The sequence below is a fragment of the Indicator indicator genome, chromosome 13, assembly GCF_027791375.1.
Source record: "Indicator indicator isolate 239-I01 chromosome 13, UM_Iind_1.1, whole genome shotgun sequence".
In the NCBI taxonomy this organism is placed as follows: Eukaryota; Metazoa; Chordata; class Aves; order Piciformes; family Indicatoridae; genus Indicator; species Indicator indicator.
The window spans coordinates 21,718,087-21,790,006 of record NC_072022.1 but is presented as its reverse complement, the minus strand read 5'-3'; the positions used below and the strand labels follow the sequence as shown (position 1 = coordinate 21,790,006).

The window sequence follows — 71,920 nt, the reverse complement described above, 5'->3', positions numbered from 1 at the left end:
GTGATCTGTTGGATAAGATCATTGATAATTTTGGTTCAGGCCCAGCTAATGGATCTATATAATGTGAGGTGGATCAGATTAAATGTTTATGGCAGAATGAATAAAGAGGCCAAAACAATTTTTGCAGTAAATCAACACAGTATTTTGAGAGCTACTGAAAATCTTCTTTCCAAATTTCAGCGTTAGCACAGTTTTGGACTTGGAGGGGCATTCACTAGAAATATCTGCCTTGGCACAACTACAGAAAACAGTGATAGCAAAAGGTTAAAAAGAACAATCAATTGCTTTTCATAAACATAGGACAACGGTAAAATGTTTTGAAAACTGCTCCATGAGAGGGGATGCAATAGTGTGTGTAGCTAAGTTGCTATCATTGTATTAGACTTCATCTTAACATTTAGCTGTGTCTTATTTCAAACCCAAAGACAGATATATACACTGAAAGGCTTGTCCTTTCCCCTTGATAGCACTGGGTCTAATAAAACTGTACTACCTTTCTCCCCTTTGTGGCACTTGCTTATACAATATAAACATGTACCACTCAGGAAAAATTGTTAAGGTATAAGAGCAAACACACATACATGAACAAACAGCTTGAGGACGAAGCTATCATCACATGGGAGCAGTACTTTCTGAGGCTCTAAATATACTTTCAAAGCAGGATTTTGTACCTGATTGGTTCCTGGATGTAAATTTCAAAATAAATACTGGTATTCAGTGAAAGATAATGACTACAGGCATTATGAGCCTGACCACTTACTGTCAAAAACAAAAGCTATGCGCCTTTAATAATGTAAACGGAATGGGAACTGTTATGTCTGAACCGTTTTGAATCACATTACAAGAAGATGAAAATAGCAGTTGAAACAATACAACAGGAATCACAGCTGAATTTGAATTGAAGAGCTGGCTGCAGAATCGAACTATCAGCTATGTCTATTGAGTAGACCTTGTCTGTTCATCAGGATTCAAATGCTTTCCTTAAATCTCTTAAGTACTTTGTTAAGTTCTTTGTGTGCTTTTAGCAAAAGGTAACACATTGATATAAATTCCATTGTGCTGAACTGTTAACACCAAAAGAAAGCTAAATGGTTAAAATGACTGAATTAAATTAAAATTACTGAATAAATTCAGACATCTACTAAGGTAATAACAAGCTCGTTGAAAAAACAGGAAGAGGATTCAAAGCGAGTGACAGATGAGTGTATTTTGAAATGCAGAAGTATTGATATTTTGCTTAAAAAACCCAAAACCAAAAACAAAAAAACGTTATTTTTAGTGGAACCAACTTAGCAAAGGAGGTTCATTTTGCAGATACCTATTTCCAAATTTTCTGTTCAGTCTTTACCCAGTCTGGCAATTGAAAGACACCAAAATGCCATGACTTGAATCTTTAGGGTTCTAAAAGAAGAGTAAGTAATTACCTCTGGATTGCTTATCTGCTTTCATATTTTGAGAGACAGATTGTACTACACATAACATGGATCAAAAGTCAGAAAAGGATCGACAGTACACCAAAGTACACCAAAAGGAAGGGACAGCTGCACACAAGGTGATCCTTTATAAAGGTCCATTACATGCTGAGGTACCTGGGAAATGACTTAGTTGAATGTTCCACTCAGGTTCGAGTTTGACTGAATTATGGCTGATGCTACAAGAACTGGCATGGGAAAAAAACCTTATGGAAGTTCCAGAAACAAATTATTGCTTATTTTAAAAGTCTAATAAGACACAAAAACACCTCAAGAAGCTTATATAGGATGATTCTACTAGATGACCTCCCAGAGGTGCAACCTTCTGATCAATTTTCATTTTAAATATTGAGTTAGAATAGAATATGCTGAGAAACAAAGGTTTATCATAATTTGGCCAAGATTCTATGGAAGGTAATTACTTACAAGTTGCAACTACCTCATTTTTGTAATTCTCTGCTAAATCAGTGGAAGTATAATACACACAGTCACAAGTACTAGAAGAAAAATCAGCATAAATACCAGAGAAATTGATTTATTTTTTTTTACAGTACCAACTACTTTTTCTTAAACTGAGAGTATCATTTATTAGAATTACCAGATCTGAGACCGAAGGAAAAGAAAAAATTTGCTAATATCTAACAAAAACAAGAGGTCCCAAAATGATTGTTACTGTAGACCAAATGAAACATGGTAACGAATGACCCCTATTGCAAATTGGAAAAAAAAAACCACATTTCAGACAGTGGTTGCTCATCCAGGAAGGTAACAGTCCTCTCACATAAAAGTCAGGTATTATCATTCACCCCTGGGTCAGTTTTACAGCTTCTGAGACAAAACTCATCATAGTCTACAAGGATATAGACAGTATGAGTGAGAGGTTATGATAGCTACTGGAAGTAGTGATTATGTAGTTTACACATCTCTTGTTTTTTATCGTTATTCAGATACATAGCTGAGGTTAGGAGGTAACAGCAACCTATTGCCGTTGCCTTTGTTGCACCCTTAACAAAAAAGCTATTTCTAAGCTTGCATGGGATTCTTTTTCTTGAATAATTTCATATGTTAGTCACTGTTCAGGGGGAGGAATACTTCAGGAGACTGCTTTTTAGGCCTTTCCTCACATTAAGCAATTCTCATATTTGTCTCTCTAGCTTGTAAAGTTCCTATCCACCACTTTCCCATTCTGTGACATTTTCAGGAACACCCTGAGCACCCCTGTCTTTCACTATGTTAGATACTGTGGGTGCCCTCAATGCCCAGACATTGCCAGTTGTGAGTCCTTCCTTCCAGCCTCACAGGGGCTCTTTCCATCCCCACACCTTTTGCTCTTCATCCTTTATATATATTGGACTCTTGTGGCTCTTTCCTCCAGACCTATCTTCCGCACCATTACCAATTCTTTTATTTCTACAATGAGAAGACAAGCAGAGATGAGAGATTTTGTTGTTACACTGCATGCTGTTAATAGCTTTTATCTGTAGACAATTACAGATCATATTGTAGCTTCTGGTTCTGCCAGCTCTATATCTGAGATTCACATGTTCCCTGTTTAGCTCTCCTTCTCATTTAATTCTGCTTAAATCTGTAAATATCTATGCATTTATGCCTAGGACGTTCTTTGAGAAACTGGAACTGATTGGATGTATTATTCAAAAGTGTCCATGTTACTACCAAAAAGACAAATTACACCAACGTGAGAATAAAACCTTCCTTCATTTTGGCTACCTGTGTTATCTGCAGCAGTTTTCCTGGGGTGAGCTATTTGGAGGATATACAGAAGCCTGTGTGACTTTAATGTTGCTATTAAGGTGAAGCCATTGTGACAAGAGCTGTGACTAGTTTTCATAAAGATAGTTTGAAAAGACAAAACCAGGACATTTGCTTTACTTCAAGGTAGGTGAAAGAAGGGAAGGGGCACAGTTACAGGAACTAGGAACCAAGAACAGCCAGCTAGAGAAAGTTCTGTGATCAAAGTCCAAGAAAAGGGTTTTTTTTTTTCATGAAATTTGCCATTAGAGATATTGAAGAGGCCTATGTATTAAATTCCTGAGTTTTGAGGCACTGTAATAGAGCTGTCAAACAAAGATATAGAAAGTGCTACTGTTTCCACTAGACATGACAAGCTAAGGATTCCCAACAAAGTAAGCTGTCCAGGCCACCTGAAGAGGGATAATGAAAGTGATTACATCAGCAAAGAGCAAGGAACAATCCAGGTAAAGAGTTGGTGGATGTTTGATCTTGGAGGGTTGCTGTTACCTCCAGTGCAGTCATCCAAAGCTGTCTAAAAATTAAATAGGCTAAAAGAACAAGAATGCCTAGGATTTCTTCCAGGAATTTCTGTAGTTACCTACTAGGCATCAGAAGATACTTCTTTTGAACCTTCAAATATACAAGGAGGTCACATGCACTAGTGACTGCAGATTTGGTAACCTATTATTCATTAGTTTCTTTTATTGATTGTTTTACAGTCCCCAAGGCAAGTGTGTTGCTTTCTGTGCCATCAAAAAAAAAAAAAAAAAAAAGGGTCTGTAAAATCTTGGGGTTTTTTTACAGGATAATAGCAGCTGTCTCTCATTGTTAATGACAATGGCAACCTATTTTTCCCCTATTAATTCTAATTAGGGGGCAGTCTATTTTTCCCTATTAATTCCGAGTAGGGGTCTCATATGAATATTAAATCCAATTTTTATGATGAATGATGTCCTGCAACCAGAAAAAAAAAGTCAAGTTGATCTAAGAAATTTTCTTAAAGATAACCTTCAAAAACCTAAAATGGCAGCAAATTAATTATTTGGCTTAACCACTTTGTTAATTTTTTTTAAAAGAGAACATTAGGTGCAATACTTGAGTTATACAGACATTGAGGACAAAGAGAAAAACCAAAGCAATGAAAGTATTGTGGGAAAGTAAGGGATCACCCACAAATATAAATAGCCACTGATTACACAGCTGTAGTTAGAAAAATAATATACTTGTTTCTTAAGGTGGCAGCAGTGGAACAAAATAGATGAAAATGTATGATTATGATCATACTTGCTCGCTGTTAATACCAAATGGATTAATGAAATAATGCTGGCGTGTTTCTTGACACAATACTGCTTTTATGCTCTAGATGGCAGCAGCATCACAAAATACAGAGAAATAAGATTTCATTGTGTTCCTGCTGCGTCCAAACATACAGCCCCTTCAAGTTTTTGGAGGTTAGAGTTGTAGAGGTCAAAATGCAGATTTCCTGTAGGCACATTCCCTTTTAAATATCATGCAAAATTGCAGGAAAATAACTTCTGAAGTCAGGCTACCTTTTACCTATCTAAGAATGCTTTGGGGTTTACTAATGGAGAACTGATACATGGAAAACATAAATGACAGCACTTCTCCAGCTTCATGTAGTGTACTGATCATTAAAAGCCTGGACCTTTGCATGACTGTCCTGGGTCTTGGGTTTGTGTGTTAGCAGAATCACAGCTTTTGCAAGCTAAGGCAGTAAGAGTAACCACAGAATGTATTCAGTCCCTAAAGTACAAGTTTTGCATGTGTCATTTAACAAGAACTTCATATCCATGAGTCTAGGTCAAAGGACTTCGAAGAGAAAAGAAGGCATTTGCTTTAGATTATGCCAAGTTTTGGTAAAACTAACTGAATATTGTTTGAACAGAAAACATCATAGGTGCCAGCTCAGCAGAAGGCTGACCTGAAGGTAGAAGTTGGACGGATTAGAAGTGGAACCATGTAACCTCAGCTCCCTGCATTTTCCTTTCCTGATGGAGACAAGGTCCCAACTTAAAGTGAAAGTTAAGGCCCAAACTCAGAGGAGACAAGGGGAGGTCTGCTGGTAAGAGGAGCTCCTGGTAGGAGCTCAAGGCTGGTGGTGGCATCTGCCAATGTCTGGGACCAAGTGTGGCACCTTCAGCTGCTAGGAGAGACGTTAGGAGGAAATTCTTCCCCAGGACGCTGAGGAGACACTGGAACAGGTTGCACAGGGAGGTTGTGGAGGCTCCAGTGATGGAAGTGTTGAAAGCCAGGTTGAACAGGGCCTTGAGCCACCTGGTCTAGTGGGAGGTGTCCCTGCCTGTGGTGGAGGGATTGGAACTGGATGATCTTGAAGGTCCCTTCCAACCCAAACCATTCTGTGAATCTGTGATAATATCAGATTGGAATTAAATAATCAGATTATCAGTTCCAAAGACTGACTGTAGAGTCTAAATAATTCATTATGAGCTCTTTGATTATAAACCCTAAAGAATTTAATCTGCTGAATCTGTAACTCAGAAGTAGTTAATAGGTGGAGAGGGAACTGAAAAAACCCAAACCTTTAGCACCTGAACAAAAGGTTCAGGTTACTCTATGGTGGCTAATACCTTCCTTTTCTCAAAAGTACACTGGTCCAACTATTGTTTTAAACTACTTAAAAAATTAGAAATTTTTCTGACAGTTTTCTCAGATAAAATCTAGTTGCTTATAACTGCATTATCAAATCTAAAGATTAAACTGAAAATATTTTGGATGCCTTTTACCAAGGAAAAACAAGTATAAAAGCAGATAAAGGAAAAAGCAAATACTGAAAATTGAAAAAAAACCCCTACAACTCTTTATTTTTATAGAGACTTGGTTATTATAGTGACTTGGAAGAAGAGGTGAAGTAATCTCAGAACCAAGTGGTGGCACTGGTACTGTGCTTCTCACTACAGGCTTTCCTCACAGCCCCAAAAGAAGCTCATGCATGGGGCTGCACAGGCTGCTCTGAAGCTCTGCAATTAGAAGTGCTGAGGTTTCTATTTTCTGGTGACTACCAGGTGCCACTTGGACTGTGAAGCACACTACAAGCTTTATGTCTTTGATGGTCCTACATAGCTTCATGGTTGCAAGCCAGTGATGTGTAGGAGATCAGAGTTTTCTGAGGATTAGGCATAGTTTAGCCACCTGTCCTGCAGGTACACGTACCTGCTGTTGGGGGGTGTGTGTGTGTATGTGTTTCCAGGGAGATAGTGGTTCCATGACAATAGTATTTTTTCCTATTAAAATGAGATTCCTGTTGAACTTGACACTGGCATTAATTTTGCAAGATGCGTATGTGCACATTCTCTCTTTTACTCCCTCCATGCTGTAGCCAGATTCACAGACAAAGCTGTTCTACTGGTGGGATGAAAAAGCACAGTGAAAGTAAGGGCGTTGTATCCTTCACCTGGGTAACATCTCTCTGTTCCTTCTCTGCTTTGAATAGATTCTTTTAAGGTTTGGACAACTCTTAATAGTAGAGATCCCATTAGATGGTGCCAGATAATGTTGTTGATGGGATGAGGGCAAGGACTGCTGCTGCCTTCTCCATAGTAATATTTATATATATATATTAATAGTAGTAGTGTAGTGTTCTTTTCTGCCTGGCATTTAATTTGACAGCTGAACAGCAACTTTATTGTGCAAGAGACTAATCAGCAGGGTTCATTGTTTTGTTTATTTGCTCTTTATTGGAATGAGTGAATATTTCTTTAGAGTGGAGTTCCTGTGCCAGAGACTCTAATACACTTACTGTCTGACCTACTGTTTAGTTGTGTGGAAAAAGGGCTGAAGATGTGTTCTAGAAAGACTATTTTGAAGTGGAGTAATGCAAGAGGAGGAAATGATACAAGAAGGCTATAAGAATGTATGTTTTCTTTGGAGATGAAAAAATGCATTAAGACACAAACATTTTCTGCATGTGCATGAGTGCCTGGCCCACCAATACAATGCCACTTCATTGAAGTGGTCCTCTCAGCCTGTGAGATACCTTCGTTAGACAGAAATGACTCCTTGCTTTGTGAACCACTATAACAATCAACCATAGAGGTGTCTTAATTAACTGAAATGAGACAATGTCTGAAGATGCTGAAAAGCACTGGCTGAGATTATCACAGAATCCTTGCAGCAGAAACCGGCTTCTTTGAAGTGTTCTCCAGTATTTTTTTTATATTTGTTTTTCTTACGCTTTGTAGATCATTCCTATGATTTCTAACACACAGGCCCTTCCATTCATAGTCTCACACTGTAGGCTACACTGAGAAACCAAGTAATTCACTAGCACCTTGATCTAACATTGTCTAACATTAGTGCTTTGGAAATAGTACTAAGAGTCGAGAAATTCTCCAACTAGTATTTGATTTAAAAAGAGATCTTTGCTTAATAGCATGTGAAAGTGTGATGGTTTGAAACTGTCTTTTTAATTTTTCCTTGCAAAGTTCAGAACAGAGAAAGTGAAAGAATGTAAATAAGTCACTATTGGGTGTAAGAAAGCAAAATAACGATTGTTCTAAACACTTCCATTGGATATCTAGAAATGTTTTCAGAACGTATGACCCAAAACACAGTAGGGCAGTCTGCACATTCCTGCGTTTCTGCATGGGGGCAGTTTCTGGCTTTCTTGCTGCTGTTTCTTCTTCTCTTCTGCTGAATAACACACTGACCTTGGCCACCTAAGAGTTAACAATTTTTCTGCTTAACTAACTCTGCTTCTCTGTCCCAGGGTTCTGGGGGGTGGAAGCTCCTGGGAGAGGGAGGCCCCTTTGGGAGGGTCACCTTGGGGGGAAGCAAAGGGAGATCGATTGTGCTTTTTCTGTTGATTGTATATATTTGTGAATGTTGTGAATTTTGTATATTTGTACATATACATTGCATTTCACTGTAGATTTTAGACTCTGCTTGTAAATACAGCTTTTCATTTGCTTCCAGACTGGACAGCCTGGGTTATTGTTGGGGGGGGGGGAATATCAGCTCACAACCGACACACTTTTATTTTGGCGCCCAACGTGGGGCTCGATTGCTTGTGAGTTATTTCTGCTCAGATTAGGAAGCAAATGAAGCTGTTTTGGGATTTTGAGTAATTTTGATTTCCATCTATTACGGTGTGATTGTTACAGATGGGCCATTTCTGCATGATAGACAAGATTGTGAGATATGTGGCATATAAGTCGTTTCTTTGGGTTAAGAACAAGTTACTGAATGTTGGTGACCAGACAAGTTACTGAATGTTGGTGACCAGACGACAGAAAGTCATGTAGTGAGGACGACCTCTCTGCAGGTAATCTAAACTGTTCCCTAGTATAGATGATTATGACAGGAGATGAAATAAAAGTTACTCAAAATGCTAAATAATTGTATCAGGAAGAGAAAATGCCATCTGAGTGGAAGCACTGTGCTGAAACAAATAATCTGTCATATTGATCAGCATAGTTTCTGATACAGCTCTTCTGCTTATTTAAAGTCTTCTTCACCTGCTTTATGCTATTGTAATACAAAGCACCCTTGGTAGCTGTGAGTTGGATATCTCAGCTTTACAAAACCCTGTAATGTGCACCCCTCTTCCCACCTACAGCTGCAGCCAATGTCCCCTCTTCTAGCAAGCAGCTGCTACCCTCTTTCACACAGCAGTCAAACTTACCTTCTCTGCTTCACCCAGCAGCAACTCGTCTGCCCTAACCTGCCCAAGCAACCTTCAACGTCTGTGCACTGGCACACGCAGGAGCACCTTGGTCATCTCCTAAATGTGGCAGGGGAAAAAAATTCCCCCTAATATGTAAGTAGTATTATTTTTCTCCTCTTCACTGATTTGAAAGTCCCGACCACTAGACCTAGTTTTCTGTATCCGTAGAAGGTGGCTGCAGAGGAGAAAGGACGAAGTAGGCAAAAGGTTTGGGCAGGGAAGGGGATAGGCTACAGCTACAACAGCAATCCCTTCTGGACCAATTCCAGCGTAAGAGCTGTCTGCTAGACCACAAAGGACTTTAGTGTTTTCACATACGGTGAATGAAGTTGGCCTTCTCCAGCTACAGGTCAAATGTACCCTGACAGAGATGACGACCTTCTTCAGTCCATGTTCTGCTGAACTTCACAGCTTGAGTTCAGCATTAATGAACATTATGGTTTCCATTTAGTGGATTTTAAATTCTTTTAAAAGAAACCCTCTCCTCTTGATGCACGCAGGCAGCACTAAGCCACCTCAAATCCCAGAAAATTCAGTAGCTCTTTCACTGGTGTAAACACAAAAAAAATCATTGCTTATTTAGTAACCACATTTGAGTATGTTTTGAACTGAAGAGCTCAAACCTAGGAGAAAAAAAAATCTCAGCATTTCATACTGAAAGCAACTGTTATCTTCGAAGCATGAACAAGCTGCACTACTAATGTCCTCAGCTGAGCATGCATATTCTTAGTTTGATTTTGCTGATAGCTGAAAATTAACAATTCAGCGTAAGCCTTAATATAGACATCTCTCTGTCTGGCACCTGCAAGACTTTCCTTCAGTACTCTCTCTTGATGCTGTAAGCATCAGTGCTAGCAATGACCAATTCAGCAACATAGGCCACAAACTTTGGCATAGTGACTTGGCACCTGAGCCCAATGCAGCTTCAAAAGTACTGTACTCTCTTACAGCTTACCAAGTCTTCTCCTAAAATGTTAACATGTCAAAATGTCACCAGACTCTGTTACCAGACTACTCAGCAAATGCAGAGTATCAAAGTAAGACTGGGTATTTGGTTTAGGATATTATTTCTATTCTGATAGGGGGACAGGCAGAGGTTTGTTTTATGAACAAGTTAACCCTTGCTTTATGTTCAGTCTTATCTCCTGTCTTCAAACTGTATTATATTCCAGCTTAATTTTTCCAGACCCAACCAGGTGAGAGAGTGAGGCAGCATTTTTTTCACTCTTTCGTCCTGTCAACAGAATTATTTACTAAGTTTCATGTAATTACATGTGTACAATTGTATTGAATGAAGCTGGATTGATTATACAAGTTGCAATTTGAAAGGGAGAGGTCTTAACTGACTGAAAGTAAAAGCCTAAAATACTATGTGTGCACAACATGACAAAAAAGTGGAAACTCAAGCACTAACTAGAGTTTCAAGTCCAAGTTCATGGTGTCAGGTCTTGGGTTGCAGATTTTTCAAACCCAGTGGTACACTAAATATCCTTTGCTTTTAAACCATTTTAATTTTGTGCAGAATCATTAACAGGCAGTGGCAATACATCTGCTCTGCAGAGAAGAATGCATAGAAAATCAAGTATGATGTGTAATCTATCTATTCTCTATCAAAGAGAATACAAAGCTTTGATGTCAAAAGGACTCCTTCTGTAGAATTTGATACAGAATTAATTTCTGTCTTAATATTTTTATTGCACCATGAAATAGTGTTTTCCTAAGAGAAAGCAAACAGTTTGGGGGTTTTAATTTATTGCTTTTTTATTTATTTTTGTTTGGTTTTAGTGGGCGTATTGGTTGTTAGTTGAATTGCTGAGAAAAAAGTTAAATGCCTCTGCCCAAAAGGACAGTAGAGGATGTATGTGTCTTGTAAGACAGATGTAGGTTTGCCTTATGATGGATGCACAGGAATGAAATGTGATAATTCATTCCAAATCCCCAGCTGTAATATTTTGATGTATTATGACAATATAATCTTGTATGTTAATAACAGATTCTAACACGTATATTTATGGGGCAGTATTTAGCCAGATGAGATTTACTAATGTAAATTTTACTACCCATTCAAAACTGACAGTGGCTGTTACCTCACAGCACTCAAAAAATGGGACGCTGTGGCTTCAGACTTAGGAGGAGGGGGAATTGTCGGTTTGGAGAACGCCCTTCATGTTTCCTCCTCCTGTTTCCTCTCTCTTGAGGATTTCTGGAAAAATACCTCTTATCCAAGAATTCTAGTGTTCTTCTAATTTGGTTATACTAATTTCATTTAGTTGCACACCCTTTTCACAGACTCAGTGTGCCATTTTCCTCTGCCACACAGAACAGGGATGAGTGAAGAACCAAAACTTTTCTGAAAGGAGAAAGGCTTTATTATACGAAGCTTAAAAAGAAAAGCAAGAGTGACAGGATTTCCATACAACTGCAAGATTATCTTCTTTAAATGTGTAACTCATGTTTGCTCTTGATGGGTACATTGTTAGCCTGTATGTTCGGCTCTCTCAAGAGGCATTTAGGACAGTAATAAATTAATTTGCAAGACAGAGACAATAATGAAAGATTCATTTTCAAACCACAATGGGAAACTTTTGTGGAATTTACAAACATTAAAAAGCATAAACGACAGCCTTATTTACTTGTGTAAATGAACCCACCAATGAAGTAATAAAAGACTGACAGCATTAGGAAGAGTAGCTCCTTTTTTTAATCTACAAAGAGATGTGATTTACAGCAGTGTTACTGCTAGCTTTCTTCCACCTCAGTTGGGCACCCCACTCCCCTAAGAGGCCAATCACAACAAAGTGAGGGCAGATTAGAGATCTGGTGTATGCAGTCCTTGCTTTTTTTTAAGATAACTAACACTACTCTTAGCAACAAGGAGGTGATGAACTGACACCCATCATCTAAGAAAGGAAACCATTACATTGGCCAGTACAAAGCTACCAGATGGGAACAGTTTTCTATCTCTATCTATCAAGGCTAGAGCACAGCAACCCAGCCTTCTGTGACATCAATTTTATGCTGAGAGCACAGCATAAAAAAAAAAACACTGGAGAGCCATTTACTTGTAAAGTATAAGAAACATCTGTTAGGGGCTAAAAGTGTTAAAGAAATGCTTAACCATACATTGAGTTGGCAGATTCTTGGGCTCAGATTACATGAAAAACACTAGCAGTAGAAGTCCACAAGCGTTATCCTAATTTATCAGATTACTTCCTCAGAAACTCTCCTTTTGAACTGCTCTTCAACAGAAGAACAAATGTGTAGACTTCAATGCTTAATAAAGCTAAAAGCTTCTCCCTGGGGTAATTGAAATTTTTCTATCAAAGGGTGGATAGACCTGGTTGCAGCTGCAACAAAGAAGAAACATATAAAGCCAAGTGGAAAGCAGTTAGACAGCATTGGTGGTGTAGGACCATTGAACATGGTCTTGCTAATTGGAATCTATAGCACAGGACATTCAACTACATGCTGGGCAAATGACCCTGAAAGTTTCAAGTCTATCTAGTATAAAAAAAAAGTTCAGATGTAAAAATAATCATACGAATGATGGATTCTGTATCCTTGAATGGGCATAACCAACCAGAGATCAGGGTAACTGGCAAATTTCTTTTTTAAATAAGGCCCTTTGAGTCCCATATATGCATCTACTTTCACAAGCATTTCAAAACCTGTCTTCTAATAATTTCACACAGAGCTTTCAGAGAAGCAATGTTCAAAAGAATGAAAGTAATGAAACACAGCAAAGTTTTACATTTTTATTTCTGTACTTTGGGAAAATTCCTATTGAAGACAGAAGGCAGTTCAAATTGGAATTGCTTTACTGCCAACAAAAATGTGTGACTCTTGATCTAATGAAAAATTAGAGAGATTGAAAAGCAGAAGTAGACTTAGGAAGGATTTCAGTTACAGCAGGATGCAGCCCTTATTGCATTTGTAGTTCAAACTGTGATCTCTAAGGAGACCTAAATTGCTCCAGAGTATGGAATTTAGGGAATTTGCGACATTATTTTCTCAGAGGACCAAGTATGGGTAGCTAAGACATCAGACATTATTGTCATGCATTTAGAAAACATCTTTTAATTTAAAATAAAATATAATTTAATGATGAAAATTATTAAAACATTTATTGTATGAATTAAAAGATGTCCAAAATGGTTCCATAAAGTGGAAATTATTTTTTTTTTTTACCAAGTTACCAGTTCTGTAAACTATTTGAATAAGCATAGTTTTATTTTATACAGAAGAAGCCATTGTATTTGTGATGGTTATCAGTATGCAAGGATTCACTGGCTCAAAGTCGAAAGTGTTGCTCTCACACACCCTGTACCTTTGTGAGCAGTAAAGTATTTCTGGGAAGTGAAACAGCTTCACCAGCAAACGCCAGAATTACACGTGTACTTCCCAATGTGCTAAAATACAAGGAAGTCAGGACACGCTACCTTGGAAATTGGAAACACTTTGCCCATGCTTGTCTGGTGTTCCACAAAGGCTAAGGACCTGAAGGACAGGTTATCTTACCTTGGGTGCAAAGCTGTGTTAAGTGGCTGTGTTGCTTCCCATATGAATACTGCTCCATTCAGAGCTTAGTCCAGTATCTTCACTTGATGCAACACTGACTGTGTGGTACAGACATGCTCATACAGCAAAAGACCTGCAATCAAATTCCTGCACCCAGTTGGCAAGGAATAGATTTGAACTTGGATTTCCCAAATACCACTACATATTCTGTTAGATATGAATTAGTCTCATAGGTTTACATTGCTGGTATCTTCTACTGTTTCTTCTTCCATTCTTTTTTAGTGAGGAAAAGGCATGTGAATATTAGAGGTTGACAACCACTATTTTAATGTATTCCCTAGAACTGTTGCTTCTCTCTTGTTGTTTCCTCAATTATCACCCATTTTATCCATCTTCCTTTCTTGCCTCATGTTCTTCATTCATCAAAATTTTCTTTCTTTATCAAAGCCTAAATTTTGAACCTTTTCCTGTTGGTTGAACCTTTCTTTCTCCTGCTATTCTTTACCTGCTGTTCATGACTTTTGTCTTCTCATTGGTTCCTATTTCTTTTCTTGCACATTTCATCTGTTTGCATTAATTCTCCTCAGCCCCTCCTTTTGATAAATATATTTGTTTTCTCTTCTCCCCACTGTCTAAAACAGCATTTTAAATGCTGAGCAGAGGAATTCCTTTCCAAATTACCAGTTCAGCCCAGCAGGAAAAGCCAAAGACTGGAGGTACAACTCCACTGAGCCAGGACAGAACAAGTGGGCATGTGTAATTGTGGAAAGAGCAGATTATAAAGCACTCGCAGTTTTTAGGGCTCAAGTGATGAGCCTTGTGGCAGCAAATCACTGAAACAGAAAATGTAGTGTCTAATATACCAGACAGCCTACATGTTTGGTAGTACAAGGATGTGACGTCCTGAGCATTCCTGCAATAGTATTATGGAATAGATCAAAAGGATAGTCAGTTTTGTTGCGTTTATCACAACTGTCTACTTTAGCACCAAAGGAACTTCATGAATTCCCTTTTTCATCGCAATAGATAGCCAGTCTGGGCTATCTGTTATTAATGGAATGGTATTTTTAGAAAGATGGAAAATAGGTAAAAGCAGGAGTCCAGATTTTATTCCACCCTCATTTGTGGTACAACTGGAACACACGTACCAGAGGAAGGTCATCTCAGTTGAGAGAGCAATCAAAAAGCCATAGAAAACATATTTTAACTTCTTGATAACTCATTTCACTGAAATGCTATCTTTTCCATACTGCCTCAATGTATCTATCAGTAGAGCAGGGGTTGAGGTACTGTGTTTGTTACAGTGGAAATCATCACAGTGTGGTATCAGTTACTAGCTATGTCTTGCAAATACCAAAATGTGCATCTTTAATCCCTTATTCTATTTAATTTCTTAAAGTCAGTGCCTATGACTAAAGTAATAGAAAAGATTCCCCTGCTTTTTTCAAGAAGTTGGCTATAATATGTTTTGGGAAAACAATGATGTGGAGATCCTGATGCTGACATATCAATGTTAGTTCTCTGTCTGTGAAATGCTGATTTTTGCCCCTAGGGCACTGACTCTCTGTATTTATCTGCGGATTCTTTATATATGTATGTATGTTAATAATATATACAACAAATATATATATATTTATTTACAATGTGTGTGTATATATATATATATATATGTTGTTCTACAGATGAGACTTTTCAGAGGAACCTAAAAAGATGCATATATAGAATGTTTACATAGTTGTTCTGAAAACCTATTAGCAGAAAACTTTCTTCTCAAATTCTTCCTTTCTTGAAGAGCACAGATTAAGCCAACTACTTCAAGTCATTCTTATATCCTTTCCATTCAGATACTATATAAAACATCTGCCCACATACTTGGCTGTATTGAGGCCTTCAAAAAGCAAAGCGCAGCACAAGACAGAAACCTGCTTTTGCAACTCTTGACAGCTGAGTACCTTGAGCTGACAACCAATCTCTTCCTGAAATGAATTTTTTGTGCTTTAGATGATATCAGGAACAGAAATAAGCTTTTCAGTTTGTTTGCATGTAAGTTCCCTCCTCACTCTTCAGTCGAATTGATGTGCATCCCTTTGCTACTCCACACACACCTTTGTTTATGTGCTATTATTTTGGGGTTTTATATCCTCTGGTACTAAATTCCTATACCTTAGATCATGTATTTATCATAGCAACATATTCTCTTTCCACTGTTTCTCACAAATCTTGCTCATTACTTTATTGCTTTTTTTTAAAGTAGGCCCTGACTCTCAGAAATTAAATTCTGATACTCAGAACCAGAGATCATACACAAATATTTTGATGTTTACAAGTAGGCAGTTTATAGCACATAAATCTACATTACCTGAATGCCTGGCATAGTCCAACCTAACACTAGAAATGCAGATACCTCTTTACACTGTTGACAGAGGTGTCAAGTAAAAACAAAAGTAATCTAGACTTGTCTGACAAGAATCTTGTCAAACAAGGACAAAAACTGGATCAGTAATATAGAAAAAAAATAACATTTTCTGTTTTCCAATGAAAGTATTTAGGGGACAGAAATTATTCATTTGTGTGTGTAACACCTTTAATCCCCTATTCTGAGTAATTTCTTAAGGTCAGTACCTATGACTAGTGTAATAGAAAAGGTTCCCCTTGATTTTTTGAGGGATGGATGGATCTAACGCTTAACACTTGGAAATGAGATCTAGGCTTGGATAGCTAAAGCCACACGCCATTACATCACCAAGACTTCACACTACCACAAAGATCTCTCTCTAGTGTTCAGTGTGTTGCCCTTCCTGGCTTTAAACAAAGTCAAGCATAAGGTTATTTTTGATCAGCTGCATCCATTCAAGAGGCAGCTGTAAAGTGATAATGAAAATTACTGAACCAAGCCAACCCTGTGAAAAGTTGTATTGTGAATGAAGTTCAAACCATTGCATAAAGTCCATTAAATGGCACTGTTCTCATTTAAGTTCATTAAAATTTCAGTGCAATGATTTTGCAGTTTCTTTGCATTGTGCCAGAATGAACATTGCACTTACAGCAGGCATTGTCTAGTGCTTCTCTTTGCTTTGAGAATGACATCAAACTTCTAGTTTAATTTTGCTTACTTTCCTGTGCTGCTACTGACAAAAATAGGAAGACCAGCCAAGCCAGAGTAAAGTCAGAAATTCATCCAGTGTGAAAAATTAAGCTTCATATGTTGTCATGCTGTATGAAATTACTTTCACATAGTAGACTGTTGCCTGGGTGTGTATTTTTCTTTTGCTGAGCATGCATGTTATCTTGAACAAATGAAACCTGAATCATATAACTCATCATTGCTTCAGAATAAATACAGACTGTAGCCAAAACCAATTTTCTTTTAATATTGGTTCTTGATGTCTTCCTTATACAATTTAATTAGCTCAGTGACTTTTTTAGACTGCAGTAACAGGAAATGGAATATTATAGTAAATACACTTTTTATACTTCTGAACATGGCACGTTTTTTAACCCTATAACTGTAAAACTGTCTAGACACAGACAGATAAATATGAGTGCTATCATCCATAATACACAAAAAACCCAAAAGCAAAACCAACCCAAAAAAAACCCTAGCTCCAAACACTTTCTCTTCCAAGGTAAATGTGAATTACAATAACAGGAACATTTATGATGTCTTCTTTCTCTGATTTCCACACCAGAAAGAGGGTTTTAAACTGCACTGTGCAAAAATGTTTGTACATACACTCACATAGCAACCCCTTTTGTGGAGCCTGTTTTCTGAAATGGCATCTCCTTACAATACTTCCAGATGTATCTGGTTATGGCACACTCAGCTAACCTCCAGACAAATAGTCATTTGTAAAGGTCAGGAATGCATTTGTAAAAGGCAGATGAAAATTGGTAGATTCTTCTTCAGCTGAATATTTAAGTAGTGCAAAAATCACAATGAAAGACAAAATAAACCAAGGGATTTTTTTTAGGAGTTTTCTTTCAATTGTTACAACAAACCACAGGCCCTTTATACAGTGGCTGCCCAACAGGACAACCTATATCAAGACCATATGTCTTAACACCAGTGTTGTGCCACAAAATATTAGATCCCCTGCTCTACTTGTATAAGTCTATTGGAGCTGATTTTATATGTCTCACAAACTTCCTTCTGCTACCAGTACAAGGTGTGGAACAAAGAAAACATACAGGTAAATGAGTAAACCCCACACACTTGGAAGCATGTAATTTTCCTAAGAACTTCTCCAAGACTTTTTCCTGTTGTAATTTAGTTTTGTCACTTGGTAAGACATGAGGCCAGTATCACCTCATCTCCTAATATCCTTCAAATATCAGATATGTTGTTTGTCTCCACTGAGGATTAGGGATACAGAGTAAATTTACAGAGGGTCTAACTTCTGCCAGTTGCCTAAGCTTCTGGTAAGGCCGGAAGTCTGTGGATGGACATCTCAGAGGTATCAGCCTTCTGCCAAAATTTCAGAATGAGCAACTAAACCAAAGAGGTTTTTATCCACTTAAAGGCAAAGCTAGATTAATTTTTTATAATTATTTTTTAATGGCACAAGTTGCTAAGCATCAGCATTTCTCTTCACTGAATGAAATCTAAGACTCAGATTTTCACACCCTGTGTTAGTAAGTAAAGGCACAAAGTCCGAATTTAGCTGACCCTGATTTTTGCCTAATTATATTTTACAAAATATTCCAAGAAAGCATGCTTCAGTTTTACTGAAAGGTACCCAATATGTTCAGTAATGCACAGCAATACTCCTTGTTTCAGTATCAGAAAAGACACTGACGTTGATTAGCAGAGAAGTAACTGAGTAGTTTAAAACCTACAACAAATTTTCAAAAATAAACTACCAGCCTACTGGTAGTTCAAGAGGACTATCAATTTGTGTATCTTTTCACAAATATAATGGTAGTTTAAAAGATCACTATTCTGAACAGTTACATTGTTGATTTCATAGTTGCCTTACTCTTGCCCAAGTCCCTAGAAATGGCTAAAATTTGTCTAATTTAGGGCAGGATGAACATTTTAACAGTTTGATGGCAGAAGGTTCCAGAATCACAATGCCATTCTGACCTTTGGTAAGATTTCCATGAATTTAATTTTGTACGAACCAGAGCATATCCAATCTTGATTTCAGAACTCCTAGTGATAGGAATCTAAAGAGGCCTTTAGAAATTTTTTCTGCTGTGTAGGATTTTGCAGATTTTGGCCAAAAATAGTTTTTTCAAAATACAAAAACTTGGCTACGGTATGGTTTCACTGTGAGTTACATTTTCAGTCCGTGTTTTTGTGACTTTTTCCCCAACCCTCTCCAGTTTGTCCACATGCTTCCTGAATTTTAGACAACAGCATCTGGAAGGATGAGGGTGGGAGTTGGTTGTTTATTTGTCGGAATCAATACTTTCGAAAAGGTACAGTTTGTGTTGCTCATGGTATATCACCTTGATAAATGCTTTTTCCATCCTGAAACAAGATAGGCACTATAAATTTCCACTATTTCATTTTGAAAGACTGTTGCAGAACTTCCTCAACCCCCCATCATAAACTATATAGGCTAAAATTATTAATGATCAGCCTATACCTATTTGGGGGTCTTTTTGCTAGTCATGCTTTCTGCCTTCTATAGCCTTAATCTCCAATTGATTGTTATCAGTGTGCCAATGTATTTGAAAACAATAATCCTAATTGTGATGGTTTGAAACTGTCTTTTTAATTTTTCCTTGCAAAGTTCAGAACAGAGAAAGTGAAAGAATGTAAATAAGTCACTATTGGGTGTAAGAAAGCAAAATACTGATTGTTCTAAACACTTCCATTGGATAGATAGAAATGTTTAAGAACTATTACCCAAAACACAGTGGGCATTCTGCACATTCTGCGTTCGGCAGTGGGGGCAGTTGCTGGGCTGTCTGGCTGCTGTTTCTTCTTCTCTTCTGGCTGAAGATAACACATACTGACCTTGGCAGCTAAGTTAACAACTTTCTGATTAACAAACTCTGCTTCTCTGTCCAGGGGGGTCTGGGGGGAAGCTCCTGGGAGAGAGAGAGGCCCCTTTGGGAGGGTCCCCTTGGGGGGAAGCAAAGGGAGATCGGTTGTGCTTTTCTGTTGATTGTATATATTTGTGAATGTTGTGAATTTTGTATATTTGTACATATTCATTGCATTTCATCGTAGATTTTAGACTCTGCTTGTAAATACAGCCTTAATTTGCTTCCAGACTGGGCTAGCCTGGTTATTGTTGGTGGGGGGGAGGAATTTCAGCTCACACCGACACACTAATCCTTCAGTGTTTAGCCCTTCGCCCTCACTTAACTAAGCAACACCTTTTCTGCTCTTTCCAATCAAGGGCTCCAAGGACACAGAATCTTTCCATTTCTTGCTTACTGTCCTTTTGGCATGATGAAACTTGCTCTTACTCGTGCATGGCCCAACTGTTTCAACAGATAGAGAGTGGTGCAAGTTGACTTACAGCATCTGCCTGACAAGAACTGCACTATGAAATGTAGGTGGCAGTTTCACTATGAGTATTGCAAAATAAAAACAAAAACATAATCACTTTATAAAGTCTTGTGAAAGAAGTTGTAAGTAGTTACTACCAGAAGAATACTTAGGTCCTGAAGATGGATAAAGAAAAAATTCACCCTTTTCTTATTTCAACAATTATTTTAAGTAATTTAAGGTACTAGTTACTTCTAATTTACATTAAGTGAAAACTAAACTTAGAACAGATTCATCCTCATCAATCTGGCTGATATGCTGCAAACTATTCTGGCCCACAACCTAATGACTCTCTTTTACCCCCATTTTCACCAAGGTATAGCAATCTCCCCAATATTAATCTGTAAACAACCCTGTCACTTTAACTACTATCATGTGCACACTTCCAGAAAAACAAATTTTATCAGGCAATTTCAGAAGCAGATTGCATTGGCTCAAGCCAGTACTCCTTATCATTATTGACCAGAACTGTTGCATTTCACAAATGTGGGAACTTAGGCACCTCACACAGCTCTGAAGTTAGAAGTTAGTTATTGGGGGTTTTATCTTGTTTTACTCCCGAGACCAGCAGCTCATGCATAGTTTGGTTTGCCTTTTTTTTTGTTTTTAAACTGCAAACACTTTTTTTTTTTTCAGCAGCTGACACTACAACACCATCTTGGAAGCTGAATCAATAAACCTCAGGCTATTCAATCTTATGGCAATGAAAATTCTGGGCAGAGAACTTTTGTAGCACAACTGTTTGCTTCATATTAATCAGATTTCATACCTTATCCTGGAAAGTCCTGAGTGCCTTTTGCTAATAGGAAAAGGGGCACCCATCATTTTGCAAGGGCTATGTGTGGCCTAGGCACCACTGACAAACTGTGGGTCATTTCTAAAGATTCAAACAATAAAAGATTTAAATAATAAAAAGTACCTTCCAACATACCTGAGGAATAAATACTAGGCAAGAATGAGAATATTCTTGCAGACAGCAAAGTGTGGATCACACGACTGCTTTTTTTCTAAACACTATCTCATAGCCAAACAAAGATATGAGTTATTGAGTGGAAAAAAAACGTGTTTTGTTTTGTTTTGTTTTGTTTTTTTTTTAACTGGAACAAGCAGAGCCTATTGCTGTTTTGGGTTTTTCTTCCAATTTATTTGTGTCTCATTTCCCTTCATACTTTATCACAATGACTCTACTGTCCCAAGAGATGTAACTTTCGCTTCACCTGTGACCTTCAGTTCTTCCCCAACAAAACTCTCCCAGCTCATCCCCACACTCTCAAATTACTAAAGAACGTAAGCAGAGAATATCAATGGTCAGATTTGCATGCTAGCTATCACCTGGAATGCATGAGGGTTAGCCACAAGCAGACAAGTGAAGCTGATAATGTTGAACCCATATCAGTCCTTCCGTTGAAGCACATTTCAGTCTCCTTGCCCTGTGGCCAGCTTTCTCAAAACTTTTAGGTCTGTATTATCTGAAATCCTTACCACTCTGACAGACACAGCCAAAAAAAAAAAAACCCAAAACCCCACAACCCCAGAAACTACAGTGGGAGATGAATACAGAGAAACTAAAAAGGAAAACATTTGATGAGTAAAATGCCATCATGTGCTCTGGTTCATTTGGGGCTGACATCTAAGAGGAAAACAGAAAGTGCATTTGAAAAGTTACTAATCTTTAAAGTTTTTAAAGTCTTTAAAGCAAAAAATATATGCATTTGGCAAAGACACAGCTCTTTCATCAAGCTCTGCATGACTAAGCTTATGTGAGCACTGAGCTCATCGCAATGCACGTCTGGTTGTGTTGTGAGAGTCATCATCGAATAGCAAAGTCATTTTACAATTTTTATTTTGTAGTCTATGTGAAGGAAGAACACAGCCTGCAACCAAGCAACCTCCCCGCTCCACGTCAGGGCTCCGCGTATCCTCCCCGGACGCCGAGCCCCTGAGGAAGGGAACCAAGCACAGGAGGCGGGGGTGCTCCCCGCCCCCAAGGCCAGGCCCCAGCACCGGCAGGGACAAAGAGCTGAGCGCAAGGAACGTGATGAAAGCAGGGTGCACGGGTGGATGACGGGCACCATCTTGATTGCACCGGGCGGCAAGCCAGGCCGCCTGAGGCGGCTCGGGAGCGGAAGGTGTCCCCTAAGGCCCGGCCTTTTAAATTTATTAAAATAAACAAACAAAAACGCCGCATTTTCCCTGCAGCGTTGACTGCGGCCGGCAGCGCCAGCGCCGCCACTTCCTCCATTACCACAGGGCAACCACTCCCGCGGGGCCAAGGCGAGGCTGCTGGGACACCTGCGCCTCCGGGCGGGTGGGAGCGAGGGCGGGTACTGCAGAGCCCCCTCCAGTCGCTGCACCGACAGGCAGCGGGGCCGCGCGGCAACCGGACCGCTCCCACTCCCGCGGGCCGCGGCGGGGGAGAAGGCAGCGGCTGATACCTCTTCCCACAGGGAAAGCACAGCCCGCAGCTGGGATCACCCCCCAGCCCGCGGCGTGGGTAGACCCACGGCGGCCGGGGGCGGGGCGGCGGCGGCGCGGCCCCCAGCCCGCGGGGGGCGGGCAGCGCTCCCCCCCGTGGTGACAGTTTCTAGAAGCACGTCCCGGCGTCCTTTGCGCGCTCAACATGGAGGAGCTGACGGTGGAAGTGCGCGGCTCTAACGGGGCCTTCTACAAGGTACCGGTGCGAGGAGCGTGTGGCGGCGGGGTTGGTGTGGCGGGGGCAGCGCGGGCGGCGGCCGCCCGGCGGCTTCCGCTCTTGGTCGGAGGCTGGTGGGCGCTGGCGGCCGTGGGGGGAAGCCCTTGCGGCGGGCCGCGGAGGAGGGGAAGGTGAGGGGGGAAGGGCGTTGAGGGAAGGTGTCTGGGTGTGGTGGGGGCGGTGGTGGAGGGGCGCTGCAGTGGCTGGTCGGGAGGGGCTTGGGGGGGGAATGGCTGGTAGGGAGGATGTCGGGGGGCGGTGGGGATGGAGGAAGGGCGGCAGTGGCTGGGGACGCTGGTGATGAGGCGGGCTGATAAGGGTTGCTCTCAGGGGAGGTTAGTGTGTCGGGAAGGGAGAACGCTGGCAGGGCCAGGGGGTAGCAGATGCACACACGGGCATTTGCTTGAGTTTCATTTTCGGAAGGGTGGGTGGGCGTGGAGGGATATTTTTGGAAGAAGTACGGCCTTTGGGTGGAATGGGGTGAACCGAGCTGAAAATAATGATTTTAAAATGTTTTAAATAATTCTTACAAGATTTCGAGTTTATTTATGTCATCAGAAAGCTTCCTTTGCCATCACCCTTCCTGGAATGGCAGGATGTTACAGGATCAATGCAAAATACTCTCAGCTGTTGCCTGTCAGTCATTTTCCTCTAAGCCTGGCTTCAGATGTTTAAGAATCCCAGCTCTTTTTATGGCAAGAGCCTTCTGTTTTCCTTTCCAGGAGGACTGAGTCCAGCCTGTATTGTCTACTCACAGTGTAGCTATGTTCTAGGAGTATTTAATCTCGGAATTCTCTGTAGCTATTGTGCCTAACCACATACAGTGCAGTATTGCACATGCAGCATTACACAAGGGGTGTGAGGGGTCTCCTTTTTTTTTTTTTCCTCTTGAATTTCCTCTGTGCAGCTGTGAGGTTGGCTTGGAAGTCATGTGGTAATTGTATGGTATGTAAAGGCAGTTGGTGTTTAAAGGTTTGTAACCAAGTTACTTCAGAACTCCTTTTTTTTTCAATTAGCTGGCTATTGAAAGAGACTAATAGGATATACTCTTACAAGGAAAGAATGTAATGGGGTAAGCTACATCCCCTTGCTAGGTAAGTCTCTGAAATTTTTACCAAAATTAATAACTTTTGGAATTGAGAGACCTTTTTAGTTGGACTTGAAATACCACACAGAAACTCACATCAGAATCATTTGTAGTTAGAATACGATACTCTTAAATACGTTCTTTTTGGGTTTTTTTTTGTTCTTTTCACATGGCCATTAGGAATCCCAGTATTTGGAGACACTCTTCTTAGCTCTCCATTTCCTATCTTGTGATCTTGGACAACTTTTTAAACCGTAGTAGTTATTCCTTCTGCTTAAGAGAAATATGAGAATAGTGGGAGTTATTAGGAGATGTACTGAATTCTTGGAGTGAAGAATTTATTACAGCAAGGCTGATTTCAATCTCCAACAATGACATCTCCTCCTAAGTCAAAGAGGATTGTCAGGCTTGGGTTAGCACCCAGCAGGCTTGTGTTGTAGACCTGTGAACGGTGTCTAATAAAAGCAGAAGTTTTACTTTAAAATGGCTTTAATGGCTTTCAGATCAATGAAATCGAGATTAAGTTCACTGATGGCATCTTCATAGTGCACGAAAAGTGGTTGGACCCACAGCAAGCGAAGTCCCAATTCAATAATCCATTGATCATGTGTTAATGTGGAGTAAAACCCTCACAGAACCCCCCCAAAAAAACCCAAAACTGAACAAAGGAGCCTGAAACACAATTTTGAAAGATTGTTCTTGTGAGCTAAATGCAGTGAAATATGTGTCAGTGACTCCATTTTGTGAGTCTTATTGTTGAGTGGGCCAAGGTTATGCATGTGTTGTGGAACTAAATGCTACAAGTAATTTTGAAGTCCCTGAAACAAGGGAGAGAGGCAGATCAGTCTTATTTGGGAAGTATTTTAGACACTGGTAGTATTAATATTAGCATTGGTAAGGTAAGAATGGGCTTGGCTTGTCTCAGCCCCTTTCACTATATAGAAGGTGGCAAAAAATGTCTGATTTGTTTGTAAGATGGGATGAAATTTGAGGTTTGCCCTCAGAGTAGTCTGAATTCATATTCATTAGCACAGTATACCTTCTTGAGATGAGCAGAATCCCGCTACACCAGCAGAGAGAAAAAATAAAATAATTATCTAAACAATTAGATAACAGATTTATTTTTTTTAATGAGTTGTTAGTATCTGCAACTTGGCTGTAGTAGAATAAATGTAGTGATTAAATCTGTTGGAGCATTATAATGGGGTTTTCAGTAGTTAGTAGGGATAGGGTCATGGTCAATTACATTCTTTATAGGTTCTCTTTTTTCTCTAATAATTGTTCTTCATTTTACTAAAATTCACTTTTAACAATAAGTACTTATACATATAGTATAGTTCCTATTAATTAGTAAGGAAAATAAAGTGTTCTTTATTAAAATACACAAAAAGTCAAAATATTTTAACATGGTACATCGGTCAGTGGATAGTAACTATGCTTATGGTGGACACCTCAAGATAACATATTATAATATTGAGCACCATTTGTCTTTAGAGAACAGATGTCTTTGATAGGGCTCCAAGTGATCACGGCTTTTTGAAAAAAGGTGAGGTTTATGTTGTGGAACAGGGAGGAGAATGGATATGACTGATGAACCCTACCACTTAAGGGTATGCATATATTAGAGGTGTGGTGAGGAATTCCTGAGAACAGGACTGTTGATGCTTCCTAAGTGGTAGACTGCAGGTTAGTTTTTCTATTTGGGACATTTGGGTTGCCATTTCATTTTGCAAAAATATCTGTGATTCTTTGCCTCTTAAGTGGGTTGGAGAAGGTAGAGGTTGAATACTTCCAGCCTCATCCTGGCTTGACTGAAGTGTTTTCAAGATGCTGATTCTCTGTGTCATTAAGATTCACAGATGACTGAGCCTGACGGAGACCGTGAGAGGTCATCTGGTCCACATCCCTAGTCAGACAGGGCCATCTGAAGGCAGTTGCCCAGGGCTGTGTTGAGATGGCTTTTGAGTATCTCCAAGGATGGAGACTCCACAGCCTCTCTGGGCAACCTATTCTCGATGCTCCATCACCCTACGGTAAAAAAAAAAGTGCTTCCTGACATTCATAGAGAAACTGCAATGTTTCAGCTTGTGCCCCTTGCTTCTCTGTTCCTGCTAGTTGTGAAGGGTGTCTGTGCAGCTCTTGGTGAGAACAAGGTGAAAGCTTCTGTTTTATCCAGTATGTCCATCAACATGTGTATGCCCGCTTGTATGCAAATCACATTTGGCTGTGCACATTAGTCATGAGTTCAGATCTCAGCTTACATAAAATAGGTTGGGCCTTACAACAAAATGAGACCAAGGTATGTAAATTGAACACCAGATAACTTCCTCTTCTTGAATCCTTCAGTGGCATCTGAGTAACTCTGAAAGAACCATTGTGTTCTTCCTTGTTGGGACTTACAGGTGATGAAAAACTGACTTGTGTGTTGTGTGCCCTTGCACTCTTCTAGAGTTGTACTTGTAGGCATAAAATAGATGTAAACTAGAATGAAACTCAGACTTCCTTTTTGACCTGCTTTTCTTTGGGAGGTGCAGTTCTTCTGGTAATGGGACTAACCCAGGTGCTCATAGCAGGAGTGGGCATAGGCCTTAAGGTAGAGACCAGTCAAAATATTGCAAACGGAAAAAGTGATGAAATAGTAGCATGCAGCATTTCTCCACATACTCAGTATCAAAGCATGATGAGCAATTCTGTGTGAGGCAAAGTTTATGTATCAATAAAAAATATGATGGCTTTTTAATTTGTCTTAACATGTTTAATTAGTGGCTTTGAAAGCAACTCGAGTTCTTAATGTTGGGGTTTTTTTAGCTTGATAGTTACTAAAATAGGAAATGGTCATTAAGATTGCAGCCTACACAGCTGTTCATACCCACTTACTGCACCAGGAAACATGGCAACTGGAATGACTTTTGTTTAAAGATCTCAGCTGTCTTGTAATGGTCAGTATTTATTTATTGTATGTAGCCCTAATGGGTAGGAAATTTCAGATGTTCTCAACATTCAAGAGATCAGTAAAGTTGTGTAGGCTGTAGCAAGAAGTGTCCGTAATCATTGCTGTTGATGAGCCATTTGCTTGACCCTTTTAGGCTGATAAAAGGGAGATGCTGCAGGCAGTGATTATTGATTGCTGATGTACATAATCAGCAGAGGGTTCATGTCTTTCAGAGGTTTTGCCCTTTGGGAGTATGAGTATGAAGAAAGTAATGTAAGTCATGTGAGTCTTTGAGACTTCAATGAATAAACCTAAACCAAGAGATTCAGTGCTAATGTTCTTTCATAACTGTCATAAGGACCCTTGAATTTACATAAAATTGATTGTGAAAGAAAATGGTAAGTAATGTAATAGATGAGGCTGTGGCTGCCAAAATGAATATAATAGTACAGGATCTCATTCTTACCTGATGCCTCCTTGTAATATTTGTGTTTTGCAGCAAGCTAGATCTGCTTTCTTTCATCTGCTTCTTGTATAAGCAGGTACAGGTAGTCACTTCTAATGAAGGTAATACTTCATGAAGTTCAGCAGTCTTTTTTTTTTTTTGGTCCAGTGGTTTGATTACTTATATGCTTCCTGTTTGCTTTATTATTTTTCTTTCTTTTTTTCTTTTTTTTTTTCCTGGGGGTCACCATGGGCCATATGCCTTAGTAGTAATTATTTCATGTATTTGTTACATGAAGTTGGGTATGAATGTTCGTTAAAAATATTAATGCTTCTTGCTTCTGAAAGGAGTAAAAGAATTGGTAATTGGATATAGGCTTCTAGACCTTTACATGACTGGTTCAGAAACAGTCTGTAGTACCAGATGCCTAAACGTTTACTGTTTGAAATTTGCTCAGCAATGGGTAAGGTGACCTGAGTATAGTTTTTAGTGTGCAGGTATGTGTGACTCAAAAGCCAACACAGTGGCTATCCCTGGAAAGAATGTTTGCAGCTCAACTGCAGCACCTCATTTTTAGATTGGACCAGCCTACCAAAGGGTCAAATAAGAGAGCAGGATGAAGAAGGAACTTGAATTGCATCTGTCTGTTACATTGGTTTTGTGACTTTGCCTGTGACTGGACTTAAAAAAAAAAAGGCAGCATGTGTGTATATATACAGAGACATACAGTTCACTGTAAGGGCACTTCAGTAAGTCTTGATCCGTTTATGTTATCAGCAGATCCTAATCCTAAGTCTGTGAGCAAAACCCAGGTAAAAGGGAAAGAGTGTGTGTGTGTTACCAGATGAAGAAGTCTCAGCTATAGTCATTCTGGTGGCAAATGATCTACTCATAGTTTTTTATCCTTTTATTCATACTTAACGTGGGCTGGCTCTGTGTTAGATTTGCTGGATCTCTGATTGCAAGTGCAGGCCAGAGTCCTGGTGATACTACCCCTCCTTCACAGGTGCTAGGGCTGGGAGCTTGGCCTCTGCCAAGTGAGTGGCAGAGACAGGTCTGAACTGAAGTGCCTGGAGAGCCAGCAGGACATTAATAGCCTGTAGTACAGTAAGTCTTCTGCCTGCCTCGTAAGCTGGGCTGCAGCAAGCAGGGCATACATGGACTTCCAGAGGTCCAGCTGACAGTGTAAACTGAATGACTGACACGAATATCTGGACGGTCCAAATTGGAGGGCTGGCAAGATGAAGTCACATCAGATTTTCTTCCCTTCCTGCCCTCCACAGTAACAGATGACTGTTATTTGTAAGCTTACTTGCTTAAAATACAATCATTACTGTATGCTTTCTATACTGTCATGTTTATTGATTGTGAGACAGAGCTTTTATGAACTCTATCTCATCACCTCTGTTTGGAATAGCGATACATGAAGTCTCATGTAAGAAACAGAAATCTCAAACTTAGATACTGGCACTACCTATCTTAGGCAACACTGCTAAATGAAATTTCAGTAATGGAGTACTTTGTTCATTTGAGCAAAAGTTAAAGTGATGCATCACGTATTTTAATAGAAAATGTTTTTGATACAGTATCAGCCATGACTAGGGCAAGCTTAGAGTACAAATCTATTTATAATACAGGTTACCTCACTGTTAAAGAACTCCTTCAGGCTTCTTAGTTGAAAACCAGGATATTTAGTTTTCCGGTTTGTGTTCATTACACCCTTTCTGAAGAAATTCTTGTAAATTTATAGGATTTAATACAACTTTTAACATAAAAGAACTACTTTGCATTGCAAAATATCTTAATATCACAGTTTTTGTAAAACCTTTTTAAAAACAAAAAAGCAATCTGTAGGCTCTTGGAATACTTTGGTTACAGTAAATCTCATCCTGACGTGCATGAAATCTTTCTGGTTTTATCTTGGAGTTGTGATAGCTTATAATGCCTATGGTAAAGGTCATGGTTGTAGGTAGGAAAGTAGCATTCAGGAATTTTTACTTCCAGCAAATGTTTTGAGGATACTTTTGGTGTGTTTCTTGACAATAAAGGAATAATTTCTTGTAAAACTGTATTTAAAACCTATGTTGAATTCTAATTATTTCTAGTTATATCATGAATGAGCCATACAAATTTTTAATACCTCATAGGTTCCTGTGCTTCACTCAACTGTAAATGTGATTTCTTCCCCACAGCTGTAGAGATAGGAAGATTTGGATTTCTGACTTCTTAAACTCCTTCACTGTTAGTCTTGTGTTTGTGCCATCAGACTCTGATCAGACTTTTTTCTTGCCTCACAGCAGTATAATTATTTAAATAATTACATAATTTTACTTAGTGCTTTGCCTGTGTCCATTTGTGACCTGAAGTTCGTACCTGATAATGTTTTTATTCGATTTTGAGTCTTTCTCATATGTAAATACTGTGGAGTAAAGGATTTTGAAAATGCCAACTGAAAATGCTGGTGGGATAGTTTCAAGCAAGTTACTGCATACACGTCTGCTAGCCATGAGTTTGCATTACATTCTCGTAAGGGGAGTGTGCACAATTTGAACTGAAAGACTTCCTTGTGTGAAGGAGATCCTGAAACCCACATGGTATTGTAAAATGCACAGACTCTTTGTTGGAATTTGCACTTTTGATTTTATTACAAGTGTTTAATGTTTATGCAGCTGATGTTTGTGCAGTGTCAGCTGTTAGTCTGCTGCTAGTTGTGTCTCTGCATTATTGTTCCACTTCAGCTTTCTCACTTCTCATCAGGATTTTAGCTTGAAAATCAGTTGTGAATCTTAAACCTGTTTGTACCGTTACAGAGAAAGCCAGACTTTACCTAGTAATGGACTTGTTGTCTGAAGTACTGGAAAGTCAATGTAGATTGGATTTCTTTTTTTTTTGCCTCTTTTGTCTCATTAATGAAACCTGCAGCTAGTCAGTGGGTTCAGGTTTTTCTGAACTCTGCAGAATGGAGTTCTGAATGATTTTCAGGTGTTCCGTGGTAGCTGATTTTGTATCTCTTGATCCTGAAGTTCTGTTTTTTAACAGAGATAACTGAATTCAGATCTGTAAAATTTTTATCTAATTTAGTCTGACCTCAGGAATGAAATGCGTATTTCTTCCCCCTAGCTGAGTACTGTGAAAGCATGTAATAACATAAATAAGAGGTAAGGCTCAGCTATGAATTACAGCAGCATAACAAGGCAGAGACTAGTTTTGACGCACAGTCTCTTGGAATCCAGATAAGTGGCTGTCCATAGTAGAGAGTTAAGTCTCTTTCTCTGAATACTGTTTTCTGATGATAAGCTGTCATTCAGCAGATGTTGGATTGTGTGAACTTGAGGTACAGTGCTGTGATTTGGCTGCTTGTCTCTGGATAAAGCTTGACTGACTTGTAGCGGAACAACTCCTCTTTCCTGCACTGTAGGCTGTGTTAATTCTTCCCCATACTGGGGGCATGTTTAAGGGGGACATTGGTAGTAAAAGTTTAGCTTTACCTCTATCGTTAGCTAACACATCCTTGGGGCAATAAATTTTTGTGTATTTTTTGCATCTTTACGCAGATGTAACTTCAGTGTTCCTTTCCAGGTTGCCTGTCCAGAAACTTCCTTGGCATGGGAAAGTCCCTGTTTTATGATGTATTTATTGCTACCTGCTTCAGTTACTTATATTTCAAAGAAGGAGATTTGCCTGCCTTCCCTTGCAGTGGCAGAATGGCCTTTGAAATGGTTTATTTTAATAGGTTATTTCTGGTGCCCTGCTATGTGCTGGGTTACCTGTATGCTTTGTGCTAGAACCAGTCTTCTGTGCTACCAGCAGATGGTTTTGGGTGAAGCTTAGGAAGCAGAATAGCAGGTTTTGAGTAAATGTCTTCACAGCACTGCCAAAGTAGGAGTTTTGGGTAAAGGAGAAGTGTTTATGTAGTCCCTTGAAACCAGCTGTCAGTGTGGACTCCTTTGCTGTCCCTCATTATGGTGAGGGATCTCCTGTGTCAAATTTTATCTTCCCTGAGCTGACACATAATACCTCTGTGGGCTGGTCGCTCCTTGCACAGTTGATAGATTCTTCATCCTCCTCAGCTGGTAGTTTCTTAAGTGTATATAATCCATTCAGCAGATTTCCTGGAATTTCTCTTAACATAGCTATGCAGCTTCTTAACTTTTAAAACTGCAGGTTCATCCTTGACCTCCTCTGCTTGGGCAAATAGCAGGTTATAGTAAAGGCAGGAGTAGTCTGAAAGGTATTTCTTGTCCTTATATCTGCTTTTTTTATGCAATATGCCTGCCTTCCTTAACTAAGAGATAAATGTAGGGACTTAATTTCTGCTTGGATACTTGAATACAACTGTATCTATGAACAATGTGACACAAAACCACCTGAAATACTCTATTTATTTTTTTCCCCTGTGAGGTCCTGCAAGTATTTGGCCTCATATAGTCCCTATTTTGGTGCTTGAAAGGTGATACCGTAACTAGTTCTATGGCAGTCTGTATTGCCAAGTTTTATCCAAGCTTGCTCTCATCTTGTTCTATGAGGTGGTTGTCTTGGATTCAATTTCGTGTTGAGAAGAACACCTATAAAGCAAATAGTGCTACATGCAGCCATTTTACGTCATATCGTGAGTTGGATGAATTCCCCTTGGCCTGTATCTCTGTCCTTTGGTTCCTGTAAAACAGTTGTGCATACCTGTAGATAAAATAATAAACTCTGATAGTAACTTCTCAGTTGCAAATGTGCTGGTTTGGTTTGAGCAGTCATTTGAAACAGTCCTTGTGCAGTGTATTTCTTAGAATAGCCCACTAAGAATATCAGCAGCCTCATGTGAACAGTGGGATCATGCCTTGGAACTTTCCTAAACTGAAACTGCAGCATTGGTGGTGGTCTGCTGTTACAGGCTGCATTGAAATTGGTGCCTTGTTTTGATTTCACTTGCATTCTTCTAACAAAAATGCTTTTGTTTTAGGGATTTATCAAAGATGTTCATGAGGACTCGCTCACAGTTGTATTTGAAAACAAGTAAGTATTTTGTTTTTTTAAAAAGGAAAAAAATCATTCCAGTATTAGTCTGTTATTTCAGTTTTGTGATTGTGGTGGTTTCAGTTTGTTTTGATGTTAAGAGGAAGCAGATGTCATTAGGAAGGTAGGTATATAGTTCTAGCAGTGCAGGCTCACTGTTTTGTTCAGTCCCTATGAACCACCTTCTTGAATTGCTGTATCAGAATTCAGCTCATCAGTTACACAGTCATTTTACTTTTTTTATCTTTAGTGATGCCCATAGAAGTGACAGCCAAATTTAAAGTAGTAATCAGTGGTAGAGGTCCAATACTCTTAAAGTAGAAAAAGATGGAAAATACTAAAATACTTCTAGTAAATAAACAATTCTGTGTCTAATCTGAGAAATGCTGATCAGTGTTTTCAGTTAGAAATAGAGAGATAAGTGTCCTGATGGTAATTGATTTTTCTTTTTAACTAGTAAGAAATAAATACGTATAGATAGCCAGCCTGAAGACTGAATTGTAGTGAAAGAGACTTATCCACAAGACCCACTTTATGTAATATATAAACATAGCAGTGCTACTGGGGACTTGTAGTGGCAAGTTGAAGGTAATCCACAGGATTGTAGAGTACAAAAGAATACTCCTTGTTCAGCATTCATGCTGATAACGCCATGGATTACCTGGTAGATTCCAGGGATAATTTATGATACTCTGAGAGTTACAGCCTTGATCTTATTTCCCTACCAGTTGGTAGGTGGAAAGCTCAAAATTTGCATCAGCTTTTGATCTGAAAGTTATTACTAAACCCTGCCAGCACCAACATGTAGATCAATCTTTGAGCCTCTCTTTGCTGGGTAATAAAGGTAATACTAGGGAGCATGGAATTGTGTGTTTATAAACTGTATTTTATAGTCCTGAATATATAATCCTAGAGTGTCTATGGGTATACATGTATGTGTGTATATGTACATACACATGTAAAAATGAAACAAGTAACCCTAGAAGTTGCCCTGCAAAGTCCACTCTTTGCTTCTTTCTAAGATGGCAACCATAACTTGTAGTAAGGCTGAGGTGGTTATGGAAGCTGTTAGAATCATCTAGGTTTTCATACTCCCACCCCAAACCCCAGCAAACAGAAAAAACAAATAAGGTCCTTCATCCTATCCATGGTCTGAGATGTGGCAGATCTGCAGTTTCTTATTCAATATATGTATTACTTTTCTTGAAGGCAGGAGGCTCTTTGCCTTCACAGCATATACTTTCATGACAGAAATGAAGCAACCATAAGGTGCCTGTGGTTCACAGCAGGGGTGTAATTGTTGGCAAACACATTTCTAGTGTTTAGCATCCATATCATACACGTGTTTTACAGAAAGCCTGGCAACAGTAGCCATCTTCCAAAAAGGATGGCCTACAGCATATGTTGAGTGTTTTGTTGACCAAAAATAGGTTTTATCAGGAAGTGTATATACGGTTGTAGACAAATTTTTCTGTGATGTAAATCTGATAAATTATTACCTTCTTTACTGAGTTAAATTCATAAAGGCTTTACTGCTTTACATTTCACCAGTGAAATGTTCCAATTTTGGACTTTTTGCCATCAAAACTTTGACTCTTTGTATTCTCAGAACTGAGCCTTCTGTCCACTTCTCCACAGTAACATTAAAAAACATCCAAACAATCTTTGACATTTTCTTGTTATAAAAGTTCCACTATAAAGTGTATAATAATGGCTAGAACAAAGCTATATGGATACTTCATATCTTTATTAAATGAGGTACTTGAGCTGAAGCTGTCACCTCAGAAAACATAAATCTTAGAGAAAGTTGCAGAAGTGCCCTTAGCTCTTAACTCTGAAACTTGTTCTACTCACTTAGGCAGCTCTCTACATGTATTAGAAATAAGCAAAATGGACTATTTGGAACAATCCTTATTTTTACAAGTTGATTCTGTACTGGAAGTGAGCTTTAAGATAGGCATGAATGATGGGATTGCGTTCACAGGTATCAAAATCCCTCAGATATTCTGAGTTAATTTTGGGGGGATGAGGGTTTTTTTTTTTTTTCTCCCTGGTTTTATTTCAACCTGTGTAGAGTCTTCAGTTTGGTTTCTGATGAAAAGAATGAGAAGCAGCTGCTGGTTTTCTGTGACACTCAGAGTAGAAGAAAAAGGAATTTGAGGAGAGCACAGAGGATGTGAAATGCTCCAGCAGTCTCAGTAAAATGTGCCTAAAATATATTTTTCCACAACTAAAATGCTTTGTGGATCCACCTATGGTAAAAAAAAAAAAAAGCTTTCTGTACAAGATAAAATTTTAGTTTCACATACATAGTGATAATTGATAAGCAAATACAAAGGTATGTTTTGAACTGAGTCTGTTTGCCAGGCACTTGTTAGGGAGTGTTAATAAGTTTATAGGTAGAAATGTTTTGTTAATAGAGTTAGGTTTTCCTGGAGCACTCAAAACATTGATGTTAACAATTGAAATGTTAAGTATGAGGTGAAGAAATGAATGAATCCCATGGTGGACTGCAAAGATAAGCTTGCATCTATAAAGGCTTTATAACTGGAACAGCAGAAATTTAAGTGCATCATCTGATTATTCTTTTTATTGGGTTTTGATGAAAGCCATTAAGTGAACCCAATCAAATCAAAATTCTCACTTAATTTAAATAAGGTTTTGTCATTAAATATCCTCTCAGATGCTATTTTTGTCTTGACAGGATTATTTTGTTCCTTTGCTTATAAGGTTTCCTTTCTAGCTGAAGAAACAGACTTCATTAGTTAAAACTCAGTCCGTGTAAACTCAGTCTAAAACTAAAAAGGCAACAGGAAAATTCTAGAAATAATGTGTAATGTCTCTTCAACTTTCAGTTGGCAACCAGAGCGCCAGGTACCCTTTAATGAAGTCAGATTACCGCCACCCCCTGATATCAAGAAAGAAATTGGTGAAGGAGATGAAGTGGAGGTGCGTTTATCCTAGTGAACTGTCCTCATCTGTAACTGATTGTCCATTCAAGGCAGTGATGATGATTACACGTACATTACCAAACAGAAGATTTAAAATGGACCTTGTCTCTAGTAATGGGTTTATTAGGCTTTCCATGAAACTCTTGACATTCCAGTTTTCTCAAAGAACTACCAGTGGAACTTTCTCAAAATGTAAATCTTAAAATAGCTGAAAATGTTCCAGGATTACAGCCAAGACTAGGTAATTTTCATTTTTGATCTGGAATGTAATTGGAAATCTCTTGATACGAAGAGGTAATAGAGCTCTTCCAATAATAATAGTTTTAATCCAGATGAAATGTCTCATACAATCTGGTAGGAAATTGTGTGAATTACACTGTTTCACAGAGAAACAGTGTTAATTAGAAATGATATATTAAACCAGGAAATTAAAAGGTGCATGTTCTGTTCCCATCTCATTGCAGAATTTCTAGTAATACAGTAATTACTTTTAACTTCTTTTCACTTTTTTGTTCTTAAAATGAAATTAATGAGTTTCTTTAGGATACCTGTATAGTTTCTCACTAGTAATTTAAGAAACAATGTAGCATAGATGCTGGGGTTTTGTGTTACTTTATTTGAAAGACAAGCTATTTGTTGCATTTTTTTAGAGGTTAAATGTGAAAAACCGGTTTCTATATCCTTGCTATTGCAAAAATTTTTTGTTCAGTTTGTATGTAATCAACTTTGGCCTGTCAGAAGTGTATGAGGAGTAAAATTCAGCAGTCCTCTTTTCTATATCCATTCTTGCATTAACTTGGTAGCCGTAGTTAAATATGGAATATAGTCATATGTTGACTTGGTTCACTTCAGTAGTCCTAGGTATATAAAATAAGCCAGTGATGAAGCAGATATCTTAATTGTGGAGTTCCTCCTGTGTGAACTTCCAGTGTGAAGACAGCGTTTGAATTTAGCGAGGATTTGTCCCCGGATAAGCATTGAGGCAAAGTTTTGTCTTCCTTCAGAAATTATTGAATTGTCAGTAACAAAGAATCATCAGGCAAAGGAAATCGGTTCACAGTCCTTGTAGTACAAAATAATAGCCATTTGTGTAAGAAGCATGTGCTTCATGTTTTATACAAAAATGACTTCATGTGGCATACTGTTCCATTTTAATGAATATTAGAAAATCTGGGATGTTCTTTCTTCATCATATGTGCAGGCAAGTGAATTGTGTCTGAGTGCTGTCAGTGTTTCTTACTACTTTCATTTTCAGGTTTATTCTAGAGCAAATGACCAAGAACCTTGTGGCTGGTGGCTGGCAAAAGTTCGAATGATGAAGGGAGAGGTAAATTATTTCAAAACCTACTGATTTAATGATGTTGCTTTATTTAAAGTTACTATGAAAGGTCTTTGTGATGGCAGAACTATGTAAAGTACTACTAATACAAAAACATGGCAAAACAGAATTCTTAAATTGAGATCACTTCAGAATGACCCATGCTGCATTACACAACTGAGGGTCATGTTTTTATAGCTGAGCAAGTCATCTCCATTATTTGTAGTTAATTGCTTGGAAGACTGTATGAACACACGAAGACAGGACTTGTAATAAACCTACCTTGTGAATTGAACTTGGAGCTAAAGAAATCAGTAAAGCAGTGCATTTCGCTTAACCTCTGGTTAAAGGTGGTGTTTAAACTCCACAAATTAAACATATTGTAGCTATTGGTGTGTGTTGCTTGGGTTCTTTTTTTGTGTACTTCTCCTAAGTATAGTGGAAAGACACCAGTTGCTTTACTTTTTTGCATATGTCAAGTGTGTATTTTACTGTTCACTCTTGATAGTTACAGCTGTAAAGTAACTTGCAGATTCAGACACTTAAGTGTATAGAGCTATGTCAGTGTCTGGTATTGTTTCATTAGAGCTTTATTTTATGAAATGATAGCAAGAAAATTTAGCTTCGTAACAGGATGCTTCTACTGTGTATTCCTAAAAGCAAAGGAAATAGGGTTGAGAATGAAATAGTCCTATTTCTGATACTGTTTAAAAACTGTTAACAAAAAGTAACTGCTATTGAGCTCTGTGAGGGCAAGGTGTTAAACAGTTACCAAAGAGTCTTTATCTTAGTCCTTGTGGTTGAACAGTTTATTAAGAAAAAATGAGACAAACTGATTGAAATATGTCACAGAAGTTTGGAATTTTACTATGTTACCTTGCTATGCTGCTTATTTCAAAAAACAAGTCATAAAATAAAATGTTTAATTCTGAATTTATATTCTGTTTCATCAATTTTAGGCTTTTTAGTATTTTTATCAGGAAAAACCCCCAAAATTTTTCATCCTCACATGGCTGGTATCTTTATACAGCATTGCAAGTATAGTTATTTTATGGACTTGTCTCTCCTAAAAGAACTCATAGTTCAGCTTTAACTGTTATATAGTCTTTAACATTTTCATTCCCAAAATAAATGCAAAATTCACAGATAGCCAGTGTGTCTAATGATAGTTAGTTTTGTGATTGTTCTGATTCTGATCAGAATTACCTTTAACTGTAGGAGTTGATTTTTTTTTTTTTTTTTTTTTAATAAGCATATAGTGTTAGTTGTCTATTTAGTATTTATTTTTCCTTATTAAACTTTTGTGGTATGTTTCTAAGTAGCTTTATTTGATTAGGAGGATATGTAAGTTAAACCATGAAATTGTAAAACAGCATGTGGAAAAGTATGTCACAACCTTAGTGGATTTACTGTTTCCTGATACTTGAGAGAATCATGTGTTGGCAAAAGTAGATGCCAGTTTTGAGGGAGGAAGAGGAGAAAGTGCACTCCCTAAATAGCATACAGGTGGAAGGGAGGATAGGAGAAGGCTATATCCCTAACACAAAGTCTGGATTCAAGGATACTGCGCACACAAGCTTCTTTATACTTGCATGTGTTGGGTGGATTATTGGTAGTGTAGGAGGAGATTATTAGTAACTTAAATCTTCTTAGTTCTTTTGCATTCCCGAATTTGGGATAATGTGTATCAAAAAAGATCACATTTTTATTTTGCTTTTGAGCTTGCATGATTCACAGGTAGTTTGCCTTTTTTTTTTTTTTTTAAACTATTTCAGAGCAGATACTTCTGTGAAAAATGAGTTATGTTTTCTTCTCTATTAGATATTTTTTGAGAATTAGAGATCCAGTAAACATTTTGAATTTTGAAACTTGAACTGGACGATGATGTGGGGTACTGAAATTACATTGATATGGTGCCGTGACTTCACTAAGGAGTCAGATGGGTACTCAAATATGTCCAGGATCATTTGTGTAGAAATGTAGCGTTATATCAACTCAGAATTAGGTTTTAGTCTGTATATGCATACGTTGTACTTCTTGGTGTTGCTGGTACTGTTTCTGTGCCTTTGTTCCTTACTGAAGCTAGCATTTAAAAAATTCTTCTATAGTTTTATGTCATTGAATATGCTGCTTGCGATGCCACTTACAATGAAATTGTCACTTACGAACGACTCCGACCTGTGAATCAAAACAAAACTGTCAAAAAGAACACCTTTTTCAAGTGCACAGTGGATGTTCCCGAAGATCTGAGAGACGCGTGAGTAGCTCTACACATTCTCAGTATGGTGTTAACTGTATTTGAGGGGGGAAGTCCCACTTGGCTTAAATTTTAGAGGCAAATTTACAGGTCCATGGGTGGCTTCTGGGTGACTATTGCTGCAGTAGCTTATTTAGAAACTGCTGATTGGGGTCCCTGCTGAGCTTTTGGGGTGGAGACTTAAAAAACAAAGAGTTCCGAGATGGGAGCTTCAGGGCTTGCTTTAGCTCTTTAAAGATCATGCGCTCACAACAAGCCCCCAGTACTGAGACTTGCTGATTAACCATCATGGGCATACAGCCCACAGAAAAATGAGCTCTAGAACCATGTTAAGGAGAGTGGGAATTTTCCAGTTTCTGAGCAGTCTTTTTCATAAACTACTTTGAAACATCATTGGTTCTGACCATGATACAGCACATTCTGTTTTGATGCAGCTTACTGAAATAGCAATCATTTTGTCTCCTTAGGTGTGCTAATGAAAATGCACATAAAGATTTCAAGAAAGCTGTGGGAGCGTGTCGTATTTTTTATCATGCTGAAACTGCTCAACTAATAATACTGGTAACTTACTTTTTTGTAAATGTTGCATGAGTGATCAGTGTATTATTTATGGGGAAGTACATAGCCAGCTTGTATGTTTGTATGGAAAATGGTTTCACTTGTCCAACTGTGTAAATTGTGAGAGATTTAATTAATATAAGTAGATGCATTTAAGTTTACTCTGGGGTTAGACCTTTGGAGGGACTACAGGTACTGAACTGCACCAGTTCATCATAGCCGTTGACTTGTTCACTTCGGTGCTTCTGTGACGGTTTTCTCTATTATATATAGACTTCCCAGCATTAGTTTTATTCTGCAGTTCTGTTTACTTAGTATTACCCATTTGATCCTCACTCTCCAGAACTGCTTTCCTTGCTTGTTTCCCTTAGTTCTGCTGTTCAGACTGTGAGTGACAAAGATATCTATAGTAGATTGATATTTAATTCGTTTGGAGAACATCATGAGGAAGAGTTACTCTGTATATCCTGCCACAAAATCTTTGGTATAAAATGTGCTCTAAGAGGCAACAGAGAATTGTTGGTGTGCAGAGCTGGTGCTGAATTTCTCATGCCTTGTTTGAGGAAGAACAATGGCCATGTATGTTCTGGAAATTTAGATCATGTTTATTAGTTTAAGTAGGTTTCGGATTCATTCTTTAAATGTGGATTTGCTTAAAAATCAAAACTTAATGTTCTTGCTATTCTGTAGTCTGCCAGTGAAGCAACAGTGAAGAGAGTGAATATACTGAGTGACATGCATCTGCGCAGCATTCGTACCAAACTTATGCTTATGTCAAGAAATGAAGAAGCTACAAAACACTTAGAGGTAAGTCATGTAGTTCTTATTGCCTGAAACTGAGCACATCACTGTACATGATGTTGTGTGCATGTGGATGAGTCGTCTTTTGTTTTCCCTTCAGTGCACAAAACAGCTTGCTGCGGCATTTCATGAGGAATTTGTAGTCAGAGAAGATTTAATGGGACTTGCTATAGGAACACATGGTAGTAACATACAACAAGCCAGAAAGGTTCCAGGAGTTACTGCCATTGAACTTGAAGAGGATACTGGTACTTTCAGAATCTATGGAGAGGTAAGGGGGAAGCTTTGTATGAATCTGATTAGTGTTTGACTCTATCTGCTTTCAGAGTGGTGAGAGCTGTACCCAAAATTAAGAACTGGAAATAGCTGAGTAGTTGCCTGAGTGGCTATCTGCATGTTCACACAGCAGCAGTTTGTACCACATATTTGAATGTGACCTCCCTGAGATGTGTTCTGTCCTGACTTTCTATGTGCTGATGCACAAATTCTCTGATAACTGCACTGTACATATTGGTCAACCCAAGAGAGATACCATTTGCTGCTATTTTACTTGATGACAGATTTTTTTATTATTGTTATTTTTTTTTCCTTCAGACTGTATATGCTGTTCTTGTTGGTTCTCCCCCTCCCTTCTTTCTAGGTCATGTGTATTTTGCTGTGTGGTGTCTGCTCCTCTGACCTCTTACTTGTGTTATTGCAGAGGGGGTTGGACTAGATGACCTTTAGAGGTCCCTTCCAACCCAGACCATTCTAAGAATCCATGACACAGCCAAATATATTGCATCCTGTATCTCCTGCTTCTAATCCTTTTGACAATTTAGTGCTGGTTTTGGCAAGATAATACTGGCTTGTTCCAAGTTAATTCCATTTATGTGACTCTTAACCTGATGTGCTTTAAATCTCACAAGTGCCTTGAAATATAGTTTGTCTTTGGACAAAACCAAAATCCATTCAGGTGGCAGAAGAGTAGTGACAAAGATGCTACTGTCACCAGGGTCCTGTCAGAAGGTTTCTTGTGGTTTGGTTGTTTTTTTTTTTTTTTTTTTTTTTATCCCATGTTACTGACTCTTCAGGTGTCAGTCACTCCTGAGTCTCTAGTGTTAATGCTTTTACAAATCCTTGGTCATCTGCTGCTTCAGGAATCCATGGTCTTGAACTATGCTTCATGCGTGTCAGGAGTAGAACCTGGTTGTGACCCAAGCGTCAGGTGAAATTGATACTGCTGAGAGGAGGAGAGTCTTCTGTACTCTTCAGGATCTCTGAAGTTCTGTCATGGTTTTTTTCTGTTTTTTTTTTTTTTTTCATTTTTGAAACTGTAGAGTCCTCCAGGGTATCAGCATGGCAACAGATTCTTCTCTGATCTAGTACTATCAGATCATCACATCTCACAGTTCATGAGGAAGACTCGGACAACTTTAAACACAGTAGAATGTGTAGTGTATTCTAGTTTCTGTCTCTTTAATGCCAATGGTGTGATGCTGAAATGTGTGGAAAGGTTCTGACTGTCACCAGCCTCTTTCAGGAGTGCACTGCAATGATGATAAATGCCAGATGCCCCCTAATAATGCCTTTAGACACATCCAGCCTTGTCCTTCCTGGAAGTGATAGCTGCTCCTAAAAAAGCCAGGCAACCTAAATGTTCCACATGATGAAGGCTTCGGCATGTGGGTATTCTTGTCTACTCCTTTTGCCTCTTTACAACAGAAGTTGGCAAGCAGCCAGTCCCTAATGGCTGAATGCACAGGCAGACAATTTTGGGCCGTGATATGTGTGGGAATAGTGATCCAATGTCCCTGACATTGTAGTCAGGGTCAGAGGGTCTCCCATAGATCATGTTTTGCATAGAGACAAAAGATCAGTGTTGCTCAGGGCTGGAATTTGTGAGGGAAGGAAGAGTGAGATTGGAAGAGCATTGGAAAGTCATACGATCAGAGGGAAGCTGAACGGTATGAGCTGGGCTGCTCTTCGTGCTTTCTCCTTGTCTGGTCAAGACCACTTTAATTCCAGGACCCTTTCCCTTCTGCCTGAACCTTTTCTTGTGATACCCGTTACGGAGACCATAGTGCTGTGAACTTCTGAGTTGGACAGTGAGTAGCTATCCCTGCTTTTGAAATCTTGTGCCTCCCCTGGAAGAAGAGTCTTATCAGAAACAGAAAAGCTTTTTTTAGACCTTTGTTACTGGCAAAATTGAATTGTATTCAGTTCGTGTGCAGTTCTTAACGCTTGAGTTTCTTCATTTTTACACCATTTTTTAAAGATACTTAACTTGTGTGATGACCATTCCCTTGAGTAGAAAGGTAACAAGACTCTATCAATCTCAGCTTTTCCAGGAGACTGTTACTCATTTTTCCTTTGGAGCTTTCATTAGCTCAGTTCCATTTGAACTAAGAGACTAATGCACATCTTATTTTCTTGTAAAAAGAATTGTATCCCAGTGGATAAAGCATAGTTCCCTGCTATAACTCGGGAAGACTTTGCCATTATCTGCATGAGGATCAGGCTTTTCAAATTATTCCCAGAGTAGTTCTGTATCATCCATTTGGAAAGGTCTAAAAGACTTTTAAGACCTTGTTTCAGAAACTGGTGTCAGACTCTTGAGACAGATTCACCTTTTGTAACAGGAGTGTGCCCTCTGCCAGCGCGTAGGCACTAGATAGACGTTAACAACTGTGTTACAAAACATTTTCCCTCGAGTCTGCAGCCTTGCAGTTCTTGTTTCGCATTCATGTAGAAGTCTCCTGCTGCAAAAATGGTAGGTATAATGCTGAGTTGAGAAAAATACTCTGCATTGAATCTATTAGACTCTTCAAGAAACATACACGTGTCTTGATAGTATGAGCACCTACATGAAGTAACCAGGGCATCAATGGACGTGTAGATGGTAATTCAAAGCCAGAAAGGTACCTACTAGTAACTGGAATTCATTGAGGTCTTTAGTCCACATCCACACCAATTTTTAGAGAGAGAAATTACCAACTGAGAATACATTGTCCAGATTGGTTTTATGTGCTATCTCCTGTTGGGTATGAATGAGTCATACAGGTTGTACTTGCGTAAAAGTTCTGAGTGCTTGTGGCTAAGTGAAGATATGCATATGGGTGTGCTGTAGTTACTGGCAGTAGTTTGTTTTCTTATCCTGACTGCTGCTGTGGAGCAATCACTGTTCCTTCATCTTTATTTGGGAAAGAATAGATAACATACTTCTGAGGCAGGACATTGCAAACATTTTAGTTAATTGTTTCCTGTTGATAGAGTTCACTGAAGATGAAAAATTGCTAGTGAGCATTGAAGTTCATATTGTTTTATCAATTGCTGTATGAAGCATAGTCTCTGCTCTCTACAACTTCCTGTTCATCTGCTTTCCGTGCTTTATTGCTTGTTTCATTATCGTGAAATCCAGTTCACTCTTGTTTTTCTTACCATCATTCTGACCTCTGCCATAAGTAGAGGTTTGTAAGTTTTCTGTCCTTCTAGAACTTCTTTAATCTGAAAGATGCACGTAATCTTATTTCATGTGTTGCCTTAAAAATGATGGATGAAAGGGCTGAGGCATTAGTGTAAAATGGAAACTGCTCAAAAACTGTCATTACATTATTTGATACTTAATTCTAATTGCTAACTTGAAGCTTTGTTTCTTGTTTCAGCATTTTGATAGCCTTAATTAACAGTTGATTTCTGTCATTTATTAAAAAGCTTTAAGAGAACTCCTTACTACCCAAAGACACTGTCCTTTGTTGGAAAACATTGTAGATGAGCTGTGGCCAGAAACCAGAGCACTCTAGAAGGAGGTGCCCTGGCTGTATTACTTGCACTGTAGAGGTGATTTGATTAGGACAGGTTTTTTAGTGTGGTCCATCATTTCACTGTAGAATTCAGGTTGCACTACTGTAATTTGCCTGCTGTTACAAGGCAGATTGAAGCTGCTGGTTATTCAGGCTTAATTATTGATTCAAGCTGTAGAATTTTTGTAGAGAAAACAAAATAACTGCTCGAAGTGTAGCCCTTTCTAAAGAGGCATGGTACGCTGTGCTTGTATGCTCCTGTACCGTCCTGCAGTGCTCTTGCTCTTTTGAAGCACTAGTTTGCCCAGCCACTGCCAAATTGCCCTGGAATTCAGAGCACTGTGCTCTGAACATAGTTGCCCAGCCTTTTTGCAGCAAGTCCTTTTCCTGAAGGTACAACTGAGTTGATTGTGTGGTGGGCAAACCTTGTGAGTGTGCACATACTTAGAGGAGTAGCTGCTTTTGTCACCTGGGCAGTGTGTATTCACTGAGGAGTTGTGTATTTACAAACAGCACTTGGTTTTTAGACTTGACTGAAAAACAGATCTGTTAGTTACAAGAGGTTCTCTGGTACTCTGATTTTTTTTTTCCTTCTGTTTTCTTGAATACTGAGGAGGGGAACTGAAACTTCTTGAGGGGAGAACTTCTAACAGGTCTTTCATTCATGCTTTTTTGAAAAATCCGTACACCTTTCTTACGGAAAAGGCTTACAGTGAGCCTGTAAAGTTCTGTGGAGAGCTTCTACTTCAGCCTTGGAACTGTCTTTATCAGGTGACATATTATTTAGATACTGTCAAGAGACAAAAAAGAGTTGAAGATTCAATTTCTCCACCATTTTTCCACATGTCCTCTGGGCAATGTAATAGTGTGTTACATGTTAAAAATTAAGTTAAAAGCTGTAAAATAAATTTGTATCTGACAATATTGATGGTAGTACAGTTTCTGTGGAAAAAAAATGGATACTTCCAAAGCAGCTCAGAGGAAAATACAAAGATGAAACTATATGATCCGAAGCTACTTTTAATACAATATTCTTGCAAGTTTCTGTGAATGCTGGTAGGACCTGTTACAGATTTGTTTCTTTTCAGTACAGAATCTTTGTAGTTGATTATTAATTTATATATATATTTTAAAAATAAATAGGTTCCAGAGTTGAAAATTGTCTGCTTTTGGGGAGAGAGAACAAAATTATCTGTTTTTTTCCTGATTAATGTCTACCAGAAACTGCTTTAAGATATTTTATGTCTGAGGTTTACTAGTAAAAGGTTGCAGATAATATTTTAAAATGTCTTGAAATAACATGGAAGAAGTTGTTTTATTTATTACTGATGATTTGCTTTGCTGCTGCATTTTGCCACTGGCTATTTTACTGAATTATTTCTTTGACATTTAGGTCAAAATTGGATTAACTTTGTCTAACTGTTCATGTTTTTTTGAAAATAAGCTTGACATTTTTAAGACTTGTAGGTTTTTCTACAAGGTTTTACTTTTGACATCTTATATTCACAAGTAAGCTCCGTTTTTATATATTTTTAAATTCATTTCCAGACTGCCGATGCAGTGAAAAAGGCTAGAAGTTACTTGGAATTTGTGGAGGATTTTATTCAAGTTCCCAGAAACCTTGTTGGTATGTAATACTGCTAAAACTTGGGGAAAGGGAGCCTGATCAGCTTGACTGTGCAAAAGAGGATTTAATGCCAGTTCGATATTTGATTTCTCCATTTAAGTAGAAAGTGATTAACCTTTTACAACTGTATGTATCAGGGAATTCTTATGGAATTACATATGTTACTGAATAATACATTTTCAGGATTTTAACACTTAAAATGGTTTGATTATGGACTAATACTATCCAATTCAATAGTAATATTTGAAGTTCAGATTCTAGTAAAACATGGTTTGTTATATTGACCACTTAATAGTGTGTCCACTGAATTCCTGGATGCAATATGGAAGTACTATGGCTGAGATGCAGCAGTGATGCAAGACAGTTCTCATGTTACTGCTCCCTCCTTGTTTTAGATGTCAGAGGTGGTGGTTGGGTGGTGTTGAGCAGCTCTGTAAACCTGCTGGCAGTGCCTGTTGGTCTCATCCTCAGGCTGGAAATGGGCATTTTTCCATGTTTCAGCTTTATGGAATGTAGCTTCCTGAAACTTGTAAATGCATATACAGAAGCTTCTCTATCATAAGCTACCTAAAGGTGAGGTGAACTTCCTATGGTTTAGGCTTACAGCTTGCTATTGTAGACTACATAATTTGAATGGTTCATGTGCAAACTCCTAAAAATGAGGCTTTCAAGGTTTTATAACTTCAGCAAGTTAAGATGTAGTGTTTTATTGTTTGGGTTTTTTTAACAGTATCTCTGCAAATTGTTTCTGATGCAGTTTGATAATTCTGTTGATGTTAAGACTTGTTTTAACATTCAGCTAATTATTTTGGTTTTTTTCATCATCTCATTCGGCAGACCTAGGTGCACCAGGGAACTTTGCTAATCAAAGTTTTTGAGAGCTTTGGATGGCATTCACTAGTGTGAATATAGCCATATCACAATCATGGCACTAACATTAATGCATGTCACTGAAAATGCTACTCTTGAACAACTGCAATAGCAGCTCCTGACGAAAGCAGACATCTTGCCCAGAGTGCCTGTGGTCATGTATGTAAGCAGGCAGATATTTAGCTACACTTTATGAAGGCGCCTAAGTTAAGAGGAGTGTCATGATCATTAATGACTTGGATGGAAGATCCCCTCCCACTGTGCACAGTTCATCTCTTTGTACCAGATTGAAGAGTGCCATCTGATGAACTGCCAGCTTCAAATGCTGAGGCTCCTTGGGACTGAGGATTTTCCCAAACACTGGTTAACCATTATCCATAGAAAAATGCCAAACATCACAATAAATGTGATTTAATGGTAATAATAGGATCACTGTGCCAACTGAAATCGAAGACATACAGAATTATTAGCTGTAGCATGGTTTTTTAAGACAAAAAAACCCGAAGGCAAATCTGCTGAGCTCTTTAAACTGTTGAGGACAGGAAACAGGTTTTTTTAGTGCTTTTTGCACTTTGTATCATATTGGTATCTGCTGTAAAGAATGTACATTGTGGAGAACTGTCACACACTTTTGATGGTTAGACCCTTTTTTCACAGGTTCTGCCCTCTTTTACTCATCATTTGAATGCTTTTAAGTCCCAGATTGACGAAATGTTTCCACTTAAGGGAAGAGATAAAATCTTTTAGTAAGGGAGCAGTTGCTTTTTTGAGGTTTAAGCATAAAAGTTTTGAAGAACCTTTTGGTTTAGACCCACGCATGATCTCAAATATTGTAAAGGTAATAAGGGAAATATGGGTATCGCTCATGTTTGTTGTAAAGGCAAAACTAATTTTCAGAAAACAAGTAGTTTTTCTACTTTTGTTTGGAGTCTCTTAAAAAAGATAAAGTATATATCCTTGTCAAAATGTCAGGAAAGATTTGAATAAGGGTACAGGTGAAGACAGAGAGTCCAAATAATCTTGATATGTAAATCTAAAATAGGCATTTGCAAAATTTTTGTCATTGTACTCCTAGTCTCTTTCTGTTTGAAACTTGTGTGTAGCAGTGATCTTCATCAGTACTTGTCATTAGTTGTGTTTGTGTGTATATATATATATATATATATAGTTTTGGGAATTTTCACTTCCTATGACACATTGCAGTGTTTTCTTGGGGATTTTTTTGGTGCCTCTGGAGTAGGAGAAAACTTTGTTTCAAATGGAACAGTAAAGAAGAGTCAGATGGTTGTTACAATTATGTTATACAGAACTTAAAATATCAAGAAGCCTGTTAAAATATTTTGCACATGGATGCAAAATTAACCATTCTTACCCTCTGAAGGAAAAGTTATTGGAAAAAATGGAAAAGTCATTCAGGAGATTGTAGACAAGTCTGGAGTCGTCAGGGTGAGAATTGAAGGAGATAATGAAAATAAACTGCCCCGTGAAGATGTAAGTACTTTATACTTTCTTGTTGTGATTAGGTTTTTATTTGCAAAACCAGTCATGTTTAAACTTTTAGCAAAGAGTATGTAGAAAAACACATGCAGAAAATGAGAATTTTTAAGGCCTGACTGAAATCAGTTAAAGTGCTGCTGTGTAGCATCAGAATGGGCTCACTTTTCACCTCTTGTGTTATTATGCAGTTTATAAATACAGAGTTTGTGGCCTCTGCGCCCTTCTTTGTCATTGCCAGTCTGAAACGGTGGTGATACCCATGCTCAAAAACACAGCATCTATGGTTTGGGTGGTGTTCTGGGATAGATGTTCATGGATTTTTTTAAATTTCTTTTTTTTTTTTTTTAAACAAAGCCATTTTTTTGTTGGGTTTTTTTTTTTGTTTTTTTTTTCTGGACATAAAAATATATCGAGAGAGAGAGACATTTTAAATATTTGGGTTTTTTTTTCAGGCTGGTAACTTGGACTAAATTTTGTATGAAACAATTCAAGGAAAAATTCTCTTTTTTTATTGATGAAGCAAAACTGTTTGTTTTTTTGAATTTTTCTCCTATATGTACTTCAGCTGCATGGCTAAGTTGGGATTCTCCATGTTAACAGTGCTCATGTATTTTAAATATGAGACCATAAGATAAAAACTTTTTGTAGTGCTTCGTGCTGTAGAGTTGGTTTAACTAACCACTGGATGCTTCTTGGTAAACTATGGATACTTCTACACATCTACTGTGATAAACACACAGGGATAGTGTTGCATGGAGAGGAATATAGTCACTGTATGTCAAGCTGTTGGGAAAACTGGATGGTTTTAAGTCTGTAACATAGAAATCTTGAACCTCACCCCAGTCTGAGTTATTTCAAGTGTCCCCAGTCTGAGTTATTTCAAGTGTATCTGTGCAGCCCAGGATTTAGTTGCTGTCTTTGCTTGCTTATCTCACTTTTGTAATTTAAATAGATTGTTGCTATAATTTAAACAGAAGGATTGTTTTGATGATAATGTTCTTTCTGAAAATAAGATCTGACATTGTTTTTTTTGTAGGGAATGGTACCATTTGTATTTGTTGGTACTAAAGAAAGCATTGGCAATGTCCAAGTTCTTCTAGAATACCACATTGCATATCTAAAGGTAAGTGGATTTCAGAAGGAGGAACCTGAAAAACTTCGTTTGAAGTAACAGGATATTTTGGAACCAGTTTGGTGGGATTTGTAGTTGATAAACTGTTCCTCTGTGTATTGAGATGTAAGGTTTGGTGGCACCTCCTTGCCCTTAGGTGTCATGTAGGCCTTTATATCCATATATATATCTCCACATACATATGTGGTTACTTAGAACTGTTGGTTTTGAAAGGAATGTACTGTAAAGAACACTGGTTTAAATGGTAGTTGGGAAGCAATATGCAGGTGTTTGTCTCTTGGTGTTCTGTGGTTAATGCTCTATTTTGGGGTATGGTGGAATTTCTTAATAGTAGCACACTGATAATGTGTAGTATTAGAACAATTACCCAATTAGTTGGCTTTGTGTGGAGTTGTGGTGTTGACTTAGAAATATTGAGTTAATTTGAATCTTTTTACTTTCCCAGTTTACTTTTAAAAAAGTAGAAAATACGTGGTGAAGTGTGGTTAAGAACAATAATGGTCTGTGTGGTGATTTGAGAGAAGGGGTTTAGACTTTTTGCAAAACTCTGTGGAACTCATATTTGAATTCTGTTGTTTGCAGTCACCTTCAAGGTGATGTTAATTGTCCTACAGGAATGCTATATTTTAAGGTGACTGATGGGTGATAGCATTTTATGAGGGAAAAGAACATTTCTTCATCAGCAGGGTTTTTTTTTGTTTGTTTCTTGTTATGTAGGAGGTAGAACAATTAAGACTGGAAAGGCTCCAGATCGATGAACAGTTGCGTCAGATCGGGATGGGTTTCAGACCTTCTTCCGCCAGAGTTCCTGAAAAGGAAAAGGGATACACGACTGATGAGAGCACCCTCTCCTCAGTGCAAGGCTCCAGGTCTTACAGTGGAAGAGGCAGAGGCCGCAGAGGCCCCAATTACACGTCTGGTTATGGTGAGTTTTCTTGAGCATCTGCTGCAAACAAGTTGTCATCTTCTGAGTCCATCACTATCTCTAGCATTTAGCATAGTTGAGTGAAGGCAGGGTTTAAAATTTAGAATTGCCATTCTATTTTTTCACATAGCTCAAAACACCCCACTAGATTCACATTCTTGATGAAGTTTTAAATTGAAAAAACAAACTGAAGTCTGATAAGTTCATGTCATTCAGAGTAGTAATGACTTCATACAAAGATACTCTTCAGATGACCCAAGGTTAAAAAAAAATCTGACATTAGCATTATATGTTTTGATTGAGGAGGAATGAAAAATGCTTGTCTGCCATCATGGATATCTTATGAATGTATTTTTGAAAAGTAAACCAAAATAATTTGAAACTGAGCCAGTAAGAAGTCCTGTCTTTTGCCCCATTGTTCTATTTAGTTTTTAGATATTAATTAAACTGGATTTGTTAAAGATGTAGTGAGGTATGCTGATGGGTGTTTTAAATTACCAAGAAAGTGCTATCCAGTTCTCTAGAGACTCGTACATCTCCTTTTCATTCAGCAGCAGTCTCCATTTGAATATGGACAAAGAAATGTAGGTGCTTCAGTAAATGTGGGGAAATACCCAGTTATTCAATACAATAAACCACTCCTGATTGTCTGTGATTGTCTGTGTAGCTCACTTCCAACACAAAATCAGACACTTGTGATTCTTGCAGATTTTATAGTCCCTGACTGTAGCTTCCAGGATCATGCCATGTTGTTCAGGCTCATTCTGATGACAATGTTAGTGTTTGTAACTTCAGATTTTACTATTTCACAACAAATTCTTTGACTAGTCTGCAATGAAATTGTTTATATACAAACATTTTATATACAAAACCACTTTCATTGGAAACCTTACTGTTGTGGGGTTTTTTTTACCCCAATATGGCAAGAATTGCATGTTAAAACCATATGGATCTAAATCTCTTTATTCCAGAATGATTAGTAGGGAGAGTTTCTGGCTGTTTAAAATAAATAGTAGGTGTTAAATTTTGAAGTAGTAAAAAGCTGTGTGGGTTGGGTTAGCTCAGAGATGGTGAGATATTATGGATGCTATTCAGTATAAACAGTTCAATTGTTCGAGTAGCTTTAAAACAGCCAGAAGAGGTTGCTTAGCAACAGCCATCAGCTATAAGGTGGCAAAGTTGTCCTTGGGAATTTCAGAGAAGTTGCCTAGAAACTGCACCAAATGCCTGCAGTGAATACACAAAGAGAGGAAATGCTGTTTAATCCTTGAATTTCCTTGATTTATCCATGCACATAAATTACAGTTTGGGAAATCTTTGAGCCCTTACTTTGCATGTTATAAGTAATTAACTTCTATGTGTGTGTGTATACATACATATATGTGTGTGTGTATACATACGTATATTTAACCAGCCATGCTGTTCGGAAGTTTTCTGTGAGAATCTGAAACCAGAGCATAATCCCCAATTTCATATTAATTTCCAATTTTCTTTTCCTTTCCATACAAGGTACAAACTCTGAGCTCTCTAATCCCTCTGAAACAGAGTCTGAGAGAAAAGATGAACTTAGTGACTGGTCCTTGGCAGGAGAAGATGACAGAGAAAGCAGACATCAACGTGACAATAGACGACGTCCTGGAGGAAGAGGACGTAGTGTATCTGGAGGTCGTGGGCGTGGTGGACCTCGTGGTGGCAAGTCATCAATTAGCTCTGGTACTGTGTTTGAAATACATTTTGAACTTAGTTCTTGTTCCTGGCAATTTCTATATAACCTGCTACTATTCTCAACTACTCCATTTTTACATTATAATCTTAACAGGCTGGGATTTCAGTCGAAGTGTGTGATTGCTTCTTGTCCCACACTCGTGTTAGATTTCTATTGGCTTATCTTCTGGTTACAATGATCTTCATTTTCTTCGTCTGCTCCATATGCATATTATATTATCTAAGTTTGGAATGCTTTGGCACATTACCTGTCTTCTGAGTTAAGTTTATGTTAAGCTACAGAATGGGAAAAGAATTCATGGAACAGAAGTTACTTTTTTCAGAATTTGACTATGCTAATTGTTAGGACTGTAACTGTCAAAAGTGCCATGCTGCTCTGAAGTGAAAGGTCTACACAGCTTTAAGTAAAAGCTCTTTAAATGTCATCTTGGAAATCTTTGTGATGGAAATAATGCAAGAGCTGTTAGAGTAGTTAGAGAGGAGCCAATACAAAATCATAAATCCTGTAGTTTCGAGTATTTCACCTTTTCTAAGGTTGCTTTCTATTTTGAAACTTACAAACACATGTAAGTCAGCCTGGGGATTACATTGTGTTTAATATAATAATATATATTTAGTATCTTAAATGGAAACTTTGTTTTTAGTGCTGAAGGATCCAGACAGCAACCCATACAGCCTGCTGGATAACACAGAGTCAGACCAAACAGTGGATACGGATGCCAGTGAATCTCACCACAGTAGTAACCGTCGCAGGAGGTCACGCCGACGAAGGACTGATGAAGATGCTGTTCTTATGGATGGAATGACAGAGTCTGATACAGCTTCTGTTAATGAAAATGGTTTAGGTATGTAAACAGCTGGGTGAGAGTCCCAGAACAGGCTAAGAAAAAGATGTTGGCTGTGTAAGTGTAGCGAAACACTTGTTAGTGATGAATTGTTGTGCTATTGAAGGTTGCTGTCCAATTAAAGAAAGCCCTCCTGCATGGCTCTGCCATGAAATCTCTTTACTGAGCTCCATCAGTATTTTTGTATGCCTCTTTTTAAAAACCTGTCTGACAGAGACACCAATTCCCTGTTTCCCATTAGTAGTTGTTTTCATGGAAACAGTGCTGTTGGATCAGCATTCTATTTTGTCTTTGGTGACCTCAGTCTCAGTGGAGGAAAGCTTCTTCAGTAGCTGTTAACTTGTCTCTGCCCAGCTTCTGCTGAAGTACTTCACTTTCCTTCAGTAAATTCTCTTGGTGCTCACTGGACAAGAATATAATCTATTGGCTTAATACTGTAGAAAACCCATGAAAAAAAGTGGTTATGTGGCTAAAATTTGACACACAGTTACTTAATAAATAAAATCTGAGGTCACTAAGTGTATGCCTAAATGTTTCAATCAGCCTAGACCAAAAAGTAAAATGAAGGGTTTGCATTCTTGTGTATGTTTTCAGTATGAAATTGCTGCTTTTCCTGTAGCCTGTCTTATATAGCCTGTTTAAAAAAAAAAAAAAAAAAAAGGCAACTGTAAATGCCCCGTGCTGAAACTGCTGAAGAATTTACTTATTTATTTATTTTATCATCAGAAATAGTTCATGGTAAACTTTGCAATTGCAGATGATAGTGACAAAAAACCCCAGCGACGCAATCGTAGCCGCAGGCGTCGCTTCAGGGGTCAGGCAGAAGATAGACAGCCAGGTAATTCGAGTGGAGCTGTGGGTAATCTCAGGTCAAAAGCATGAGAGAATGTTGTGTCTGCTCTTTTACAATATAGCTGCATAATACAAAAAGGTTACTCAACTAATAAGACTACTAGACAAAGATGAAAGACATCTCTTTTACTAGAAGAACTTAAAGTTCTTAATCTGCCTAATGACACTAATTTATAATGTCTAACTTTTTGCTTGGACATACAAGTTACGCTTCTGATCCAGTTCTCATTGAAGACAACAGCCAAACTGCTGTTGAGTTCAGTGGTCCAGGATCAAGACAAACATGATGGTCCATGATCTGCACTCACTTGCATCTGTGCACTTGCACGGAACATGACACAACCTTTTCAGCGCTGGCTGAGAAGCGACAAGCTGGGATGGCAGGGTCTGGGTGACTGGGCAGAGCACTGTGGGGGAGCTCACAGGGTTCTGCTGGTCCTGTGCCCCTGTCAAACTGCTGCTATCACTCCTCAGCTTTTGTGAATATTTGCAAGTCATTTACAAATTGAGGGTGGGAAGGAGGAGGAATTTAAGTGAAATTGCATGTTTCCAATTTTTTTGTTGTGGCTTGTTGCATTTCTTTTGTGTGTACTAACACTTGAAACATTAAAGGTGAACTAGTTAATTTTCAACAGAATGCCCTATTTAGAAAACGCTTGTTATATTCATGGTGTGGGGTAGTAACAGAAGGTCTTCTAGATTGGCAGGTTCCAAATTTCACCTGTATTTGTCTTCCTTATATTTGTGGTGCTGATACAACATTTGCTTAAGAAGAGAAAAGTTGTTGACTAACTAAAACTTTGGGGAAGAAAAAATCCAAATGCACCCACCCCCTAAAAAAAAAAAAAAAAAAAAAAACCAAGCCAAACCCCAAAATACCCTATTACCTCTCACCAGTCTAGTTTTGTAAAGTGATGAGTTTATGAAGGGACAGAAAAAGTAAAAATGGGTTTCAGCCAGCAACCTAAAGGGACATTGGACATCTCTGCGAAAGCTATGGGATTTCCCTTTTAAATCCAAGTATCCTGTGAGCAAAACAGTTTCCCAGACAAGATTTATAAGTTGTTTTCTGTTGATGTCTTTAAGATATCATTTTCAGTTTGCATAATAAATGTTTTTAAATACAACAGTAAGAGCATGGGTAATTACAGTGTTTTTATGAAAAATACTCTAACAGTTTAATCTCTTAAATCCTTAGTTGTATAGTGAGTGAAAATCAGACAGAAGACATTTCCTCCCCAAGTGTTAACAATGTACTTCAGGCATCTAGTTGTATTATTTGAAATTACTTTGCTATATGCTTTGGGTTCCTACTACATGTAAGAGTATTAAGAACTGGTACCTTACACTGTGTGCATAAAACATGCCTCATCTTTACATTAGAGGAGTTGGGTACAGAATCTCATTTTAAAGACTAATTCTCCTTGTGCAGAATCTCGGCAACTGTACGAAGGGACCCAGATGTAATAAGCTCAGTTACTGTATCAGAAGATGCATGTGCTCTGTTTTTTTTTTTTCTAGCACAGCCATTCCTAGATCCAGATAAATAGTTCACCTGAATGCATGATATACTAAATATGACTGTTCAACAGATAATGCTTGCCAACCCTCATGTGCTTTAGCTCATCAAACATACACATGTGTATTTAAATCTGTAGTACTATGTATTCTAAAGATAGAATTGACTCTCAATTGGTGTGGTTACAAGAGGGCGGGATAAGACAGAACCAGGCTCCAAGAGGCTGAGGTGGTAAGAAGAAAAGAGATCAGAAAACCCCTGGCCAGCATCCAGTAAGTGTGGCTGTACCAGTGTAAACACAGCTGTCCCACTTCTGAGCAGGAGCTGACACAGGGCTGCTTCCAGTGTCTGTACACAGCACCATGAACCCCCGCCCACGGGCCAGGGTTAACTGTGGATTGCATTTTGAGTACCAGGAGGAGGGCAAGTTCTCTGGCCAGTTGCTTCAGGAAGTAACAAAGCTGTGAAGGCTGCTTTATCGTAAGTGATACCATACTCTGAACCTCCCCAGTTCTCTTCGTATTTAACTGACCTTCATTTTGTAAGCATGAAATTCTTCACTGCTCAGGATTGTAAAACCCCAGTGACAAACTGTCTAGACATTAAAAAACCTGCAGTCTGATCTCCTTAAACCTAGCAGAGAAAGTCCTTATTTTCCAACAAAATTTCCAATTGGAGCAAAATTACCGGTTTATGAATTTTAAGATTCTACCTTCATATTGTCACCACTAATTTTAGTGCAAATTGTATTTAACAGAAGCAAATTGATCCTTGCTATGTAGTTACTACCTGTGTGAAGGCCTTTTGTGTCCCAGTTATAGCATAGCTTGCACAGAGAAGTCATATGAAGCTTAATGCCAAACTGTATTTCTGATGTGAGCATCACTGTAATTTTTTTTCCTTGAACAGTAACAGTAGCTGATTATATATCACGAGCTGAATCTCAAAGTAGACAGAGAAACCCTCCAAAGGAGCCACTAGCCAAAACAAAGAAAGAAACGGTAAGATGATTTATTTGTTTCCTGTTTTCTCTTGCAGCAAGACAGTAGAGGAATGCTTCATTTAGATCACTTGACTACAAATACATTTGAGTTCCAAAATAAATCATTAAAAGCAGTAACAGTCCAGAGTAAACAGAACTGACATCAGCTTGTGGACTGTCATTGCAGACTTCAGTGACCAGTGTAACACTCAAATTAAGTCTTCACACATTGTAAAATACTACACTTAGTAATGCAGCAGTGCATAGTTAGATGTGAAGTATCCGTAGATGAGTCTTCGGAGCTAATGCTTAAAACACTTTATAAGGTACCATGTTTAGCAAGTTGTACCAAATATTTTAGAAAGAGTTAGTGTTGCAGAGGGTAGATGCAAAACCTGTTCTGCTTAAAGGATCAGTGGAATTATATATATCATAAAAAATAATATTCATTACTGAATAAAGCAGAATTCCTCTACTTCTGAAGTGACATTGCACTTATTGCTGAAAGTTATGGCAGAGTTTAGCAAAATAAGAAATACCTATTGCTAGATTATTAACTTACTCTGTAGATTTTGGAGGGGATGTAAAAGCTTTTCAGTTAACGTCTTCCTTGGCTTAGAGAAATGGAAGTGGGGAAATTAAGCATTTTGGATGTGCTGGGGGTATGCTGTCTCAGGGTTCCTTTGGCATGATTTCCTCACAAGTGTCTGATACCTTCTCATTAACAGGAGTCTTCTGTAAATAGAAGGATGCTGTAAGTGACAGGATACTGGCACAGACAGACAAGGTGTTTCCTATTGCAAAGCTGCTGTGTGAGCCAGAGGGAAATTCATGTAACGCTGTGTATTTTTATGGAATTTTTAACATTACCCTGGGTTTTGGTTTTGCCAGGCAAAAGATGCGATTGATGAAAACAGCCCCTCTGAAAAGGCAGTGAATGGTCCTGCTCCAACTTCAGGGGATGAGCCTTCTAAACTACAGCACAGTCCTGATGAGAAGAAAGTTACTGTTCAAGAGGATGGGAATAACCAGGAAGAAGCAGTACTGAATGGTGTTTCATAAACTGAAAGTTCCTAGTTTACAGTTCTTTTACATTACATTTAAAATAGTGCTTGTATAAGCTTGCCAAAGATAGAATATGGATCGCCAGTCTTGACACCGCACTTTCAGTTCCTCCATTTTGGATACAGAAAGGGGAGGGATCCTGAAGAAATCATATGTTAAACATACTTTGACACCTACTGTGTTATAAATATATCATCAGATGTGCCTTGAGATAGTATATGTAACATTTAAATAAACAAAATTGCTGGCTATAGGAAATGTTATTTTGTTTTCAAAATATGGCAAAGATGTGAGGGGGATCCCTAACATACTACTCTTTATGAAAGCATTAGCTGCTTTTGTTACATTTTTAATAATATGCAACCACTTCTTCACCTGAGGAATACTAGAACGAAATGCAGTCTAAAATATTTTGCACTGAAATGTAATTTCTCCCTTAGTTTAGTCTGGAAACTGGTCTGTTTTAATACATGTTTTTTAAATGCTGTATGTAGAGGAAAAATCTGCAGACCACTGGAATACATTTGTTAAATTCTCATAATCTGCAGGGATACTGGGTGACATTGGCAGTGACTGTTCTACATTGAGGCTTTGTTTGGTTTATTTATTAAACTGTACAGTATTTAAAAATCAAACATAGCTTTAGTTAACACTAAGCTGAATTAGTCATGTCCATTAAGACATAACCTGAACTACTGAAAAGATCAATTTCCAGAAAGTTTATTCTGTATAAACTACATATGTTAGTCCTTAGTAGAGTATTTTTATTTTTGTTTTGGTTGTTTGATGTGCAATATGTTTTTTTTGTATGCTGGTAGTAAAAGAAAATAAACTTTGATCTTCCATCTGTTGACTGTTTCTATCAGAAATTTAAATTACAGTTGACTTAAAAATTTTCAAGCTGTTAATATCAAAAATTGAAATTCACTTGTGAGGCAGCTTGAACCTTTAACTCTTTCTTAAGAGTTTTCTAACATGTTAACTTTCCATTCTTTACAGAGGTGATTTAAAACCTCAGTTAACAAGTAAATTAGACTCCGTATGTTGGAGAATCACATAACCTGACTAACATATATAGGAATTAATGCAGATGCATCTTTTGATTGAGAAGTTAGCACTGTGACACACTAACCCATCTTTTCAGGCATATCAACAGGAACAAGGAAACAGAGAACAGGTGTGAAAAAAAACTTCTGGGCACCAAGAATATGTTCTAAGAAGTCACAGCAAACTTAATAGTGCTGAGGTTGTGCTGACTTGAAAAGAAAAATACTCTGTCCTATCTGATTTCACCTAGAAAGGAGTAAGGACAAAAATAAGTACTCTGAAGCACCTGTGCCTCCATGTGCTGCACCCAACCCAGCTACAGAAGAATTGCACCAACTAGGTTTGGGGATGTATTTGATTTAAGCAGATGTGCAATTTTTAATGTAAGGGTTGATACTTACCAACAGTGTACCCTCATGGACAATTAATGCATTTAATTTAGCTGAAGCGTGCACAAGCATCTCACCTGATAAGGTGGCCACAAAAGTGGAGAAAAATGTAATAGCTTTCTTTCCCTTCCTTCCCTGTTAGGTTTAAAATGTCAGCGGTATTTGGCAGGGAAAAACAGCTACAGCATCATGCTGCTGCATGGCAATGTTCCAGATCCTTTTTTCCACCTGTAATGAAGCAGTTACTCCCCTCTCTCTACAGCTTTGAAACACCTTCCATTCCATGCTCCTGTTACTAATCTGGTCCTCTCCTCTGAAGGCATGGCATGGCACTTTTAGTATTGTTCTGGCACTACTTACTAAACAGCCTCATGCTAGCCTGCAGAAATGCAGTGACAGCAGCCAGCAGTCACACAGAGGATGCACAACCACATACTGTATTACTCTGAAGTAACAACGGCTCTGAAACCCACTACATTTATGAAAAGAGGGATGCCAGCTCTCACCTGTGCTGTACAGCAGCTTTACTGCACTTGCAGGAAGAGTGGGGAGATTCTTGGGAGTATGACAGAGCCCTTGGATACTTACAAACACATGTTGGGATATGTTGGGCTTCATGCAGCAGGATAAATCCAGCTCAGGTATCTTCCTGGTTCCCAGTTACTATAAATGCAAACCTTAACTATGTTAATTCTAACTTTGTAGTGTAAGAGAATATGTAACACTACAGTGCTTCTACAAATTTAGAATTTATTATATGCTATAAAATCTGTTAAAAACTGAAAATTACTATAAAATCTGTGACACTTGGGAAGCTCAACCAACCTTGTTTTTCACAAGGTGAAGACAACCAAGTACATGGTTTACTTCATTTCTTCAGTCAGGCACCCACACATGGGTCATAAAACCTCCTGATTTCCATCCCTCCCCCCTCAGACCTGCTCCTCATGCTAACTTTGACATATGAAAGAGCAGCAGCATGATCTTTAAACACAGCTAGTTCAACAAAAATTAGGTAACAGCACGGAAGCCTACCTGTATCTGGTAACATGCATTGGCTGAAGTTATTACTCCTTTCCAGAGAAAATTATTATTTCTTCAGTTTTCTGAAGCAGTATTGCTGCCTTAAAAATAAGAGCTATGAAAATCACTTCAAGCCTCACTCCCTCAAATGTTTCCCCAAAAAGTGATTAAGAAATGAGTGGGGAGGGAAGTACCTCTGTGGATTCATTAATTCCAGCTTCATTTATGTAAGTCAAAGACTGACATTAGAACTTTTTTAAAGCCGTTTATCAAAAATAATCATTTGCATGGACAAACCCTCTTGATTTTCTCCTTCATTTTTTAGCTTGGTCTTCCAATAAATCCTTAGCTTCATTGATTTTGGCTGCTACATACGGAGAGCCACCTGCAAGAAAGACAACCTCATGTCAGATCAGATGCAAAAAATACTTTTCCTCTCTCTTGTTAATAATGTCACAGTACACTGGAAGAGGAGTGAGAGTTTGCTCTGAATGTCAAAGACCAAGCTGCATGATGACTGAGCCACATGAGTCACTGCAGCAGCTCAGTGTGCAGACAGCTCATTCCTGTTAGGTTGCTTTTGGTTTACTGGAGTGGGTTTTTTCTCCACTTTTATCAGTCATAAGTTAGCTGATCATTACTGACATCAAGCATAAAGTCTGTTGTGAATACAGAAGCATTGAACTTAAGAGGTCTGCAAGGTAAACCTTCATTCCCCCTAGTTCCAGGCCACTGTAGGAATCACTGCTGTACCAATGGAGCAGTTCAAGTTTTAAACACAGCATACATGACTTAGAAAGACACTGCCACAGAATCCACAATACAAACACACTGACATTGTAGCCAGCCAGGACAGGAAAGATCTGTAGGGTGTATTGATAGCATGTTTACCATTTACTAGTACTAGAATTACTCTATTTACCTGAAGCTTAATTTAACTTACTTAGGCCATGTACAAGATGTGAAATGGTCCTTGCAGGCTTTGGACTGCTATTTTTAGGTTCTGCACATATTCAATGTAGTTAATTTTGAAGTTAACTTCTTCCAGATGTTTTCTATGAAAGGCATAGCTCAAGGACTTACCTTGGACTTGGGTGCATAAAAGCAATCAAGTACAACATGCACTTTAAAGGAAGCTATTTTACCTTTTACATGAGGATTAAGAAGTTGAACACCAAGTCCTAACACCTGCTTCTGACTCACTGAAGTAAACAGAATTTAGAGCAAATATGGAAGCTTCAAGTTATTAACTAGATCCTGAACCTTCGGAGTACCACAAAAGGAAATATTTTATAGTTCAGTGTTTTCACAGACACAGAAGCCTAGTAATTGCAATTCCCAATGCATTCAGATGAACTCAGGCTCACGTGGTGCATAAAGCACAGGAATATACACTGGGCTTTCATCTAAAATTACAGCAACTTCATCTTGTTTTAACATTCTATGTTAATCTGATATGCACAGCAGATAAGAGCAAGTAACAACCTGACCTGCTGGATCTGTCAGCTTGCTTTAGAGCATTCAAAGACAAAAAATATGCTCCAAAACCCCAAGGATTATGGCACCCTAAAATTAATATTCACTCAGTTTTATGGGTAATTTGTTGGTAGCTGAGACAGTTGTATGCCTGTCACTTCTTCCCTACAGAGTTCTATTAATCTGTGTTAAAAGATGCATTAATGAATCACTGTGACTTGATTTACTCACCTTTATCTGGATGATTCAGGAGCATTATCCGTCTGTGAGCTTCTCTAATTTTACTTCTATTTGCTGTAGGGCTTTAAAAGAGAGAAAAAAATAACTTTAGGGAACCTCATAAATTCCCCCCACATGTCTTAGAAGAAGCAAGCACTCTCTTATACATAAGCCCTTTGTCTTGCATGTATCCTTCCCTTTTCCTGTTAAGTCCTGGGAAGGGTTTCTAAGATTTTTCCAAAACCCTATAAGCTTAAGAGGATGTGCTCCAGCAGTCTACTGTCAGGGATGGGGAGGGGTCATTCACATTTTGACAACTTCCTAGAATAAGTAAAATAGAATTTGCTCTTGATCAAAACAAACAAACAAACAAAACCCAGAAAAACAAACCACAAAGTGTTTGTATACAAATTTTACAGTTGGAAGTTGCCTTAAAAGTGAAATGGTTCTTACTCTATCTTATTAGATAAATTTGTGTATTTGGTCTGAAGTCTCTAAGTTTAGGCAGGATAGCTACCACACTAGGATATAATATCCACAATGTTCTAGAATAAGCAATGAATTTACTTCACATGAAAGAAGTAAGTTTGCAGCAGCTTCAGAATGTATCTATCAGAAATTCATTAGCAATGACAGGAACCATGGAGTAAAGCTCAAAGCTTCCTGAAAACGGTGTATTTACCTGGACCTGTACGTGGCTTTTGAACGTGCCAGAGATGTGCAGATAGATGTATGGATGTCCCTAAAGCTGGAGTAAGCTTTAAGCTGACTAACATGCAGCAGAGAATCCCAAGTACAGAAAAATCCTGAATGGTCCCTTCACATGTCCCAAACTGGCAGTGACATTCCCAGGAGAAGCTGAGTATAGGACAGTCCTTTTCAAAACTGTGTTCTTTTCAAAGCACACCAGCAACTAGTTAACACCACAGCTTCCTTTTTACCTTTCCTTTCTAACACATTTCCCTTTACCTCACTCCTAGTATTAAAGCTGCTTCTCGTTTAGTCATTTTGGGTTCAAATCCACCTCTGTAATAACCATTGAAACCCTGAAAGAGAAAACATGATCTTTTAGAAACTACTGATTTTTATCAGTTAAAACTAAGTACTACTGCTTTAGTAGCTGGAAAAGATTTTAATCTGTATGAATACTCTGAAGCTTCTTTTGCACTTGTAATAAGAAATTCAGTTGAAATAGAATATCTTAAGTTATACTTAAATTTGACAAAAGTTCTCTGTTAGTCAGCCACCACCAAAATTGCTGAGATTAATTATTATTGCTGACAAAACTGTGTTTAGTATTAGAAGGAGATACAGCAATGTTCTACAGAGATCACAGTCTGTAGCTATCTCACTAAGTCAGTTTTTATAGAAAATTATGCTACTGATAATACAAAAACTTACAGGTTTTGGTAGATTCTGAAGTGCTTGTTTTACTCGTGGCTCCATTTGTTTCATAGCTTTTACTGCATAGCGACCTTAAATAAATCAGTGTTGAACAAGGCTAAGTATAGTGTTTAATAAAATATTTGGCAATTCAGTGCAACTGGTAACTTGGGGATTAGAAAATAGAATAAACCTTCTGGGGACATAAAAGAGTAAGAACTTTAATCTTATACACACACATTTCTCAACACAGACTCTCCCACAAAGTGTCCTGTATCCGATATTAAAATACGTTAAAATTAATCAGTATTGAAGCAGATAACGTTAAGCACAACTGGCTACTCAGTGCCCTCCTTCCCATCATCTACAAACCTGCAAATCCAGCTGCTGCTATGGTCAAGCCAACTGCCACCATTGTACTGGCCTACACAGGGAAGACAAAGCATTTGTTTACCAAAGGAAAACAAAAAAGGCAAGCCCACCCGGCAATCTCTATAGCGGGTCGCACTAATACAGTGCAGCTGTGTCAGAGGTGGGGCTCGGGGTCAGGCGCGCCCAGGAGAAGCGGGACCCACCCACAACTGTGGGAGACGAAGAAAACGCTGCTCAGCAGCACCTTCCTCTTTCGGACCCGGACGGAAGCAGGAGCCATGGACCTCGGTGCGGCCTGCGCGGCGCAGGGCACCGGACCCCTCAGCACTACGGCTGGGGCGGGCCAAGGACAAGCCGAACTCCTTGGCCTGGGGAAGGGGTTAGGTGCTACTCGCCCAGACACAACCGGCCCACGGCGAGAACCGCAGGGCCAGAGCCCCCTTTCGCACTCACCATGGCTACCCCGACCCCCGTCCTGGCCCCGGCCACTAGCTATCGCCGGGCCGGGCTCTACGAGGGGCCCGGCTCGCCGTACGGCACCTGAGCCGGCCGCAAAGCCCCAGCCGGCTGCCGTAAAGCAGCGCGGGGCGGGGCCGGGATGGGAGGGAGCGAGTGGCACTGTCGCGGAGCGGGCGGGGAGCGGGACAGGAACCACGGCGGGCAGAGCCTAGCGGGACTGTAGGGGCTGGGGGAGAGGAGAGCCGGCCGAGCTGGAAGTGGCGCGGGAGAGGAGAGCCGGCCGAGCTGGAAGTGGCGTGGGAGCCACTTTGCCTAAGGAAAGAAAGTGTTATTGCCTTGGCTTGGCGTACGGCTGGGACCTGGTCTTGTGCAGGACCTGGTTGCTTGCCGGCATGGCGCGGTTAGACACGGAGGTGGCACGGATGTGGCACCGATGGCTGTCTTGCAGAGAGATGAGCTCTGGGTGAGGGCTGCCTTTGACTGTGGGCGGGAATTGCTGAAGGAGAAGCACGAGTGCAGTGCTACGGCGTTATGAAACTCATAGTACACATCTTAGTCTTGATGTAAATGAGCAGGTTTGTCTCTACTAGCACACTAGATTCTTCAGAAAAAGTAGTTTTCATCCCATTTTTCTTGGTTTTGATAATCTGCTCCATCTCTTCAACCGTTCCATTTTGCTGTGAGCTGTCCTCTTGCCACCTTATTTTTGTCCTTGCCGCTTTAACCACCTGATCCTGGGCGTTTCTGCGCTAGTGGAACCTTCCCTGCTGTGCTGTCAGCTGAGGGGACTGACCACTCAGGCAGCCTGTGGGAATGTCATGTCAGGCACTGGTTCCAGATGGACAGGCTCAGTTATTTGATTGCCAAGAGATTAGCACGAAATGAGGGAGAATTACAGACCTGGCACTTAACGTTGAATATTATTAATAACATAGTGTCATCTGTTAATAATACAGTGCTGTATGCAGCACACCAGTGGAGTGTCTGTAATTCTAGTCTGTAGTCACAATTTTGGAAACTGAATAATGTGGCATTGAGACCTTTAGCATTAGCCCTAAGGTACTATTTCAAATTGGTCACAACTCAAAGCTCAGAGCCCTGCTGTGTGACTGATACTTAGTTTGCAGGAGTGAAAAGCTTTAATGTCATCCTCTGTGCTTGCAAAGCATGTCAGTGTCCTCATGGGCTCCTGGAGGACCTAGTGATCAAAGGCCCTGGACTCGCAAGCCTTCACATAAGCAGTTTAGTGTGAGAGCTGATTGTTGGCTAAGAAGCTTGTAATTTTGCTGGCTCTTGCAGTGAAAGATAGAGTTTTTCTACTGTATAGTTTCTGTGTTCACTTCGAATATGTCAGAACTTTATTTTGAGCTTGAATTGTAGTTGGTTTGGGGTTTTTTTCAATAAATTTTCAAGTGTTTGATTTAATGTCTTCTGAGGTAATATTTGGAAGTAGTCTCCTGTCTCCATCCTTCTCTGTCATCCATGTAACACTCCAAGAAAAATCACTTGCCTTTTAAAGAGTATAGAAGAAGCTCCTTTTTTAAGGCACTTGTACTGCTGCACAAGTGTTTCATGAGATGGAAGTTAAAGAAAACTCTGATAAAAGAATCAAATCCATTTGTTGCAGAGCACAAGGCAGCCCTATTAAGACCTTTTTTAAATAAGGAAAGGGGGGCTATCAAGTGGAAAACAACTAGACATTTGTTTTAGTGTGTGTGGAAAAAGCCTGTAGATATGCATGTGTCTGGTAGCTAACTAAAGTTTCCTCATATGTAGAAGGAAATTTGGTTTTAAGATGGTTTCCTCTTTGTCCCTTTTCTAGCAAAAAAAGGGGTACAGCTGTGCAAAAAAGCAGGGTCATGACTTTACCAAGCAATGACTAGTGTTTAATTTTTGGTACCATCTAAACCAATAAAGTAGGAAACAGATTCCTTCCCTATAATTATTTCACAAGGGTTCATTCTTCCATTGTGATAGATCTCAATCTAGATACTTTCTATTATGAAATATGCAAACATCCACAAATTGGGAACAGGTGAATAGTGTACCTAATCCTTCTCCTCTGACAGACCTCTAAAACAAAAAGCCAGAAAGGGAGACTGTGGCTTGCTTAAGAGAGAGATTTCATCTTTAGTGAGGAGAAAGGAAACTTCTGTAATCAGAGAGCCCTGGCAAGAGCTGATTTGGGATGGAGAGATTTGCTTTATTGGTACATGTTTGATACCAGCTGGACCAAGACTATTAGCTGAACCTAGAGGTGGAATAATTAATTTCTTTATTATTAAATAATTTGTAATACAACATTTTAAGGTCAAATGTCTTCATTCCTTTAAATGTGTTTTTACTTCATGAGACAATACAAACTTTGTTTCTTCCCACAGTGTGTTGTGCTTCCCTATCAGAGCTAAAGAACTTGATGTGGGCACATCACATTGGGTGAAAAGGACAAAGCCAGAGTTACAAAATACCTCTCTTGTTGAGGAAGAGGCTGTTTTGGAGACTTCTAACATGTTTCTAACATGTTTCTTCAGGGTTTAGACTATGGTCTTTCTTCAGGGCTTTAAGTGCCATGTGTTTCTAGGAGGTAAATGATACATGAAATACTCTTCTACCTTCTTCTAGCTGAACGGAGAAAGAGTTACTTTTCCTTCCTTAGCACTGCCCATCTGGATGGGCAGAGGAATCTGGGATGGGTGATGAGTGTCAGCTCCTGTGTGTGTTTTACTGATCACAATACATAAATGCTGCCACTAAGCTTTCCAAACCTGTATCAGAATTAAAATAGTTTTTCTGTGCACATATTTGCAAATAGCTGCTCTAAGCTTGTCTAAATATATTCCCTTTTCCTCATCTGCTCAGGAAAACTTTGTGCAGTGCAGAAAGTAACTGGGTATTTAAAAGCTATGTTTAAGTTCATGTCAGTTCACATTTCAACATACAAAGTCAGTAAACACTTAACATATTTGAGTAGCTGTAATAACAAGTGCTTGAAGGATCAGAGCTGTGAGATATTCTGTATGAAACTATAAGGTTTGTGAATTACTACCTATACATAGGTTGGGTTCCCTAGAAACTAATCATCTAGGTGCCACTCTTGGCAAATAGTGTGTGAAGTCTTGCCAAATGTTGAAAGTTGACTTTGTTCAGGTTTTATAAATAAATAATAATCTTATGCTTGTTACACAACAGGCAGCTTCATGATTTTGAAGCCTTAGTCCTTCAAGCTACTACAAATAGAGCTTTGTGGCTGTGTTGGTGGCCACACAGACATGGGTATTACTGCTGTTTATAGGAAGCAGGAATTGGGCATCATCAGGAATATCAAAATCAAACAAAACCAGAAATTGCAGGAAACCTCATGGAACCAGAGGCTGGATTTTTTTTTTTTTCACCAAATAAAGTTGGAAGTGACATGTTTTGCCATCAGAGCTTCCATTTATTTTAGTTCGACTTCATTTTATAGAACCTTATTCCTCTGGATTTTCTATCAGTCAGCCTTGTAGGGGTGTGTGGGAGATCATTCTTAGGAGAAAATAAACTCTAAGGGGCTCAAGTGAAATGGATGTACTGTAGTTTTTATCCCTTCTGCATAATGGATTTGAAATCAAGAGGAAGGTGAAATTACTGTTTAAGACATATATACTCACAGTTGGAGTACAAAACTTCTCTTTTTATTATTTATTTCATTTATTTCTGCAGAACTTTGGTAGTACTTCTGCTTAACTCTCTCTTCCACAAACTGGACACGAGGTGAAATATATGATTGTCCTTTTAGAAGGTTTGTGGTGTTCCTGTTAAGTACCTCTGTAAGGCTGGTAAATATTTAAGTGAAAATCATGGTGCTGTGATGTCATATTCATAGCCAGCCAGAACTTACATTGCTTATTCCTGTATATGCAGCGGCTGAACTACCAAGAAGCAGAGTTTCTTAGGCATTTTAAAGCCCATTATTTATTTGTGGTTTAAGATCTATAAGGTAAAAATAAAGTTTAAGTAGAATACTTTATGGGGGAGAGGGGACCTGCAAACTTTTTTCCTGCTTTTGCCATATTCCACCTTCTTTGGCTATGCCAAGGCCAGTCTGCCCATTTGATGTTTAATAGCTCTCTTTTATTATTTTTTTTTTTTTTAGATTCTACTATCTTTTTTTGCCTACTCAATATCTATACTAGAGTACAATGCCACACTCTCTTACCTGGGGCCACATTAGCTGAGTGTGTGTAGCATCATTTTGTCATTAAATTGATAATCATAACTGTTAGAGCATAGTGTGGGTGACACTAATTATAAACTGAGGTTCTCTCACTTGGTAAGAGTGGTTGTGGATTATTTTTAATCTAAGCAGGTTTTCACTGTAATTTGACACCAGGTATGAAGTGTGTATGTGTGACAGGTAGCATTATGTTCATGACAGTCACGAGAATCCATCTGACTTGCTGTGGGCATTATTTGACATCCTAGCTCAGTTTAAAAAAAAGAAAGGGTAAGATTGTTGGAAAGTGATGGAGAGACAAGGCTTCTAATTGTTCTAAAATTCCCTGAAACTAACTGAACAGAATGTAGATGTGAATATGTTCTCAACAGTAATTTCTAAAATCAGGTTCTATACTTAACCATTTTTGCCTGCCTTGTCCTGCATCATGCTTCTTACTTGAGGAAAAATCAATGAGATAATGATGATATGTTTTAGCTGGGCTGTTATGTTATTTCTGGCCTTATGTTGGTTATTATTACTCTTGAGTCTTCATTTTTAAAATTTGTGTTCTGCCTGGATTGGTGCTGAAACTTTGCATGTTTGTGCTGTGAAACTCTATTAAGTATTAGGAAAACAAGCTTGTGGTAGTTGTAGCAAAGAAATTGGAAAGAGTGAAGCTTTTATTTTCACTGACAATGGATTGTAGTGAGCAATAGCTATTCAAAACGAAGGTCCTGACTCTTATGTTTCCTCTGCATGAAGATTATCACAGGATCACAGCCTGAATCAGCTTTCAGGTAGGCTCTGGTCTCTGGTTCAGATTTGCAAAAGAATCTGCTCAGGATTACAATTGAAATGTCAACATTGTCAGGCATCAAGGAAAATTTGGGCTGAGTAGAGAGCAAAAGTGTAGAAAGGACCAAGAAGGAGAAAGCTACAAGCTTAAGAGAAAAGCTTTAATGGCTTTCTTCAGCCATGATTTTATAAGGAGCTTTCTCTAGACATGAAGCATTCAGGTTTTGTGTGGTTTTTTTTTTTTTTCTGAGGAGAATGTGGAGGATTTTGCAGTTTTGTTGGTGATATTAAGGTTAAAAGTTGAAACTGTAATGCACAGGTTCACAATGGAAGCTCTAACAGGCAGTACTGGATTTTGCTCTTGGTTTGCATGTTACACTGCATTAAAAAGAATCACTGACTTGGATGGAACCATCAAGAGGAAGGGGGAGATTGCTTTTTTAGGAGCAGCTGACTGACTTTGGGAGATACGATTCAAGATGGTAAGCACAGCAAGAAAGAGCTGGAAGGGTAGTCTCAATCTTTTGGAACACCTCATGTGGGAAGGAGAGGAAGGGATTGGGGACATCTCTGGATCTCTCCTTTACAGTAGGGACACCAGTGAGGTGGCGCCATACCAGACCATTCTTTGCAAGCAGAATCATCTGTTTAAGTACAGACACCGATGGCAGGAGAAATAGCACAAAACTGAAAAACTTGCTCTGCTGGCCTCACATCTTCTGCAAACACTGCTTCTCAGAGTATTGATGGTAGGAGGCTGTCTAGGGTGCAGCGATCATGAGATAGTGGAGTTCTCAATATGCAGGAAAATAGGGAGGAGCAGTAACAGAACCCTCACCTTGGACTTCTGGAGGGTAAATTTCAGCTTGTTTAAGCAACTTATTAGGAAAGTACCCTGGTTAGCAGCCCCTAAGAACAAAGGGGTCCAGGATGGTTGGACTTACTTCAAACAGGAGCTCTTGAAGGCGCAGGACCTGGCAGTTCCCACATGCTGAAAGACGAGCTGGCAGGGAAAGCGACCAGCCTGGATGAGCAAGCAGCTCTTGAAGGAAGGGAAAAAAAGAGGGTTTATCGCCTTTGGAAAGGGGGGGAGGCAACTCAAGATACATTTAAGGATGTTGTTAGAACATGTTGGAGAAAAATTAGAGAGGCAAAAGCCCAGTTAGAACTTAAACTGGCCACTGCTGTGAAAGATAATAAAAAGCATTTTTATAAATATTTTAATGCTAAAAAGAGGAGCAAGAAGAACCTCCACTCTTTATTGGACCTGGAGGGAAACGTTGTAACTAAAGATGAGGAAAAGGTTCTAAATACCTTCTTTGCCTCAATTTTCAACAGTAAGGAGGAGGACATCAGGATAACTGGCCTTCTGAATTGGTAGATGGGGTCAGGGAGCAGTGTAGTACCCCTGACTTCCATGAGGAATTAGTTCAGGACTTGCTGAGCCACTTGGATACTCATAAGTCCATGGGACCGGATGGGATCCATCCTAGGGTGCTGAGAAAGCTGGCAGATGAGCTCACCAAGCCTCTCTCCATCATTTTCCACCAGTCCTGGCTCACTGGAGAGGTCCCAGAAGACTGGAAACTGGACAGTGTGATGCCCATCCACAAGAAGGACCGGATGGATGAACCTGGGAACTACAGGCCTGTCAGCCTGACCTCAGTGCCAGGGAAAATCATGGAGCAGATTGTCTTGGGGGCAATCACTGCACACCTGCAGGATGGACAAGGGATCAGGTCCAGCCAACATGGATTTAGGGAGGGCAGGTCCTGCCTCACCAACCTGATCTCCTTCTATGACCAGGTGACCGCCTGGTGGATGTGGGGCAGGCTGTGGATGTAGTCTACCTGGACTCCAGCAAGGCCTTTGACACTGTCCCCCACAGCAAACTCCTGGCCAAGCTGTCAGCCTGTGGCTTGGACAGCAGCACTCTGCACTGGGTTAGGAACTGGCTGGAGGGCCGTGCCCAGAGAGTGGTGGTGAATGGTGCCACATCCAGCTGGCAGCCTGTCACTAGTGGTGTCCCCCAGGGATCAGTGCTGGGCCCCGTCCTGTTCAATATCTTTATTGATGATCTGGATGAGGGGATTGAGTCCATCATCAGTAAATTTGCAGATGACACCAAGCTGGGAGCAGGTGTTGATCTGTTAGAAGGTAGAAGGGCTCTGCAGAGGGACCTTGACAGGCTGGACAGATGGGCAGAGTCCAACATGATGGCATTCAACAAGTCCAAGTGCCAGGTGCTGCACTTTGGCCACAACAACCCCATGCAGAGCTACAGGCTGGGGTCAGAGTGGCTGGAGGGCAGCCAGGCAGAAAGGGACCTGGGGGTACTGGTTGACAGCAGCTGAAGATGAGCCAGCAGTGTGCCCAGGTGGCCAAGAGAGCCAATGGCATCCTGGCCTGCATCAGGAATAGTGTGGCCAGCAGGAGCAGGGAAGTCATTGTGTCCCTGTACTCAGCTCTCGTGAGGCCACACCTCAAGTACTGTGTCCAGTTCTGGGCCCCTCAGTTTAGGAAAGATGTTGAATTGCTGGAGCATGTCCAGAGAAGGGCAACGAGGATGGGGAGAGGTCTCAAGCACAAGCCCTATGAGGAGAGGTTGAGGGAGCTGGGACTGTTTAGCCTGGAGAAGAGGAGGCTCAGGGGGGACCTCATTGCTGACTACAACTACCTGAAGGGAGGTTGTAGCCAGGAGGGGGTTGGTCTCTTCTCCCAGGCAGCCAGCACCAGAACAAGAGGACATAGCCTCAAGCTGCACCAGGGTAAGTTTAGGCTGGAGGTGAGGAGAAAGTTCTTCACGGAGAGAGTTGTTAGACATTGGAATGTGCTGCCCAGGGAGGTGGTGGAGTCACCATCCCTGGAGGTGTTCAAGGGGGGGTTGGATATGACACTTGGTGACATGGTTTAGTGGTCATGAGGTCTTGGGTGACAGGCTGGACTTTGATGATCCTTGAGGTCTTTTCTAACCTTATTGATTCTGTTAATCTGTGACATTGGGACAGTTATCTTCTGCTCTTTTATTTGCATTTAGGAGTGTTTCTGATTTGTATAAATCAATTATTTGCCAGGTGTGTGGCTTGTTTCACCATCCCCTGTGTTCCAGATGAAAACTCTAGCTGCTGGCTTGTAGGAGAGACAGAGACTTGTTTCTGCATTCCAGTAAATATTCCTCATGCCTCATTTGAAACATCAAAGAACACATTTCCTTCATCACTAGTTTCATAACACTCCCTCTGGGACATCTCACTGTACCCTTTCTCACTGTACCCTTTCTCACTGTACCCTTTCTCACTGTACCCTTTCTCACTGTACCCTTGCAAGGCCAATTCATTTCTGTCATATGTAAAATAGGATCTGAATTTGTCCTTCCACAATGGAAAAGGTGTGATTATGTAGCATGGCATAATGCAATGCCTCACAACAGAATACATAGTGCAGATTTTGGTTATGGGGGTATGCTTTTTTTTTTTCTTTCTTTGAATATGTGCTTAAGATGCTCCCAATAAGGAGCTTGCATGAGCCTGCATAACCTGATACTAATTGGAAGTCTGCTGAATGACACTGAAAGTGTACCTAACAAGTGGTCTGGCAAACTGCATATTCACACTGGAATGATATTCATCTAGTTAGGGGCACTACTCTAACATGCAACCCCCTTCTTATTTTCAATGTCTTTTACCAGTACCTGTTTATGAAATAAAGTCACACATTTTTTGGGGGGTGTATCTAGGCTTGG

At 39.1% G+C, this 71,920-nt stretch overlaps 2 protein-coding genes across 6 annotated transcripts; one reads left to right on the top strand and one right to left on the bottom strand.

The window, feature by feature from the left end:
• Positions 1-22,537: 22,537 nt before the first annotated feature.
• FXR1 (FMR1 autosomal homolog 1) lies at positions 22,538-57,642 on the top strand. Of its 5 annotated transcripts, XM_054386015.1 has the most exons (17): positions 22,538-22,622; positions 32,062-32,114; positions 34,970-35,063; positions 36,321-36,392; positions 38,492-38,640; positions 39,108-39,201; positions 39,889-40,005; positions 40,100-40,270; positions 45,330-45,408; positions 47,660-47,769; positions 48,812-48,898; positions 49,625-49,832; positions 51,342-51,545; positions 52,202-52,402; positions 53,160-53,240; positions 55,683-55,774; positions 56,647-57,642. In XM_054386015.1, the coding sequence occupies exons 1-17, from the start codon at positions 22,572-22,574 to the stop codon at positions 56,815-56,817; spliced, it is 2,034 nt and encodes a 677-aa protein (XP_054241990.1). In that variant the 5' UTR covers positions 22,538-22,571; the 3' UTR covers positions 56,818-57,642. The 5 variants fall into 5 exon arrangements, with proteins under 5 accessions (XP_054241990.1, XP_054241992.1, XP_054241991.1 ...); XM_054386017.1 differs by lacking the exon at positions 53,160-53,240 and having other exon boundaries at positions 51,378-51,545; XM_054386016.1 differs by lacking the exon at positions 53,160-53,240.
• Positions 57,643-59,473: 1,831 nt separating this feature from the next.
• Positions 59,474-63,266, bottom strand: DNAJC19 (DnaJ heat shock protein family (Hsp40) member C19). Its single transcript, XM_054386085.1, has 6 exons — positions 63,183-63,266; positions 62,730-62,781; positions 62,376-62,449; positions 61,944-62,020; positions 60,987-61,057; positions 59,474-59,664 (listed from the first exon to the last, which is right to left on the bottom strand). Exons 1-6 carry the CDS (start codon positions 63,183-63,185, stop codon positions 59,594-59,596), a joined length of 348 nt encoding a protein of 115 aa, XP_054242060.1. The 5' UTR covers positions 63,186-63,266; the 3' UTR covers positions 59,474-59,593.
• Positions 63,267-71,920: the final 8,654 nt, after the last annotated feature.

Bases quoted from the DNA above. Each gene is read 5' to 3' on its own strand.
- FXR1 (XM_054386015.1), top strand. From the start codon at position 22,572: ATGGAGGAGCTGACGGTGGAAGTGCGCGGCTCTAACGGGGCCTTCTAC. The intron at 40,006-40,099 runs GTAAGTCATGTA...TTTTCCCTTCAG, and splicing joins AAGCTACAAAACACTTAGAG to TGCACAAAACAGCTTGCTGC. The intron at 52,403-53,159 runs GTATGTAAACAG...TTGCAATTGCAG, and splicing joins TGTTAATGAAAATGGTTTAG to ATGATAGTGACAAAAAACCC.
- DNAJC19 (XM_054386085.1), bottom strand. The intron at 61,058-61,943 runs GTAAAGGGAAAT...TCTCTTTTAAAG, and splicing joins GCTTTAATACTAGGAGTGAG to CCCTACAGCAAATAGAAGTA. The intron at 59,665-60,986 runs GTGAGTAAATCA...TCTTTCTTGCAG, and splicing joins CCTGAATCATCCAGATAAAG to GTGGCTCTCCGTATGTAGCA.